The sequence below is a fragment of the Esox lucius genome, chromosome 19, assembly GCF_011004845.1.
Source record: "Esox lucius isolate fEsoLuc1 chromosome 19, fEsoLuc1.pri, whole genome shotgun sequence".
Lineage (NCBI taxonomy): Eukaryota > Metazoa > Chordata > Actinopteri > Esociformes > Esocidae > Esox > Esox lucius.
In genome coordinates, this window is record NC_047587.1 from 14623691 (window position 1) to 14693668 (window position 69978).

The window sequence follows — 69978 nt, forward strand, 5'->3', positions numbered from 1 at the left end:
CACACACACACACACACAGACGCGCGGACACAGGAAACAAGACAGAAATAAACAACTCCTTAAACACTAGCAACCCCACCCCCCGAAAAAAAATACTATGTAATGAAAATAATGTATCAACAACCCTTCCTATGATGAATCAACACATACATTCTGGAACATTGAAACAGTGATTTAGGACACCAACTGTCCTTTCCGTTTTCAAACACTGATGGTGTTGGCTTGGGCAGTCTATCTAAAAGTTTTAATTATGTTCATTAATCTCAGCTGCGGATAGAGAATCCTTCAACGGCAAAATCTGAATTCAACACTGTTTTACAATTCAAGATATCTAGCCAACAAGGTGTAGGTCAACCTCTCGTGTGGCCAAATTAGAGGCTTACTTCCTAAAGGCTCACAGGCTCACACAGGAGTCAAGCCCTGTTTTGTGTAATTAAAACCAGTGGCCACTATAATATAGGATATGTAACATTAGGATCAACATCAACAACGCTGGACTTTCAACTAACAACTCAACACCGCCAGCTGCCTCAAACATAACCAAAAGCGGCCTGAAAATGTATTGTTTCATGTGTCATATATAAAAAGGAGGTTGTTCAAAGTTAATCAGACTTAATACTTATTCACAGCCTGATCTCCCTACCAATGAAAACAAATATAATTTAGTATTGGATGTTTCACACCCCGATCTTTCCCATTCAATAAACCAAACACAGTTTTTTCATTGCTGTTGCAGCAGAATGATGAAAGTTAAGTCTTGTAGATATAATACAATAGCGGGAAGGTCTGTCTCCACGTCTCCTTTTTACAGCGTACATTTCGCCATAACATCTTGAATGATTGTTTATTCACAACCTCACACAAGCGGGAACATGAAGTTGTTGAATCTGTGCCTATGAATTCCCCGCAGTTGGTGGTCTCACAGACATACTTCTTAATAACACTGTGACAATGGACTAGCATTGGTGTCCGTGACTACACTTTTGTTTATTAACAATATTGTAGGACCTAACACCCCACTGTTCCAGCCAGCATGCTTACCAATTAGGATATTTAAACTGGTATTGGAATTTGGCGTACATCCTGCAGTAACTACTATGACATCAGAGACAGAGTGAACTGAGTCACCCTTTCATCAGCCATTGTGACATCATCATAATGTGGTATCATCATAATGTGACATCATGCCAACATGGCATACCATGACATTCTACTAAATCAAACGTCTCGGCAACAGCGTTTAACATCCTAAACACTGAACAGACATAAGACAAAAACAGCAGACATGAAGAGACGACAACTGCTCCAAAGTCAAAGAGGGAAAGTGAGAGGCGGATTTGATGCAGGCTGGTAGACTTCTCTGTTCACCGAACGTTCCCCTCCTGTCTTGTCAGGTTGATGTTAACAGGTCTGCATCAAAATCCACCTTCTCCGTCTTCAGCACTGCAAATGCATTCCCCTGGGACAACCCCGTACAATGTTAAGCCCAATCAGCGGACCAAGACTGGAGTTGGTCTCATTGAGTCAGAAATGTTATACCACTCAGTGTGGCTCTTTGTTTTTGGGCCCAACAACCCCCGAGAGACTGTCCGTCTTTTGGGACCTACTACGGCCATGGCCTCGGACAAGTCGCCCCACGTCTCAGTCCAGGAGAGGTGCTGTTACACACTGGAGACAATTGAATGTCTTTCGAAATACATTGTGCAACCGCATTAGAGAAAAAAAACAGATTCATGCTGGAGAATAAGGCTTGCTCCGGTGCAATCTGAATTGTGTCCATGTGATTACTCTGACAGGCTCTTCTCAATGAGCAGGTTCAGATACTGCGTTAAACTCCCATTTATTTTGGACAGTTTTTCTTTCAATCCGAGGGTCCAACACCGTGGCAGTATAAAGGAAATATTCATTTGGGCAGAATGTTTAAAAAATAAAATAAACAAATGCAAAGTGTTGTTCAGAAAGTCCCTTCTTCCTGTTTTAGTTTCCTTCACAGTTTGGTGAATAACAGCCTGGTTATGCAGAGTGCAAAGGCACCACAAACTTGCACCCGAACGGCGAATGATACTCGATCCCCACTTCCTGGAACACCTGTCGCGGAACACCGATGTCACACAGATAGACCCGGCCAGCCCCCTCCGTCAGTGGCAGCGGCAGGGCGAGGGATAAGGTCCATTTGGCCTCCACGGCTTGGCCCTGCCCGCCGACCGGAGGGTCCAGGCTGAGCACCGGAGCCCGGTTCTGGTTGGCCCAGTCAGCAGCCGCCCGGTACCATGGCTGGTCCATCAGGAACGTGTTCTCGTGACAGTCCAGGCAGTTGATGATCAGGTCAACAGGGCTGTCAGGCAGCTCTGGTTGGAGGGAAGAACCAAGAGAGTTATGGCACTGACCAATCACTGGGAGCCAGTTTTACTAACTAACACGCTGAGCATCTCAGGTCAGCTAGTAGCCTCTTACATCAATCTCCTTTCGCTGTCGACATTTTATTCAAACAAGGAATTTGGGAAAACTTCAGGAAAGTAAGAATGATAGTTAGGGAAAAGGGTAATATTTTTTAGAAGTAGATGATTACCTTTAATGCTGGACACGTGTTTGCCCTCAGTCTTGCCGTAGAGGGTGAGCTCGCCGGCGACAGCGTCCAGCATCTTGACAAAGTTTGGAAGAAAGAGGATGACCTCCACCTCGTGGTTGGCCAGGTGACGACCACAGCTGATGCCCTGGGCCCCCTGGACGTGGGGCCCACAGAGGACCGCTACTGTAGGACGCTGGTGGACATTCTTAGGAGTCAGTCTGGAGGGGCAAGAGGCAGCAGGAATCAACACACCCACTGACTTAAAAGCTCAATGCGTTTAGCAGTACATTCTGGAAAGAAACAGATAGGCCCCATAAATGTTTACGTTAAAATAGAAACACTTTGGACCCCTTTCAATTTGCATTATCGCCCCAATATATCTATGGACGATGTCATTGCTCTGACGACACACACCGCCCTCTCCCACCTGGAAAAAGGCAACACATACGTGAGGATGCCGTTTGTGGACTACAGCTCTGCATTCAACACTATTGTGCCCGCCAGGCTTGTTCCTAAGCTCATGACCCTGGGACATCCTTACGGGCAGAATTGGTAACCTCTCCTCCGCTACACTGACCCTGAGCACTGGAGTCCCACAGGGTTGCATACTCAGTCCCCTCCAGTACTCCCACCTCACACACAACTACGTGGCCATACATAGCTCCAACACCATCCTCAAATATGCGGATGACACCACCATCCTGGGTCTCATCTCTGACAACGATAAGACCGCTTACAGAGAGGAGGTAAGTGACTTGGCTACATGGTGCCAGGACAACAACCTCTCTCTCAACGTCTGCAAGACTAAAGAAATGATTGTGCATGTCAGGAAGCAGCAGAGGGGTCATGCCCCAATACACATCGATGGAGCTGTGTCATCGATGGAGTCTCCGAATTCAAGTTTCTCGGTGCGTTCATCAAAGATGACCTCACTTGGTGCAGGCAAGCCAACTCAGCAGTGAAAACTGCCCAAAAATGAAAATAATTCCTGAGAAGACTCAAGACATTTGGCATGTCTGTATATGTATAATATATTTTTTGCTGTGTATACATTTTTCTCCTTAAACTCTCACTGCGTAGTTGCAGTGTGCTATGCCATTTTTTGCTTTGTGGCAGGGCGCATTATTCTGCTGAAAGAAGCCAATGCCATCAGGGAATACTGATGCCATGAAAGGGTGCACAGGGTCTGTAACAATGCTCAGGTAGGTGGTACGTGTCAAAGTAACATCCACACGAATGGCAGGACTCAAGGTTTCCCAGCAGAACATTGCTAAAAGCATCACACTGCCTCCGCTGGCTTGCCTACTTCCCATAGTGCATCTTGGTGTCATGTGTTCTCCAGGTAAGCGACGCAGACGCCCCCGGCCATCCACGTGACGTAAAAGGAAACGTGATTCATCAGACCAGGCCACCTTCCTCCATTGCTCCGTGGTCCAGTTCTGATGCTCACATGCCCATTGTATGTCAATGTCAGATTTATTTATAAAGCACATTTAAAAACAACGGTCGTTGAACAAAGTGCTGTATAAGACAAAATATCAAAGTATACAAAATATGAAATTTATAGGTAAAAAATTACATAGATACACATAAGAGACAAAATAGCAGCACAGACATTTAATGCGAACTCAGCTTGGATTAAAAGCCAGATTAAAAAGGTGCACCTTCAGCTTACTTAAACGTGTGTATAGTCTGGGCGTTTAGAATATGCACCAGTAGGCTATTCCAGAGGATGGGACCAGCCACCGCGAAAGCTCGATACCCTCTAGTTTTTAGCCTGGCTTTTGGAATAACTAGAAGTAACTGGTTAGCTGACCTCAGTGCTCGGGCTGGAGAATGACGATGTAAAAGTTCAGACAGATATACAGGGGCCAATCCATTTAAAACCTTAAAGACAAGCATTAAAATCTTGATATCAATCCTGAAACGAACAGGAAGCCCAACATACTTGCCATATCTAAATGTTCAATAATACTACCCATATTGCTGCTAGTGTACAGTCTTATGTACAGTATAGGCCAAAAGTTTGGACACACCTCATTCATAGCGTTTTCTTTATTTTCATGACTATTTACATTGTAGATTCTCACTGAAGGCATCAAAACTATGAATTAACACATGGAATTATGTACTTAACTAAAAAGTGTGAAATAACTGAAAACATGTCTTATATTTTAGATTCCTCAAAGTAGCCACCCTTTGCTTTTTTGATAGCACTGCAAACCCTTGGTGTTCTCTCAATGAGCTTCATGAGATAGTCACCTGAAATGGTTTTCACTTCACAGGTGTGCCTTGTCAGGGTTAATTAGTGGAATTTTTTCCCTTATCAATGGGGTTGGGACCATCAGTTGTGTTGTGCAGAAGTCAGGTTGATACACAGCCGACAGCCCTACTGGACAACTGTTAGAATTCATATTATGGCAAGAACCAATCAGCTAAGTAAAGAGAAACAAGTGGCCATCATTACTTTAACAAACAAAGGTCAGTCAGTCCGGAAAATTGCAAAACTTTGAATGTGTCCCCAAGTGCAGTCGCAAAAACCATCAAGCGCTACAACGAAACTGGCTCACATGAGGACCGCCCCAGGAAAGGAAGACCATGAGTCACGTCTGCTGCTGAGGATAAATTCATCCGAGTCACCAGCCTCAGAAATCGCAGGTTAACAGCAGCTCAGATTAGAGACCACCTGAATGCCAGACAGAGTTCTAGCAGCAGATACATCTCTACTGTTAAGAGGAGACTGCGTGAATCAGGCCTTCATGGTCAAGTAGCTGCTAGGAAACCATTGCTAAGGAGAGGCAACAAGCAGAAGAGATTTGTTTGGGCCAAGAAACACAAGGAATGGACATTAGAGCAGTGGAAATCTGTGCTTTCGTCTGATGAGTCCAAATTGTAGATCTTTGGTTCCAACCGCCATGTCTTTGTGCGACGCAGAAAAGATGAACGGATGGATTCTACATGCCTGGTTCCCACCGTGAAGCATGGAGGAGGTGTGATGGTGCTTTGCTGGTGACACTGTTGGGGATTTATTCAAAATTAAAGGCATACTGAATCAGCATGGCTACCACAGCATCCTGCAGCGACATGCCATCCCATCCGGTTTGCGTTTAGTTGGACCATCATTTATTTTTCAACAGGACAATGACCCCAAACACACCTCCAGGCTGTGTAAGGGCTATTTGACCAAGAAGGAGAGTGATGGAGTGCAAAAGGGCCATCAAGTGCAAAGCATCTATGGAAACTCCTTCAAGACTGTTGGAAAACCAATTCAGGTGACTACCGCTTGAAGCTCATCAAGAGAATGCCAAGAGTGTGCAAAGTATTAATCAGAGCAAAGGGTGGCTACTTTGAAGAAACTAGAATATAAGACAAGTTTTCAGTTATTTCACACTTTTTTGTTAAGTACATAATTCCACATGTGTTCATTCATAGTTTTGATGCCTTCAGTGAGAATCTACAATGTAGATAGTCATGAAAATAAAGAAAACGCATTGAATGAGAAGGTGTGTCCAAACTTTTGGCCTGTACTGTATATTTTTGCTTTATTTAATAATTATATATTTTTTTGTCTTACTATATTTTTGCTTATATATTCTTCTTCATAACTCTCAATACGTAGTTGTCAGGTGCCATGTCACATGAATTTCATAGTGCAGGGTGACACTCTGTGTTTCGGTGCATTTGACAAAAGAAACTTGAAACACTTCTGGAAAATGGAGGACTGTTTGGCTTTGAAGCGAAGTTGATTATGATCCCTGTTGGGTATTTCTTATGCAACAGCTAGTCTTTATGTGGTCCAGTTACGACATTGAACACATTACACAAGTTATTAGATCAGACAATGTACTATTGATCATTACATTAAATTAAAACACATTAAACAGATGGTTCCCCATTTTCTGTGGTCCGTAACACAAACGTATTTGTTATAAGTTCAAATAACGCCTGACTAATTATTACTACCTTCCATGAAGACTTTTTTCAGGAATTTATGCTTTTTATTTCACCGCATTGATACGGTGTAGTAGATAGTGTTCACTCAGTGGGGTGGATTCAAACCAATTCCGCAGCAGTAAATGCGCACTGGCGACAGAAGCTCAGACCTCTGGACCACCTGACAGTAGGGGGTTCAAAGTAAAACGGCATCTACCGTCCCAAGCTCACCTGTTGGGTCCGCCCAATAGAGTTAGAGCCATCTGACTGGCACAGACACCAGTCATCTCCAGCCTCCTCTCCAGTGACAGGCCATGACGCTCAGCCACAGACAACAGGCGTGTGCGCAGCTCGTAGGAAATGCTGGGCACTACCAGACCCGAATCTGATGAAAAGACACGGGGGGGGGGGGGGGGAACGACAAACATCCATCTTTATTATCGCTCGTTGGTCTGTCTGAGCCGCTGCTTGTTCACCACGTTGGGAAGATCAGGTGACACTGAGTTTGAAAGCAAACGTGAATGACATGCATCGTGTAGAATGAGCTCAACGTTGGTGTAGAACGAGCTCAGAGCCGGTGCGTTCAAAGGCCGGATCCTACCTACCAGTGCAGTACTCCTGAGGTCCGGGCTGAGGGACTGCTATCTGCCGGTACACCACTGGCCGGGCCTGTAGAATGTTCTCATCGTGGCGGTACTGCAACGTTGTGTGGTCCTGCGGCGTACCACGCGACCGGGCCCCGTTGCCGCGCCGATCCGACCCGTTGATCTGCGAGAACACAGCGGCTTTGTCGAACAGTGCCAGGTTGCCCTCAAAGTCAAAGTCCATGTCCAGCCTATCATCCACATCGTCCCCGAAACACTCGTCATCCCTGTGTTGTCTCTGGCCCACCCCTCCATTCTTCACTCCATTCTTCTTGGGGGTGACCTGGTTGGCGCCTCGACTACTGGACGACCCTGTGACACACCCCCAACAAAATAAGAGTTAAGAAAGTTGGAGTTCAGACGGGGAACAGCAGAACCCTGCCATTTCAGAATATTGCGAAAAGCCAACAAAGCCAACAAAGTCACTAAATCCAATTAACTTGTATCCAGATCACTCCTCTTTCAGTAAAACCTCCCTGCTACCTTTCCTTGCTTACCAGTTGATTAAAGCATAAACATGTCTTAAAATAGATTGCACCATAAAACAAAATGAATAAAAACACTGACACTGCACTGTGATTCTCGATTACAGAGAAATTAAATGATCTTGCAAACATGTCACTTCCCAGGGGAATGCCATTAACAAGTGTGACACACGTTGTGAAACGGAAGGCTATACCTGCTCCCTGGCAGAAGATAACTTTCTACTGCTAATGTCACCTGGGCATGTCAGAGCCAATAAGCACTTTTGGTTTTCCTACTGAATCTAGAGGTGGTTGACCACCTTCACCTAATCCTTCAAAATAATAAACAATGAAAACCCAATTTTAGGAAGTACTGCTCTGGGTAATCGAATCATTCCTGGTAAGCCATGAGAAGTAAGAACAGAACAAGGAAAACCAAAATGTGTTTATGTTATAAGCCCAGTTAGACCCACCCTTTTTCTTTTCCCACAGCTGGGCGCCTTATGATCACATAATGTGGTACTACCAGAGATAGTAAAGAAAACAAGACCCCTGACTCCCTCAACTTGAGTCATTCATCTCAAATGTTTCCTCTATCTTCACTGGTACTTACAGGAGTTGTGTCTCCGTCTGAAGGCCTTGGGCTGGCCTGGCACCTCCAAGTGTTTGTCTCCAAAGCTTTTAGAGCACTGCTGCTGAGGTGACGCCAACGTCTCTGAGGTGTTGTAGTCTCCTTGGCGAGGGACTGCAACTGGAGCACTGCTCTTCAGACCCATACCATCTTTGCTACTTACTATGTGCAAGAGCTTGAGCTCCTTGATGTCCATGGCACTGAGATAAATAATTATAAAAAATAAATTGTGCTGTTTTTCCCCCAGCATCTAAATACTGTAAATAAATACGGTTTTACACAGATGTGTATGTGTGCCCCCAGCCCAAAAACTAACTTCCTCTGTGTAGAGAAAAAGACATATAGCTAGTAGAGAATACTATATGGCTTTAAGGTTGTCATTATAGTCATTTTTTCAAGCACAATAAATTACATGAAGATTACCAGATCACATAATATATTAATATTTTATTCATACAACGGGACTCAAGTAGTTAATGTTTCAAGAAACTTAGGTTAGTTAACCCACAGACCATGTGGCCTAACGTGGTCTCCTGCCTCCACAGCAGAAAAAGGACATCTCTTCCCCGGTCATATAAATCATTATTAGAATGTAAATAAAACACCACGACACCTGAACGTAACCTCTGGGACAGGGCACTTGACTCCATTGTGGAATGGCTGCCGGAGAGAAATGGTCTGGCTGGACTGGTCCACCGATGACACTTCTCCTTGATACACGCCTAGAGTTTCTCCACAGTTTATTGACACCTGACTACCCAACCAGTCTGCTGCCATCCTGTCTAGTTAAAAACAATGACATATATACATTTATTTGGCCAATCAAGCAAGACATTTGAATGTAGTTTAGGAAAGCTTGAATGAGTAGTTACATATAGGGTAATGCTTAACTACATATTAATCCATCACGCGAAAAAGTTTTTGCCCATCTTGTTCAATTGTCAATAATGCTAATGGTTGCTGAGACAGCAAAACAATGGAACTTGTGGTCGTAGCTAACTAACTTAAAGCTAACTACATTGCTACCTAGCCTGACAGAATACGCTTTTTTACAAATACAATTACCTCAATAGCAAATTACAGGTTACAACCATGTGTGAATTGGCTAGTTTCATGATATCGAATAACCACTACAAATTATCAGGTTAGCAAGCTCTTCGCTTGACTAACGTTTAAAGTTAGCTAGCTAACGCGTCGCAACTACCTAGCCAGCAAACAACATGGCCCCTGACTGTCTGACGATGTATGATCTCGTCTCTGAATGGCATTTAAATGCCTTATTGTTTCATAGAGTAAATGTGCATACCTTTTAAGATATTCCGTACAACGGGTGTTTTAAATGAAACTTTGAACTGTTGCCCAAACTGCTATTTAAACGAAATACATCAAATCAAGCGTCCTTGATTGAGGGTTTAGCTTCGTTTCAGTAGCAAAGCATTGCGCAACATCCGGCGCGTTTAGGCACGGTTGTTCATTTCAAAATAAAGGTTATCGCAGTTTCAGCGGGCATCATATTTTTATCTTTTGATTAGTCAGGAGACATGGAAAAATTAAAGATGCAGTCTGGGACGTAATACGGGTTAACACAATCGTGGAATTTGGAGTCTTTAAATCAGGTTAAAAAGAATGGCTATTGAGCTATTCTGCTCAACACTCTAAATATGTTTTATGAGTCCAACAACCACAAAATGAAAAGATCGGAGACCTTATGATCACGGTGTCCAATTCACTTCTTGACCCAGCAGCTTGCAGTATTTCCCACTGAGCTGCAGAGACAGTAAATAACAATGAGTCATGGTGCTGCTCTTCATCATTCACGTCACACCCGTCATATCCAGGATCAACATTTTTCACCTCTTAAATCATCTTTCTTTCATAGAAAAGACACAATATTGAGACGAGAGGCCACATAGAGCAGGAGAATAAAAATGAATGTTACATTAATGTTTCAACAATTATTCTTTGCCATGAAACAAGCATATATTTCACAATGCATGTCGGAATCAACGACTAAATTCATCTTTTTGAGTCAATAATGTGTCGTGCTGGGTTACCAAAGTTGTTAATGAAAATCTTTCCCTTTCACAGCAGGCCACTGAAGCAGTGAGGTCACCGCAAGACAATGTGGCCGGCCCAGATTTGGACTTAGCACACCCACCATCACCCTAACCAACAACCAGCACACGCAAACTCGTTCCAGGAACCACTTCACCATGTGTGCAGGTAACCATGGCTACGTTCTGCCCAAGGCAGCACTCTCAACAGCTTGCTGGCTCCCACAATCAGACCAGCTGACAGGCAGGAGTAGGAACAGAACTATTGAACAGTGACAGGAGGGGTCTTTGACAGCAGTGGACAAGGTAGGAAAGGGCTGCTGGTGTTGAACCGTATTTACTATATAGCTAGACTGCGTTAGTTAGTTTGCTACAACAAATCCCTTTAGCTACAAACGTATGTGCTTATGCTCCAGGAAAGGCTAAATGTCAATGTGTGTTGACTTAATTGTGTTGTAAACAGCAGTGAGATTCATAGCAACCATATGAAATCCATCACAGATTTCTTGTTCAAGACGCTTTGGACCTTCTTCGCCGTTTGACAATTAACAACACATTGTTGAAGATTATGAGCAGAACAACCACTGGAAAACCGAAGGCATGTCTTCCATGATTAATGTAGCAATATTAGCCAACAACCAAGTGCCACTAACATGAAACAATCCATCCTTGTCTCTTTTTCCCCCTACCAGGGTATCTGTGGGTCAATATGGATATGAGCCTGCTATGGGCGGGTGAGAATCTCTACCGCTCCCATGGTGAGGGTGGTGATGACCGGGGTGGTGAGTCAGGAGGGCTGGGTGTCAACAAGACGTTTAGACACTCTCTGAGCCCACACAGAGACTCTAGCCCACTGTCCCTCGCAGACTTAGATATGTGGGACAGCAGGTCACACTTTAAATCTCAGGTAAGAAAGAACCAGATTGGTCTTCTTTAACTAACCCCAATGGGAGAAACTTGTAATAAATTGCACAATTTATGATTTTGTATTTGCAATTTGAGCTATAGACTTGGGAAGTTGTTTTGCTTTTGTAAGACAATTCTGGTTTCCCATGCTACATTTTTCAGGATAACAGTGAGGGTAATTTTAAGTGTTTTCTGTTTTACAATAAGAGTAATCAACAGGTTTGGGTTGATATTACTGTGTGTTGTGTTAGTCCACAGCATGGAGTGCAGCAAGTTTTACAGGAGGATTCTCGTCAAAAATTAGCACCAGGTGAGGACAAACTTTTTTACTGTAGCAGAAATGCTGTTCAAGACCAGATAACTTTTGTCTTGCACAGCCAATAAATAATGCTAATAATGCTTGGTGCGTTCCAATATGTAACATCAGATCAATATATTTTGTTTATCATATGTATTTATTATGTACTACATTGCTCATCCAAATATGTTGCCATGGAAAGCAGCTCTGGCACTAAAAAACATTCTCAGTGGAATGCATCTGATACACCCAGGGGTTAGACTGGGTTTTGGGAAGTGGGGGGAGCCCTACTTTCTACTTTCCAGTTTTGTTTAAAATGTTCAACTGCTGACAAGGGGAAGTAGAGGAGCTCAACTCTCCCTCATTTATACTATATGGGCAGGAGCTAGGCTCCCATTGGCTCCCACCCAATTTAACCGCTACATACACCTGTCCTTCGTACAAGATGTTATTTTAACAAAGCTGTATGGTTTTCCCTCAGCACCATTGGGAGTGGCATAGATAGTGTTTTCGGCAGGCAGAGTGACCCAGGCCTCTGTAAAAGGAGGCGGCAGTCTGGGCTCCATACACCCGCAGGCGATGCTTTCTGGTCCATGTCACCTGTTTCCCCGGGGCCTGAGCTCCGGGCGGCCCTGGAGGAGAGTAGCTTCAGGTGTGGGTCTTCATGTTGTCTTTGTTATCAAGCTTATGATGAGTTCCATTTCTCTCATGTAACCCTCTAAATTGGTTTTGCTATAATGCTGCTTACTTGTGTGTCTCTTGAAGCGAACTGAATTAGGTTTCCCATGCAACTCTTGACTGCCAGCACTGCTCCAGTTTACTTCCGAGCTATTCTGTGCTAGGAACAGTGCCTCAAGCTGAATAGTATTTCAGGTTCACTATAATATCATGTCAAGCACTTCAGTGTAATATAATCTAACTCCTGCAGACGGGCAGAGCTGGTGCAGAGGCTGCGGGAGGCCCATGGACGCCTGGATAGCCAGACAGACCTGATGAAAATCCGAGAGCCCACGTTACAGCCGGGTAGAAGTACAGCACAGATACTGGAGCTCAAACACAAGGTTAGTGTGTGTGTGTGTGTACTTATGTTTGTGTGAAAGCATCTGTGGGGATAGGCATAGATTTACCGACCATCAGGCATTTATGGCAAATGCCAAAAGGGTCGGTTCATTTTTAGTCCAGTGGGCAAGTTTAGCGTGTAGGGTTTTGCACAAAAATGTAATTATCTGGGTAATAACAGGGTCCTAAAGAAAAACAAAATGGGTAGTTCTGAATTGCTGGAACTCCTTTGACTGTAGTTGCCTTGATGCACACAGAGACTCACTCTGTTGTGCTCCACAGCAGCTGGCCGACGCCGTGAGCGTTCTTGAGCAGGAGAAGGAGTTGGCTGAGCTGGATCGATTCGAGGACACCCGGCGACGAGGAGAACTGCAAGACAAGTGAATACCTTCACTAAACCGTTTGGAATGGCAGACCCCACTTTGAAAAGCCCTGCCCTAGGAGGCTTTGTTGTGAATTCCACATATCTTCAATTCAATGAACTCCAACCACTTTATAGTTCCCCGAGAGGTCATTGTTGCAGACTTGGAAAAGGACTCATGTATATTGTAAGTGCACACTTTAATGTATACATGTGTACTTGAAGGGTCCTTCAGCTGGAGATGGACATGTTAAAGATGAGATCGTCTCGGGAGAGAGAGAGCGTTATGAAACCTACCACGTCGAGAACCGACAACAACAACCCGTTAAGCAGGATGTTACCTGAAGAAGACTTTTACAGAGAGGTACCTCTCTATATTACATTGTACTTCTATATTATTTTAGTTGTTGTTCTTGTAACCATAGGAGTTCACGCAACACCAACAGATCTGGGACACCTTTACTTCTTTATTTCCCAGTTTAGACCAAAATCCCAATTGGATTTTATGTATGTACAGTGAATACCTTGGTCATTGTGTGTTTTGGTCTCACAGCTGGCCTGTGTCTTCTTAATTTCGGGAGGACAGGATTCTAGTAATGACTGGAATGGGATAAACTGACAGAGTTATTGAACGCCTTGTTGTTAAATGTTGAAATGCCATTGCATCCACTCAATTCCCGCTGCTAGTTTGAGCCGTCCTCTTAGCAGCTTCCTGTGGTGTATGAATGTAGGGTAAGCAGAAGGCTGAGAGGGAGCTGAGCAGAATGAGAGAAGCCCTCAAAGAGGCTGAGGAGAAAGCTGAAGGCCTGGAGACAGAGAGAGACAGGACTCTCCAGCAACTACGCTCATCTAAAGAGGTTAGTACAGTCCGGTGTAGGCAGGCTAGTTCCTCATTTTAGTGTTCTTCAACCCTGTTCCTGGAGATCAACCCTCCTGTAAGTTTGAACTACAACACTTCCTGGAGATCAACCCTCCTGTAGATTTGAACTACAACACTATTCTTGGAGATCAACCTTCCTGTAGGTTTGAACTACAACCCTGTTGCTGGAGATTAACCCTCCTGTAGGTTTGAGCTACAACCCTGTTCCTGGGATCAACCCTCCTGTAGGTTTAAACTACAACACTTCCTGGAGATGAACCCTCCTGTAGGTTTGAACTACAACACTGTTCCTGGAGATCAACCCTCCTGTAATTTAGAATCAAACAAACCTGTTCTTTAATCTGGTGTACTAGGTTAGGATTAGAGTTAAAACCTACAAAATGTTGTTGTTCTATAGGTCTTGAATGTTCTTTGATGACCTTAACCCGGTCGCCTTTTAACTAATTGAGCTATAGGATCAGACTAGAAGAGGACAAAGAACACTTGCTTGTGGTACTTCACAATCAGTTCAGACTCATATTCCTGCTACTGGGATTCTCCATGGCTGTGCTCGTATAACATCTTTGTGTATTTCCCATTCACACCGTTCCTATTCATTCAAGGTCAAGTGAACAGTGCTGGATTAGAATGGAGAGATAAACCAGACACCAGCACTCTCCATGCCTACACTGACATTTCCCTTCCATTATTATAAGCCAATCTCTGTATTTCTCTCCTTCTCTGTCTTTCCAGGTACAGCGGACAGTGTTGAGCCAGACAGAGGAGGTTAACCAGAAACTGGATAACTCCACGCTGGCCAAAAAGGAACTTCAGGACCAGCTCAGTGAAGCTCGCATTAAGCTGGACCAGGCTGCTCTGGTGAGTAGAGTAGGCCATCTCTGGATGTCACTTGGTTCCAACAGCGCCAAATCAGTCAAGAGATACACTGAGCTTCGAATCAAGTCCTGGACCTTGGTCCTAGACACACGTCCAGATCTGTTGGACAGCTATAAGCAATATGGCCAGCAGCTCATGCAAAGTGCCTAGCGGCTATGAGTTAAAGATCAATTTGAAGCTAAATACTCAACATGTCATAGATACTCAAGTGGGCTTTGACATGACTGTTCACCACTGTTCTGTTCATCTCCCCAGGAGATGGACCTCCTGACCACCAAGGTGAGGAAGCTGGAGAACAGTGTGGAGGACCTGAAGGCCAAGTTGACTGGAGCCATATCAGACAAGGATCATCTGCTGCAGGTCAGGCCAAATCCATCCATCATCTTTAGCGACTAAACGCTGTAGCCCAAGTCCAATATCTGATGAGTTTTCCAGCAAATCTGGCATTGCCATCAAGGCGTGTTTGTGAGTGTCGAGTTAAGGGCATAATGATGCGAAGACTGCTTGTATCTTCGTGAGGATTTTGTGTAGCAATGCCCCAGAAGTTTCGCGGAAGTTTAAATTTCATTTTTTTTTTGGAAAGACGGAGAATGTAAGGAAAACACTGTGTTTCTGCAAGCCCATCTGTGTGACTTGTACTGTTTGGTGGTACAGGAGAAGATAGACCTAGACCAGCACACCCAGGGCCTGGAGCTGCAGTTGGAGAGGGCCCAGAGGGCCAGGGAGGGCTACACCAACCAGGTGTGGGAGCTCAGCAGCCAGCTGGCTGAGGCCAGGGACCAAGCCAAGCAACAGGGCCAGGAGGCCGTGAGGATGAAGGAGGAACTCGTCGCTGTGAAAGAGGTGAGAGGTTTAAGTCAGAACCGGGCTGGTTATTGAGTGTTAAGTCGCTGGAAACGTTTTACCGGATCACATCAGAAACTTTCCTCATGTTTACCCCAAAAAGGTCGGCAATTTATTCATTAACCTAGTGCATTACTCGTTGTTTACCCAATGATGAGCTTCATTTTTGTCCTCTCTGAACTAATGAACTAACTATATGCATAGGTGTTTCATAGCCTCTCTGAATGTTTAAGTGTACATCTATCATCTGTTTAACATTGGCGTGGTCAGGTTAATGAGTAGGTAACCTCAGAGCTGGAGATGACCAAAACATCTATCTGTTTAACATGGACTTGTTCAGATTAATGAGAAGATGACCTCAGAGCTGGAGATGACCAAAAACAGTCTGGAATCTTCATCGGCTCGGCTACATGAGCTGGATACGGAGAGAGTCATCCACACAAATCAGATCACAGCTCTGGAGACCGAGCGCTTGCAGTTGATTGGACAGAATGAGGAGCTGCTCCGTGCTATTGGACAGAATGGAGGAGAGAAGGCGAAGGTGGCAGAGTTGAGGGAGAGGTGCGGTCAGCTCAGGTGAGAACAACAGACAGCTGAGTGTGTGCAGTGTATACTGGAAAACTTAGAAAGAAGGCTTTTTCAGTCGCTGAATTGATCCCTGAACACTAATTACTACAGACCTGAGAAGATTTAGATTGGTACGGGGCATGGTGGGAGCACTGCTTTTCTCTTTCATAAGCCAATGATTGAGTTGTTACCGTAAGACGGACGACACCTTACCAGTCTTCTCAGGTATAAGCTGATGCATCACAGCTGATTATAACAGCCAGAGTGAAACTAACCGTGTTTCTTGATGTATCTTCATTCATTCCAGCCAAATATGTTGCCACCAGCTGCCTACACTGTACCCACAGGGTACACCAAATGTCTCAGACATTTATGCAACCAGACAATATTATTGATAGGACTGTAGTTGCTAATGTCACAGTACTTTACCATGACCAGTGAATCCAAGGACGCCCTGGAGTCAGAGAACCAGAGGCTACATGAATGCTGCCTAACCTTGGAGGCGGAGCTCCTGGAAAAAGAGGAGGAGCTGCATCAGAAAGAGGAGGAGCATCGTCAGCTTGAGGCCGAGTCAGCTCAGAGCATTGAGCAGCTGAGGGCTGTGGCCTCTCATTGGAGCGAGAAGTGGCAAGATGTTGCCATGGCCCTACAAACCACCCAGGCAGAACTCAAAGAGCTCAGAGAGACTATCCCCCTAGATACAGTAAGAGGAAATCATCTCTAATATCAATCGGTCAATCAAGCGGTCCCCTTAGTTAATGTATCGTAGTTAATGTACACTAGCTGCAAATCCAGTGTATAGTAATATATGTCTATATATTTAATTGTTTGTTTGATGCTCTACGTTAAGAACTGTGTTGATGAGTATTCACTCTAGCTTCAGGAGGACGCGGCGCGGCTGATGATTGAGGTTCAGAGACTTCAGACGGAGGGGCAGAAAGACAAGTGAGAGTAGACATTATGAACACTGTTATGATCTGTTATATTACGTTTTAAATATGAATGCCAGCCCCGGTAACTTGCAATAACATTACTAACATCTGCTTTTCCTCAGGGAAGAGATCCAGACACTTCGGCAGCACAAAGCCAACACAGAGACTGAGCCAAACAGAGTCCAGAAAGATGCTGGTTCTATGTTGAAGGTGGAGCTGGATGCTTGTAAACAACGGTTGGAGCTGGAGAGGTGCAGGAGTCAGACTCTGCACAACAAACTCAAAGGTGGAGACAACCCCCATACCTGGGAATTAAAATGTTATTTGAGGAGAATAGGCAGTGCTCTCCAATCCTGTTCCCAAAGAGCAAACATCATGTAGGTCCTCACTGTGGGCAAAATCTGCTAAGCTAGCACACCTGATTCTAATTGGTTGATAAGCTCAATGAGGTTAATTGTAGATAAGGTTGGAGAGAGAACTTATAGTAAGGTTTGCTCCTTAAGAAAAGGGTTGGATTTATAACGTACTGGAGGGTTTCTGTTCAGAAAGAGGGTTGGATTTAAAACGTACAGGAGGATATATGTTCAGGAAGAGGGTGTCGAGCCCTGGTATATCTGAAATGCCACACTGGAACACTAGGGGGCGACAAACCCTTTTCTTCTGCCTGTTGTACTCGCCAGGTGGGCAAGCTGTGCAAATGTTCGATAAAGGTACAGAGACACAGTGAGTATGATCCAGTTTTTCAATATTTAATTGTGGAGGAATAAGCCCCCCCACCCCACCCCCCCACCCAAAAAAATAATAATCTGCCCAAAGCTGTATCCTATCTAGCCATGAGCAGACTGCCCAGGTCTCTGTGGCGGAGGTGGCTCAGGTGAGGACGGAGTTACAGGAGGTGTGCAACATGCTGAGGCTCCGAGATACTGAACTAGAGGAGCATCAGCGGGAGTTGGAGTCGGCTAGGGGACAGGTGGGGAGAACCAGTAACGCATCTATTTATAAATCTAGTGGTCATTCAGTCAGTTAATCAATATATCCATCTCTCTATCAACAGGATTATTAGGTCATTAATGTGAAAGAGAATATGTTCTCAAAGAACGTACATCTTTTGACTTAGGTGTCTCAGCAGAACAGTGAACTTCAGAGGCTGGAACTGGAATTGACGAAGAGAGAGCGGGACCTCAGGGAGAAGTACAGTATATTAGCTTGATCTTAGCTATAACATGTAATTGTATAGTACATGAGCAATAATGTGTATCTTAAAGATGAGGCCTTGAATATATGATGCCAACATATTGTCAGAGAGTATGCTCTGAGTCGTCTGGAGAGACAAAGAGAGGCGGAACGGACTGAGGCACAAATCAAGGTTTCAACACTGGAGTTGAAGGTACATCCCTCATTACCAGAAACATTGCTAACTTCTTCAAAGACCACTCAAATGTATCGATAATTTGTGTTTTCACTGTGTACAAAGATTCCTATTCTGTCCACTTTCTCACTTCGGCAGCTGATCAAGCAAAAGGAGCAGGCCGGAGAAGGTTCATGCCAAGACGTCCCTCACACCAACTCACTGAGCACCAAGTTGGAAGGCAAGAACAGGAGACGCTTCCACTGTGGTTGAGAAGGACACCTGCAGTGCAAGGACACTGCACTGGATGAAGAAAACTGTCATCAAAGAATAATTATTTGGTCCTATGTGTTGTGTTTGTTTGCAGACAGCAGAAGAGTCAGCCAGTTGCAGGTAGAAAGAGGAGAGGCAGTAGAGAAGCCACAGGCTCTCCATCAGCTACGCCAGGTAGTAGCCCATATCACAAACATCATAAAAGCTGTGGAGGAAAGTGACAGTTTCTTGTGGATTGTGTCAGAGGAACATCTCAACATGTTTCTTTCTTCCTCAACAGGGTAGAGAAGAGAAAGCAGCAGTTGGTAGCAAGAAAGAGAAAATGGTCTCCATGGAAACCATAGTAGACCAGGATGAACAGAGAAGACGGGTGACAGAGCAGGTTGTGTATAATAAAATGTCAGGGCAGGGTTGGCCACTAGATTCAGCCACGGGTCTATTTTTGGTTAGGAGGCTGGAATATAATTATTTAAAAAAAGAAAATGTTAAGTACAAAGTGAGCACACCAAAAAAATTGATTTAAAGATAACACCCAAACAGTTATTCATATTTGTTTTTGGGAATACTTCGGCACAGAGTTGCATTAATAATCACCTTTCTGGAGATTTTACAGTGCCTTTTTTTGCCAAACAAAAGTTGAGTGAGATCGGCATTGTACAATATGTTTGATATATCATGTTTGTGTGGGTCCAGCTGAAGAGCTTGTTTAAAGAGCGTGAACAGCAGGCTCAGGTCTATGACGTATCCACCCAAAAAGCGGGACCTGCGAACTTGGAAGGAGGTGAAGGTCGCTCACTTCAAGACAGGGCACCTAAGTCAAAAGTCAAGGTACCGTACACTTGTTTCTCTGGGTTAGATTTTTGTACACTGTATAAAGCCAATTAGCATCTAAAAAGGTATGATGGCTAGTAGGGCTCATGTTCATTAACCTTGAAGGAGCCATATGTCAGATTTTTACTGTACTAATAGCGTAAATACAAGCATAAATGACCAGAAGAAATCTGCTGTATATGTTCTCAGTTTGTGTTTCAACTATCTTTTTTTCAAAATTGCCCAATTTTTTCAAAATGATTCCCCATTTAAACTGGTTATTCCCCCATTGGTCGGTCTATTAATTTCCATAAATGTGTAATCTCCTCGTACTTGCTTTAGACACTTGCAGTACTACCCCCCCTCTCCCAACAACCTGGACTCACTAATCTGGTCTTATTCAGTATGGGATGAGGAGACAGGATGTGTCAGGCTTGTAAATGTCACAGGCAGGATTCTACACAGTGCAACTTTAACTAAATTATTGTAATTAGAGTAAGTTCAAATGTTCCACATCTGACTGTTTCAGATCTCATTTTTCAAATTGAGTAGTTTCTGAGTGCAACAGCTTTAACTCATCCCTCCCCGTCAGAACTCCCTGGACACACTCCTTAGTCAGAGGAGGCGAGAGAAGGAGCTGAGGGAGAAGGAGTGGCAGCGGGGATCTGGACTGAGGCCTGTTTCTGAGGAACAAGAGGAGGAGGAGGTGCACCCAGAGCAACCAGAGAGGGAGCTGGAAGACAAGAAGCAGGTGACCAGACTAGAGGGGGAGCTCCACAGCAAGACCCACACAGTGAGCAATCTGGTTCCACTTTAAACATGTCCTAATCTGAACAAAGAACAATCTCTGAAGGTCTCAGCGGGCGTGCATGAGATGTTTCTAAAAACTTACTGAACTTGGCTGACATAGCAGTCAGCTCCAAAATGATTGTTGCCTATAATGATCTCCAAAATAAAAGTAGTATATGTGATATGCAGGCAATGAGTTATATTTTATGTAAATAGAGAAGAAAAAATATATATATAATTAGCTCAGCATGAACATTCTACTTATTTTAAGAATATCTAATTATTTAGGAACTGTATTGTTGTCTTCCTGTTTTACCATGGGGTTAAAAAAATGTGGAAAAAATAAAATGCTATTTTTAAAATAAAAATGTACCCTTAATTAGGGCAAGAGAAGTTTTTCAGTAGAACATTAGTACATTTGCCTGGTGATTCAGTGCTAATTGCTCACGCAGACAGCAAGGAAAATGGTTCATGAGGCAAAGATGAATTCAAGGTGGAAGGCTACAGAACATGGCTGCATCCTGAATTTACAACGCATACCTCTATGATTTCCAAATCTACAACATTCACCTCCATGGCAAAAGCCTGTTTTGAAGGTGCAAGAAAGGAAATATTTAGAGAAACTAACAAATGTTGGTTCCCTGTCATTCCTAAATGGAATTAACACTTCCAGGAGTGGATCCTCCAGCAATGACCTCAGGCACACATTGATATCCAGAATAAATGGTTAATTGACGAGAAAATCTACATTTTGAAATGGCTGTTTACAGATCTGGACTTGAATCCCATTAAAAACCTGGTGGAGGAAAATATAGTTGGATAATTTGAATAGTTACATGTGTCATTTTTGCTCATCTTTATTAATGGTACCAATTATTTGGAAGTTGTCTGTTATTGCTTCACAAATCTTTAGTATGCAAACAACCTTTTGTATGACAAATTAAGTAGTAGATCTATAAATTAATTTGTTAAACATCTGTAAAACATTGACGTAGTGATTACACAGACACAGCCTTATAAAGCCTTTATATAGTTATAGTTTGTTTTAAGTGGGATCAGGAAATCATCATATAAATCAGTATATATAATGAACGCACAATGTGAAAACTTCATAAATGCACCATAAAGCTTTTAGATGGCATAACTGGTATGAACAGTCATATGGCAGGGTTTAATAAATGGTAAGCACCCTTAATTCCAGGGTGCTTACCATACTAACTGAGGGATAATCTAATGCCTGGAAACAACCTGCGGAAACTCATTTTGAGGATTCCGCTTGTACAGCTTATAATGCAATTAACGAAGTGATGGAACCTCTGGTCGGACTCATGAGGATTGCAATTCCGTGCGCGCACACACCAAAAACCCAAACAAACCCTTGTTTGGACATATTCATCGTGAGATTCACCTTTGACTTAAATACAGACACACTATGAGGGCTGACTGTTAATCCCAGCTTCATAAATACTGGGAGTTGGGGGGAGGAATGGAGGGAGGGGGGGTGAGTGGAGAGGACACAGGGAGGGAGGGGAGGAGGTGAGTGGCAGGGAGAGATAGAGAGCAGAGGGGCAGTGCTTGAAGGGGAGGAAGAGGGCAGAAAGGGAGAGATGGAGGGGCCATTGTATATTTGCCCATTCATATGGGAAATAGGACAAAAAGACCATGTGGCGTTTGCTGTACATTTTAACAGGGGCCTACAATCTACGGCTCAAGGAGCTACCTTGGCATTCCAAGGCCTTGAAAATTATTATTTAACAAAAAATAAGTACCAAAAGGCACCTTATTCAGCTCTAGTAGTCCTCAAACTTAGTGAACTATGTATGTGGAATAGGGTGCTGGTTGGGACATCTTACAGACTACCTCCCCCTTGTAGCTGAAGGGCACTGGGCCATAAGACACAGATCACGGCTAAATAGTTGTATCATGGGACAGCTGTGAATACTCTGACAGTCTGACAAACTGTTTCTGTAAAATCAAAACAATGTGTTCCACAAATGTAATTATTGTTTTTGCCAATTTTGTAATTGTTGTACAGTCAGAGGAGAATTAGTTGAAATGTTTCACAAACCTTTTCTTTGAGACCAAATATAAGTTTTTTCAAATCTTCAAATCAGCCTAAAATCCACTTTTTCCTCTACATCAGATATCAGCCATCAGTCTGGGAACCAGCAATCTGAAAGAGAGACATGAGAACATCCATAAAGGTGAAAGGTGTGATCATCACAATAGTTTGAAAATCATCACAATAGTTCCAAAAGACTTAGACAGAGAAAGCTTCAAGGCCTTTTTAGCATGGGCAGGTCTATTGTGGAATCTCACAGTTTTGAATTGGACTTCCTGTGGGTTAAGTAAGGATCAGATCATTCTAAGAAGTCAGGAGGGATCCGTAAATCCCATAACAGTGCATTGACACTTAAGGCTTCAAACCTGCTCAAATAACACACTCCAACAGAAAGTGTCCCTTTCAATTTGTTGAACAACCCATAGAAGAAGCAGAACAAGAAAATCTACATTTTAAAATAGATTCTGCATTGTCTAACTCCTACTGTAAAAGAAGCCTTAGTTGGACTGATACAAAGAAAAGTCTCATCAAGTATGAACTATTGGAAATCAATCGCTCCTCCTCTGTGATCTTCATATGAATTTTGTTTGCTTCCACCAGACCCATGTATTTGCAGTTGGGCCAACTTTAATTTACACAAAGATGCTGTGAAGAGGTCAATGGAACTCCAAAACAATTGAAATGCCATGGAAATGCATGGGGGAAAGATCCGGAATATCAAAATGTTCAAAATGTTTCCACAGTATATGGTTATTCATAGAGGGAGGAGTATTCTGTCTCTGTGTGCAAACACCATCAGCACTGTTACACAAAGTAAAACTATGGGTATGTTTAAATGTACTTGGCAAATAAAGACAATTTTGATTCTGATGAAGGCATCCTTCTTCCATCCCCACACTGTACCTTCCATTGACTTCTTTACTGCATCTATTCATGACAAGAAACAAAATTAAAGCAAAAAAAAGTGTTCTGAACATTCTGTGAGCTGCAATTGGTCAGTGTTGCACATGTAGGAGCTGGCGTTGTAGTCTAATGTAAATGTACCACAATTCGGAACTATCCTCATTCTAAATGCATGGCTCTGGTTTCCTGATGTGGTGTGACTCTGTCAGGGAATGATGTGGCGGTTCAGATTAAAACTGGGTACACAGCCAGTGGATTTGGGATGGAACCTCACAGCAAACTCATGATCAAGGCATAATGTGCCTTGCTGAAGGTGTGCCAAAAGCGCAGATTATTCAATTGACAGGAATATTAGAGTGTGTAAAGACCCCTTTTCTTTTCAGTGGTGTTCTAAATCGCCTGCACCTCAGCAAAAGTCAGGAGTGAAGAGATTCTCTCAAGATTCTACAGATTCTAGATTCCTAAACGTAAACATACCTAACCCTTAACATTCTAACCCTAAATATTCTAACCCAGAACTCATTCCTAACCCTTTGTTTAACCACAACCCTAACCAATGTCCATTCCAATGCCTAACCCCAATCACTGAATCTTCTGGCTGAGTATCCTTTGCTTGGAAATGCATTTTTTCCCCCTACTTAGGTTAAAACAGCACACTCATATCAAATAACTATCATAACAAAACACTGAAAGTGTTTAGATAATAAAATCAGGTCCAGGCTTCATTCCAGTTGTTGATTTTTTTATTTTATTTCTTGTGCAGGTACAGAGTATCAGGGATTTACACTGTGCAGGTACAAAGTACCAGGGATTTACACATTCATCATCCCAGCACACACAAATGTTTTGGGAGCATCATAAAACAGGAAGCTATTGAACAACACTTATTTCGGAGTGTTTTTCTGGTTAAAGCACATTTAGGAATTAGAATGATATTTCTTGAAATTCTTCTCTCAGATAGAGTATGAGGAACCTCTTTGTGTCAGCTAGCCTTAAAATGATGGTGCATGTGTTTGCGTGTGTGTTCACCTGTTTTTTGTGTTGTGTTGACCTAACCTAGCCAAGCTAAGGTTCCAGCCACAGATCCAGGCATTGTGCATCCCAGCGTCTAGCCACACAAAGAGGACCACGTCAGATGACAGGCTGCCCCTACAACTGGACCGAACCACAGAGAGAGACATACCACAGGTCTCATCGTCACCCCCCTCCCACTGGGAAGATGGAATATTCCTGGCTAAGCAGGTGCAGATTGCCAGTCCTGAATATGAAGGGGATGAGGAAGAGGGGGAAGATGGAAGATGTGGCTAATTCACTCCCGAAGGCTCCTTGGCCAAAACCACATTTATTTCAGATGTGTAGGGTCTGATCGCTATAAGCAGTCCATCTGAAGGGTCTTCAACATGTTGCTTCCACCTTCCACCTTACACCTGCAGTCCCTAGAGCTGCTGGACTCTAAATTCCTGTTTTCCTCACTGCAGTCAGACAACATTCATAATCTAAAGTTAATAACAGTCCTCAACAGCAGTGATTTAATTTAATAAAATGGGATGATATTTGGATGAAACAAGATTACAATAGGATGACCGAACTATGACTGTTTCTAAATGTTTGTCCAAGTTAGCTCATGATTAATTCAGCTGATTAGCTCCCCACTCACTCGTTTGTCTTTTCAGATCTCCCATAGTATTTTTCTGAAATAAAGGTTTGGGACCTTTAAGGATTATTAGCTGGTGTTAATGTGAAATTAACAATCAATCATTATGTTGTGCTTTTCCAGATCATGTTTTAGGATTGTGTTGTATTTTTTTATTAAAACAGCTTATCAATGATACTTCTCTATGTGATCCTACACAAGCTTGACAGCAAATCATTCAGATGCCCAAGAAAAGGGCTGTGAATTGGAAGCAATGAGAATGATGAATAACTATGCCATGAAATCCATATATCAGAATAGATGTTTTTTTTTCCCATTTTGATGCTCTCACTATCATTGATAAAAATCTCTATTTTATTGTTTTCATTTACATAAATTGCCAAAAATCTGTCACCCAGACTTTGAAGGAGACGTTCACCCATTTTCCTTTTCTGTGCTGTCACTTAATCCCCCAAGCCACTTGTGTTATTAGTTATTTTTATTTTCTTTACAGACTCAACACTTATAGTTGACTAAAATATATTAAAAAAGCAGAAGCATGTTGTGTTATGCTGTCCCAACAAAATAAATAAATAAATGCATATTACATCAGATTCTTATTCTGGATTAAGTCTCTGCCCTCAATGTTTTTTTAGAGTTTCATAGATCATTATTTGCATATGTTTGTTGTTGTAAACATGGATTTAAGGCACAGTTGTTTTTTTATATTTTTTGATTTGATTGCAAAGACATAATCCAGAGCTGATCTTATAATATAATATGAAAGTTTTATAACACGATTAGACCCATTTCATAATGCATTGTAGTTGGCCCCTGAGTTGACCTCTACTTAAACAAAAAACATTATATTTTCACATGATCCTCCCCTTGTTCTAGGAAAAGTTGTGCACACCATGCCTCTTCATAAATTGAACATACAAATAAGTATTACCTAGACACAATACCAAATTAAACTGGCAAAAACAAGTTTTTAAAATTTCTGAGAATTTATTCAAAATAAAAAGTTGTGTGGAAGCACCTTTGTCAGGGGTACATTGCTTTGAATCTTCTTGGTAAGCCTTTTTATTTTAGAACAATGGTATTCTAACCTTTTCCACTTTTGTGAAGCATCCCGGCTATTATTGCAGGACGCAAAGTGTCTCCCAGTTCAGATGTGGAAGACTGTAACTCCTGGTGGCCTTTTCATAAATAAACATCTGAAGTCCTACCACTGATTGTTGTATTTTATTAAGCTTATTCAGGGTTTGCTTTGTGTGGTCATTCATCTTCATGATGACATTTTGTTATGAAGTGTACCATCCAACTGTGGGACATCCCAAATATAGGTGTAGTATTTAGCCTGAAATCATATGAAATACCTCAGTTGCACAAACATGAACAACTGCATGCACTACAGTTCATTCAGGTGTCATAGTAAAAGGGGTGAATACTTAAGCCATCAATTGCTTTCTCTTTTATATTTGCAATTAATTTAGAATAATTTGACAATTTAATTTTTCACTTTGACATTATGGAGTTTTTTTGTTGATCTGTGTTGATCTGTCACAAATACTTACAATGCTTGTATGGTTTGACTTTTTGATATGCCAAAGAGTCAGTCATGTTTGATAGTAATAATAATAATTAAAGCTGAAAGCAACATTTCCGAGTTTCAACATTGTGCCCACTGTAGCAACATAATTAGCATATTCTCTACTCCTTAGGCTGCACACCTAAAACATCATAAATAAACAACAAAATTAGAATGCAATAGGTTTTCAATGTATGTAGGTTTACAACATGGCAGAAATTCCATTATGGCGGACCTAAAGGGATTTTGAGGCAACTTTGTTCCTTGTGTGGCAACGGATCTGATAATCTTCACAACTATACATTACATGGGGTGAGCGGCGTGGGTATTTATAATATAGTACATGTTATTCGAGAGGTCCTAGAATATCTCTTGTAACAGCGCCACCATGTGGACAATTGGTATGGTATAAAGTGTTATTTACAATTCTGCCAAGTTTGTCCATCCTATGCCTTACCATTTCACAACCCTAACCCTTACTATACTACAGGAATTTGCACTTTATTTTTCATGGTGGAAACTGAAGAATAACAATAACAAACTCTTAACAAATACTCATAAACTGTTGAAACCCTAATTAACATGTACAGTGGGGAGCAGTATTTGATATACTGCCGATTTTGCAGGTATTCCTTTAGCAGGTCTAAATCCAGAAAATCCCATTGTATGATTTTTAAATAATTAATTTGCATTTTATTGCATGACATATGTATTTGATCACCTACCAACCAGTAAGAATTCCGGCTCTGACAGACCTGTTAGTTTTTCTTTAAGAAGCCCTCCTGTTCTCCACTCCTTACCTGTATTAACTGCACCTGTTTGAACTCGTTACCTGTATAAAAGACACCTGTCCACACATTCAATCAAACAGACTCCAACCTCTCCACAATAGCCTTGACCAGAGAGCTTTGTTAGGACATCAGGGATAAAAGGACATCATGCAGGATCTCACCTCATGGGGCATCAATGATCATGAGGAAGGTGAGGGATCAGCCCAGAACTACACAGCTGGGCCTGGTCAATGACCTGAAGAGAGCTGGGACTACAGTCTCAAAGAAAAACCATTAGTAACACACTACGCTGTCATGAATTCAAATCCTGCAGCGCACGCAAGGTCCCCCTGCTCAAGCCAGCGCATGTCCAGGCCCGTCTTAAGTTTGCCAATGACCATCTGGATGATCCAGAGGAGGAATGGGAGAAGGTCATGTGGTCTGATGAGACAAAAATAGAGCTTTTTGGTCTAAACTCTACTCGCCATGTTTGGAGGAAGAAGAAGGATGAGTACAACCCCAAGAACACCATACCAACCGTGAAGCATGGAGGCGGAAACATCATTCTTTGGGGATGCTTTTCTGCAAAGGGGACAGGACGACTGCACCGTATTGAGGGGAAGATGGATGGGGCCATGTATCGCAAGATCTTGGCCAACAACCTCCTTCCCTCAGGAAGAGCATTGAAGATGGGTCGTGGCTGGGTCTTCCAGCATGACAATGACCCAAAACACACAGCCAGGGCAACTAAGTAGTGGCTCCGTAAGAAGCATCTCAAGGTCCTGGAGTGGACTAGCCAGTCTCCAGACCTGAACCCAATAGAAAATCTTTGGAGGGAGCTGAAATCCATATTGCCCAGCGACAGCCCCGAAACCTGAAGGATCTGGAGGTCTGTATGGAGGAGTGGGCCAAAATCCCTGCTGCAGTGTGTGCAAACCTGGTCAAGAACTACAGGAAATTTGTGATCTCTGTAATTGCAAACAAAGGTTTCTGTACCAAATATTAAGTTCTGCTTTTCTGATGCATAAATACTTATGTCATGCAATAAAATGCAAATTAATTACTTAAAAATCATACAATGTGATTTCTGCATTTTTGTTTTAGATTCTGTCACTCACAGTTGAAGAGTTCCTATGATAAAAAAATTATAGACTTCTACAAAACCTGCAAAATCAGCAGTGTATCAAATACTTGTTCTCCCCACAGTACATGTAGAGTGTCAGTGATTTTGACATGCTCGATGCACAGTTAGTTGTGATGAAATGGCTGAGGAAAGTGGTCATTAGATGTTAAGAACTACCCACATCATCCACCCCACATTCCCCATGGAGATAGGCTGCATTTTAATTACATTTAGAGCTGTCCACATGTATTACTTTTATTTCAGATATTCAGGTCAGATGTTCAGGTCTGTTATGGAAATTCTACAATAGTCGTGCTTTTGCTCCCTTTGAGAGCCAAGTTGGTACATTACTATATAATACAATGTATGTCAGCATCCTAAAACCAGACTGATCCAAAAAGTTATTCCAACCAAGGCTTTAATGGCTGCCAACTGGTTTATGTCTAAACTGTATTGTCCAAAGTTGTAGGTTTAATTTTCAACTCTTTGCAGTTCACTTCCTGACCTTTAGATCTTTGTAATTTTCCATGGGCCTTTATACGGTTTAAGAAGTGAACTGCAGCTGTGAAGTGATTGACTGGATCCCAACAGAGGTCTGGTTTCCTGATTTCCCAGTGTTGTAAAGTACACTGCACTGCTTGGCTGGATTCCCACTCTGGTCCGGTTTCCTGCTATCCCAGTGTTGTAAAGTATTTTGGTTGCTATTGTCTTACATTGGACATCAGGCTGGAATTCCTACAGTGATTCTGTTTTCACAGAGTGTCTGCATTCAACAGTCCGATCACTTGAATCTGTCATCCTACAGGATGGCCTGATTGCCTTTTATAACATGTTTGGCTGTCGATCTGCTACAGTGGTTCTGATAGGATGTTGTGCCAACGTGCCCTCTCCACCTGACCCTGGCACACATCCTTCCAATGAAAACGTCCTGCCTCTGGAGTCTCTGAGCCAATCAGAACTTTCCCCAGCACCATGCTATTGGAGCAGTCCTGTTCCTGCCAGAATAGAGAAGAGTTAAAGCACTGTTTCTCAAACCTTACCTGTGAGAACTTCAGCTACACCATGTACAACTGAAAAGAACCACTGGCTTTGAGGTTGAAAGAAGGTTGAACATTTTAATATACACTCTAATAAGGGTTATTGAGATTTTTGGGGTCCCTGGAGAACAGTTTTACCTGAATCCAAAATGTTCAACCAAGAACCAACAACAGTTCTACCTGGAACCAAAACATTTGTTTTCCTAATGGGACAGCCAAAGAGCCCTTATGAAAAGTGTTAGGTATGGCTTTGTGTTTCTTTAGTTCAATGCACTGACAGTAATTGGTTCTGGACAAGAGCATCTGCTAAATAACTAAAATGAACATTTTGGAAGGAATACTTCATTTATTTTAAGTTATTCTTTTGTAATGTATTTTCATCTAATGTGATGTGATAAATGTTGCAAAAAATGCATACAAAATGTGGTCCCTCTACCTGCATCACAATGAACTCCAAAATGAGTGACATTGTAGCGACATCACCAGGAGGCAGGTCAAAAATAAATGGGGCATTCCATTTTTTGCTGGCACCGCCCACACGCTTTCTCTCCTTGGAATCAATGACCACCCCTTCATGGAGCAGGTTGACAACCACATGATACTCTGTGAAGACAGATGGATACAATATGAAACAATGTCCTCTATGTACTAGCTCATACACAGTACCACTCAGAACCCTAAACAAACCTACTCATTCAAGGGTGTTTTTATAGTTTGACTATTTTCCAAATTGTAGAATTATAGTGGAGACATCAAAACTATGAAATAATGTATATGGAATCATGTAGCAAGGGTTAAACAGATCAAACTACATTTCATATTGAGAGAATGACAAGAGTGCAAAGCTGTAATTTAGTCAAAGTGTGGCTACTTTGAATAATCTAAAATATAAATTATTTTAGTTTGTGTAACACTTTTTGGTTACTACATGATGTCATATGTGTTATTTCCTAATTTTTATTATTATTCGATGTGAAAAATACAACCCCGTTTCCTAAACAGTTGGGACGTAACATTTTTATAAAAACAGAATGCAATGATGTGCAAATCATTTAAACTCTTCATTCAATAGAAAATAGCACGAAAAAACATAACAAAACATACAGTATCTCACAATCGTGAGATAAAAAGTGCAAATATTTGATTATATCTTTAGTGAGAACACTGAAGAAATGACACTTTGCTACAATGTAATGTAGTGAGTGTACAGCTTGTATAACAGTGTAAATCTGCTGTTCCCTCAAAATAACTCAACACACAGCCAATAATGTCTAAACCGCTGGCAACCAATTGAGTACACCCCTTAGTGAAAATGTCCAAATTGGGGCCCAATTTGCCATTTTCCCTCCCCGGTGTGATGTGACGTTAGTGTTACATGGTCTCAGGTGTGAATGGGGAGCAGCTGTGTTAAATTTGGTGTTATCGCTCTCACACTCCCTCATACTGGTCACTGGAAGTTCAACATGGCACCTCATGGCAAAGAACTCTCTGAGGATCTGAAAAAAATAAGTGTTGCTCTACATAAAGATGGCCTAGGCTACAAGAAGATTGCCAAGTCCCTGACACTGAGCTGCATCACAGTGGCCAAGACCATATAGTGGTTTAACAGGACAGGTTCCATTCAGAACAGGCCTCGCCATGGTCGACCAAAGAAGTTGAGTGCACGTGCTAAGCGTCATATCCAGAGGTTGTCTGAGTGCTGCCAGCATTGCTGCAGAGGTTGAAGGGTTGGGGTGCCAGCCTGTCAGTGCTCAGACCATACGCCACACACTGCATTAAATTGGTCTGCATGGCTGTCGTCCCAGAAGGAAGCCTCTTCTAAAGATGATGCACAAGAAAGCCTGCAAACAGTTTGCTGAAGATAAGCAGACTAAGGAGATGGATTACTGGATCGAATTCCTGTGGTCTGATGAGACCAAGATATACTTATTTGGTTTAGATGGTGTCAAGCTTGTGTGGCAGCAACCAGGTGAGGAGTACAAAGATAAGTGTCTTGCCTACAGTCAGGCATGGTGGTGGGAGGGTCATGGTCTGGGGCTGCATGAGTGCTGCCGGCACTGGGGAGCTACAGTTCATTTAGGGAACCATGAATGCCAGCATGTACTGTGACATACTGAAGCAGAGCATGATCCCCTTCCTTAGGAGACTGGGCCGCAGGGTAGTATTCCAACATGATAACGACCCCAAACACACCTCCAAGATGACCACAGCCTTACTAAAGAAGCTGAGGGTAAATGTATCAAATGTTGAAACTGAGAAATTGTATTGTTTTTTTAAAAATATATGCCTACTTTCTATTTGATGCCAGCAACACATTTCATGTTGGGACAGAGGCAACAAAAGACTGGAAAAGTTGTGTAATGCTAAAAAACTAAACCTGGTGTAATATCACACAACTAATTAGGTAAATTGGCAACAAGTCAGTAACATGATTGGGTATTTAGGATGGGTTTGTCAGAAGTGAGGATGGGGAGGAGTTTACCACTCTGTGAAAGACTGTGTGGGCAAATAGTGCAACAATTTAAGAATAACGTTTCTCAATGTAAAATTGCAAATAGTTTAGGGATCTCATAATCTACGGTACATAATATAATTAAAAGACTTACAGAATCCAGAGAAATCTCTGTATGCAAGGGTCTCGCCTGAAAAGGGTCAAGGACGATCTTCATGGCCCTCAAACGGCAGTGTATTAAAAACAGACTCAATTCTGTAGTCAAAGTCACTGAATGGGGTCAGGAACACTTCCAAAAACCATTGTCTGTTAACACAGTACAGTGCTGTATCCACAAATGCAAGTGAAAACTATACCATGCAAGTAGAAACCAGATATAAGCAAGATCCAGAAACGCTGCCGCCTTCACTGGGCCCAAGCTCATTTAAGATGGACTGAGGCAAAAGAGAAAACTGTCCTGTTGTTTGACGAATCATAATTTGAAATTCGTTTTGGGAATTGTGGATGCCGCGTCCTCCGGGCTAAAGAGGAGAGGGACCATCTGGCTTGTTATCAGCGAACAGTTCAAAAGTCAGCATCTGTGATGGTATGAGGGTGCATTAGTGCACATGGTATGGGTGACTTGCTCTTCTGTGAAGGTGCTATTAATACTCAACAATATATAATGATTTTGGAGCAACATATGCTGTCATCCAGATTACATATTTTTCAGCAGGACACTGCCATACCACATTCTGCACATATTACAAGACCATGGCTCCGTAATAACCCATGGCTCCGAGTCCTAATGTCACGCCCTGTGTTTCACCTGTTGTCCTGTTGTCACCTGTTGTCCCCGCCCCTCACCAGGTGTTCCCGGTTCCCCATTAGCCCTGTGTACTTAACCCCTGTTCTCTGTTTTGGCAGTTGCCAGATCGTTTGGTCTTGCACAGTCGTTTCCCACGTTCTATGTGTTATATTACCCACTTTGCCTGTCATTCTCTTCCCAGACCTGTCCCCCATTAAAAACAATTGGCGCATTATTAAATGAAAAATACAACAAAGGAAACCCCAAACTGTTGAAACAGCTGAAATCCTGTATCAGGATAGAATGGGAATACATTTCACTTTCAAAACTACAGCAATTGGTCTCCTCAGTTCCCAAACGCTTACAAAGTATTGTTAAAAGAAGAGGTGATTAAACACAGTGGTAAACATGCCCCTGTCCCAACTTTTTCGAAATGTGTTGCTGTCAATAAATTAAAAAAGGGCATGTATTCTTCCAAAAACAATAACCTTTCTCAGTTTCAACATCTGATGTTGTCTTTGTCTTTTGGAAACAGAGTTGTAGTAAAACTAACTTCCCAATGTTTCCAAATTTCTATTAAATGTGATTTTCTATTAATTACAGTTTAAGTGAAATAACATTCCAAAAATGATTTAAAAAATCTGCTTTGTAGTGTACTGCAACAAAAGAGTTGAGTGGGTGTATACCAGCCATTCAAAATATGAATGCAATGGGACAACTGATAAGCCAGCTCATTCTCTGTCATCGTCACTGAGGGAATTGAAAGCATTTTTTTAAAACAATCCATTCGTAAATAATGTGAGTGCCTGCACACAGGGGTTTCTTTTATGGGTTTCTAGAGCAACACTATTTTCCTTGCAGACACTTTTTCTTACCACATTGTCTGTGTTTGTGTGTGTACTAAATAACGCTACCTCTGCTAAATGCCTCAGGGAATTAGCACAGAATCGTTTCACACTGGAAGTGTGGAATAACGTAAGTACTGTATGTTTCCATCTATTCTACAGTTATGCTGTATCTGAAGGACTATGGCCCTTGCATGTATTCACCGACAGTGAACTGGAAGGCTCAGGCAGTGCAACAACAGACTACCAGTCCAAATCTGACCAACCAACCAACCAATAACCACCTTGGTTAGATTAGTACTGGGCTGGAGATGATTAAAACCTTGTCTGAAGGATTGTGAGAGAGGCAAGGATTATGCCACAATGTCATTTGAAACAGGGATGATCTCCCAACGCATTAATTCAGACCCTGTAAGACATTGGTTAATCCTTAGACATTAAAAGCAAACACGGGGGCTTACTTTTACCTCTGCCCCAACAAGCAAAACTCAGAGCGTAGGGCAACACATACAGCTCAGCTAGCTTACATAATGTCTGGATCAGGATGGACTATGTTAGGATGGATACAGAGACCAAGTCAGAGACAGAGTCAGAGACCGAGACAGAAACAGTCAGAGACTGAGTTAGTCACAAACAGAGTCAGAAACCAAGTGAGAAACCAAGTCAGAGATCAAGTCAGAAACAATCAGAGACAGAGTCAGAATAATTGTACCTGGAGCTCCCTGAGTCTGTGTGAGGGTGGCCAAGTTATCTGCCCTGAGGACCGTAGCTTTGAGGCGGTGTGCCAGGGTCTGGTACTGGAGCAGGATTAACAGCTGACCCAGGACCTGTGGGCCACAGCTCAGTTCTCTACTGGTCCGAGCATCCTGGTCTGTCTGGCTCTGTGGTCAAATGTGAAACAGTCAGACAAGGGCTGCATTCCAAGCAACTACATTGCAATCATGCAGACAGATTCTTTCCCATTTTGCCTTTCCTTGATTCCTCAGTGAAATCCATAGAACATTACTAGAGAGAATTAATCATTGACTTCAGTGAGGCCTGTCTATTCTATGCATTCTATATATAGATATAAATGTAATCCTATCGAATAACACCAAATAAATAAATTGAAAAACTGTTGCCTGATGACTGGGGTCTTGAATATTCTGGTCCTATGTAGTTTGAGAAGGACATGAGAAAATGAGATGTGAGGAATTCAGCTAAAACTAACAGAGAAAGAGCAACAAAATTTTCCTTAAGAAGTATTGTGAGTAATCACATGAGTAACTACATAGCAATCTGATGCCCAACCAAAATCTAAATGGCATCTTTGGCATGGCATTCAGTCGTTGGGGCATTTCTGCAGCAAACACATGTTTGAAAGATGGTCTGAAAGGTTGTTTTCATTGTTAGAGGAATCATTAAGACATACTATACTACATCATGTCATTACTAGTTAAAGACGTAGTTCACTGTATCACAATGCCTGTTTAAAACCTTCCACCATCGATCCAAGCTTCTCCCAGCATTAAAACTTGCATCAGGGTGAGGAACCTCCCACAGGAGCATAAAGCTGAAAAATTGTGAACCACTCATTTAAAGTGGTCTGTGCTGGGTTATTGTTACATGACAACAAACGGATGCCAACCTGTCATTAAAGAACTGGTAAGACCCCGACTCAGCACACAGCAACATATGTGCCCCCATTTGAGTGATTCATCCTCTCTAAAGCACACCTGTCACATCTCCCACCCTCCATCCACTGTACACCGTATACAGAGCATTAACCTAATGCAACTGGTAAACAAAAACATTTGTATTTGTCAAAACATAGCCCTTGCAATCTCTTCTTGTCACACAAACCAGGTGAAAGTCTATCTACTCATCAAACAAACCACGTCACTTCAAAACCTGCCAGTATCATCATTATTATCATCCTATTATCATCAGCATTATCATATAATTACCATCACCATCATCATCATTATCATCATTATCATTATAACTATCACCATCATCATCATCATAACTATCACCACCATCATCATAATCATCATAACTATCACCACCATCATCATTTTCATCATAACTATCACCACCATCATCATCATCATAAGAATTGTCATCATCCTATTTCCATAATCCCCACTACCTTTTTCATGTTTCTATTGAAGGGAATGAGCTCCATATTGCAGTGGATGGGATGCTCTGCCTTCCAGTCTTCCCCCCACAGCTGCACCTCTAGACTGCCCAGAGGAGAGCCCCTCACGCTGGGCAGATCCTGTGTGTGCACAGACAGTCTGAGCACAGATCTCTGGAGCTCTTCCAGAGACCCAGCCTCAAGGGTCAAACCCAGGGTATGGGGGTCCGGACTAGTCACAGGATTGGAGCTGGGGCCACGGGGCCTGGAGGCCTGGAGGGGGCAGGGGCCCAGAGGGGCCAGGCTGCCCATCACTGACACGTCCCCCAGGTCACGGGAGGCTCCGCTGAGGCTTAGGACCGTAACAGTCAAGGAGCCCCTCTCCGGGGAGAACGCCATGGAGAAGTGGAGGGTGGGGGTCGGCCAGGCTGATGCTCTGCAGGTGGAGCCATACTGGAGGTTGTGGAGCGGAATGGTGTGGTGGAGGTGGTCCCCCGTTATTGTGCGGCGGCGCTCCAGCACCTGGCAAGTTTTGGACAGGAGCCCCAGGCGGGGGAGGGAGGGGAAGGAGGCGCGCGCCCTGCCACGGTGTGGCGTCATCTGCCTGTAAAGTGGCGAGGAGGTGGAGGGGGTGGAGAGGCGACGGAGGGGGAAGTAAGACTTGGGGTGCTGCTCCCTGTGAACAGAGGACGACGCCCTGCGGAAGAAGTGACAGGCGGACAGAGGCAGGGTGGGGTAGGCATCGTCGTCGGAGTCGGACGGAGTGGGTGTGCTGAAGGTGGAGGGGAAATCACGGACTGACCCATCTAGCTCATCATACTGCTGCCTGGCCAAGGTGCTCTCGGCTTGGGGAGGATTGGGCCGAGTCGGGCTTTGGGTCTGGACCCCTGGTGCAGCACCGGGACCGGTGAGGGGTGGTGCCGGGGGTGTCGCTGGGTCATTGAGAGGGCAGATCTTGGTTCTCCTCCAGCATACCAAGCAGCCCAGAATCAGAGAGAGACAGAACGTCACCAGACCAACCAAGAGCAGAACCTGCAAGTGAACTGCAGAACAACGCAAATATTAAAACCATAGGAATAAAATAAACAGAATGGGCGTGGAACCTCTAATCCTGGCCATATGAGCGCTAAACTCAACCAGCAGAATTTCCAATCTGGCCCTAATAACAACATCATCTCCAGCTTCTAATTGTCTAATTCATCCCCTCTCCTTCCACTGTAATTGTTCCACAGCTCACTGCTGTATATTGTTCACAATCAACTTCCCGGATGAAATATAAGTAAATAAATAAAGTTGCATTTATTTAATTACGTTGCCGACAACATTTGACCATGCTGGTCATGTTTCATTTAGACTTGATGATGTGTGGCACCATGTAGATGTTCTTTTATACCTTTCATCCGGACCATACCTTCCAGCTGCTTGGTGAACAGAACCTGCAGAAGCAGCCACAGGAACAGTATAACCATGATGCCCTCAATCATCCCCTTACAGCAGAACAGAACCACTGACTGGGCCAGACTCTGGCTGGGGTACTCCTCGTCACTGTAAGGCATGGTGTCAGAGATGCCCTAAGGTCCTGTTCAGTTGAACTTGACTTATTCCTTTTCGCTACAAGTGAAACGAAAGGCATCAGCCATGTGTCTTCAGTGATGCCTCATAGGGTTCTAGACGGAACCAATCCATTGAAGTATGCACCCTAATTGAAAGAGGATCCAGAAGGCTTGTGGGTCTACGAGGAGAACATGCAGTCCCAGAGGTTGTACTCTCTGCAAATGGATTGAAGAGCCAAAACAGCGTCCTGGGTGGTACTGGAAAGAGATCTAGACCCGGATAGAGAGAGATCACTACATAGAGATGTAGATCCTGGTAGAGAGGGATCACTACATAGAGATTTAGATCATGGTAGAGAGAGATCTCTTCATAGAGATGTAGATCCTGGTAGAGAGGGATCACTACATAGAGATGTAGATCCTGGTAGAGAGAGATCTCTACATAGAGATTTAGATTCTGGTAGAGAGAGATCACTCCAAAGAGATGTAATTCCTGGTAGAGAAAGATCACTCCATAGCTAAACATCCATTGGCTTTAACAGTTTCCAGAAGATGACTGTAGGTTTAAGGTTAACGGTGTGTTCTGAGATGTTTACAGAATAATACAGTAGGTAATCCATTTCTACACACATTTAGACTCACAGAAACCAACAAGAAACCAACAAGTGACTGAGTTAGGTTGAGGGAGGACTGCATTCTGAGATGCCAAAAGAGCTTTAATCCTGTCCTTTGCTTCGGTTGCGCGTCTTACTCCCAATGCAATGTCTCTCTTTTTTCTTTCTTCTTTTGATATTGTCTTCAGAAATCTGTTGCTTCACCTGCTCGCTTCAGAGGATCACACACCATTGAACTGGCCTCTGACAAAAATTGGCTTGTAGTAAGCATCACAGGGACCTGGAAGTATGGAATAAATGGTAGAATAGTCAGGCAGATTCAAATATTACAATGCATGGAATTATCACAGCAAGACAGAAAAACCTTGTGCAATGTCTAATAGCGCAGCTTGAAGCATTCATTAGTCTTCTTCACTGTTTCACTCAGGAGGCATCAACCTTGCAGTTATTCTGAATTGGATTTCAACCATCCAGCCTGGATCCAGCCTGGCGGGACACTGACTCCAGAGATGATGAGTGCTGTAGTAATTCCCTATTCGGACTGTTGGGGGGGGGGGGATTACATGATGAAAATGGTTTCAAAATTAAATTACAAAATACATTAGAGACTAATGTATCGAAATAAAATTCAGGATTATTTGATGTATTTTGAGGTATTCTGCAACAATATTCTGGGTGATGATCAAAATGCCAAAAAATACAATTAAAAAACTACTTTGATGTTGTTGAGATATTTTTCAAATTGGTGTAACATAAATACAGCCCATCTCTGCACAAACACACCTACACACAAATGTGTTTATCAGTCCTTGAGGGGAAAACCAGAAATCCATGTTCCCTATCCTCTAATCCTATATCTAAAACTGAAACTAAGCACTGGTGAGGGATCTAGATTATTGTGTAATTCCCGTGTATAATGTTTATACCATATAGATATATTTTTTCTCTGTGTTGTCTTGTCATCTTGGAATTGTTTTTGGCCAGGTCATAAATAAAAAGGGAATTGGTTCTCAGCTGAGTTACAGTACCTGGTTGAATGATTCATTTCATGAGTTAATAAATTAAGCCACTTTCTATTAATCCAAATGTCAAGCCTTTTCTTCCAATCCCAGGAAGACCTGTCCACCCTTTCCCTCTTTAATCATCCATCTTCCCGTTCTGCGGATTACTTTGTTAACCAATTAATATTTTTTGATGCATTCATTCTATTAATTTATTCCACTGGTCCTTCACCAACTCATGTAAACACTTATCTACCCACACTGGGGACCATCACATCCTCCTCTAACCTTCTCAGGGTTGGGCGTCTCAGGCTCTGAACCCTGTTGGACTGTATCCTATGTGACAGGCTGTTGTTGCCAGGTAACCTGGATAGGGACAGTGAACTGCTTTGTGCGCTCATCTTCACTGCTGGCCTATCCCCGGGCTCGGTTCCTTTTAGGCAACTGTTGAATACTGACAGAGAACATTCCAAGAAGGCAGTGTCAGAAATTAAATCCAGGGCCACAAAGGGCCACAGTTTTGGCTGAACACGCATATTTTTATTCCAACATTAATTTCTGGAGTTATTCCAAATGTGTGTGAAACTGCTCCTGGGCAGTCACTACATCAGGGTGGTGATACTAATGACCTTGATAACCAAGCAAGTCTCTGGTAAATGTGTGTTTGTTCAGCTCACAACTGCATTCTGAACAAATCTCCATCTGGTTTTTGACCTGGGCACAGCAATATTATACTGCTACTACATCGGTTGGATATTATATTACCAAAGTAAAAATCATATTGTGTTTGTGGTTTATTGACCTGTGTACGTTTTTCAGTACAGCTGATCCCTCCATTTTGATGAAGTTGACCTTGCTGGGCTTGGCTATGGACACCTGCTTAGGGTTCTGGCATTACCTGTGTGATACCATTGTAACCGATGGGGTTAAATCTACTTTTGAACTAGATCACAAAGGAGTTCCCCAGGGTTCCATGTTGGGTCCTTCATTGTTCACTGTATATCAATGATATCTGTAGATTTGTGAGAAACTGTCCTTTTCCTTTTTATGTTGATGACACACTCCTCCATGAACTGCCACCTTAACGTGGTGGAGGGGTTTGAGTACCCGAGTGACCCTAGGAGCTATGTTTTCTGGGGCTATATGCCCCTGGTAGGGTCTCCCAAGGCAAACAGGTCCTAGGCGATGGGTCAGACCAAGAACGGTTCAAAACCCTTTAATGACGGAAAACATTTTGAGGACTGTGACGTCGCCCGGTATGGCGCAGCCGGGGCCACACCCTGGAGCCAGGCCCGGGGTTGGGGCTCGTATGCGAGCGCCTGGCTCAGCCCGAAGAAGTCAGTATTCAACGGATCATTGTCTTTCATACAGTTTAGTTGGGACAGATAATGATGTATGTTTGTATTTAAGGCTTTAGTGCAAAAGCTTCCAAACGATCTTAACGCAAAAATAGGACAATCCGTAGTTATCAAATGCACTCCAAAAACTGGTTAGTCTCAGAATTACTGCAGGTTTATTCAGAGTTAGGAAAAACTGCTTTTGTCGACTATGCCCCCTTACTCATGGAATGTTTAGCAGAATAACCTGAGATTAGACATTTAGGTCTAAAGGGTGTCAGTCACAAACCAGGCTGTCTATCCTACTGAATTGGGCTGCTCTCCAGTGTCACACGTTGCAGATGGAAGGGTGACTTCCAGAATGGATTCCAAAAAGCTTGGGGACATTTGCAAATCGGGGAGGTGCTTGCAAACAGACAGCTGAAGTGAAAGTGTTCATTTAGGATTCAGGAAATATCCCTGGAATGCTGTGTTGCTCATTGTTGCGTTGGGGAAAAAATGGGAACATGGTTAAAAACATATCTAAATTGCCAAACCTATATGCACACGAGAACATTGAAAAGCTGACAATCTGTCCTGTAAACCCATAGTATTTGTTTATATTTGCAATTTGCATATTTGCATATTTAAATCTCTGAAGAGCCAAAAATTCCCAATAAAGGAAGGCAATATCTCACCCTTTGTAAAGAAAGGCAATGCTGCCACCAGTTGGTCATTAGTTCACTGTACATAAATATTTGTTCATTCAATGTTTTACTGTTGTGCTCCTAAGTTTGCATACCCTGGCAGAGATTGTGGCATTTATTTTGAGAATATGACTGATCATATTTAGGGATAGTGATCATATGAAGCCATTTATTATCACATAGTTGTTTTTAAACAACCTTTTCAATCATAATGATAACAGAAATCACTCAAATGGCCCTGATCAAAAGTTTACATACCCTTGAATGTTTGGCCTTGTTACAGACACACAAGGTGACACACATGAAAATGGCAATTAAAGGTGAATTTTCCACACCTGTGGCTTTTTAAATTGCAATTCGTGTCTGTGTATAAATAGTCAATGCGTTTGTTAGCTCTCATGTGAATGCACTAAGCAGACTAGATACTGAGCCATGGGGAGCAGTAAAGAACTGTCAAAAAACCTGCATAACAAGGTGATGGATTTCAAAACTGCCAACAGAATTGTTCAGGATACAAAAAACCCACAGGTAACCTTACAAGAAATACAGGCTGCTCTGGAAAGAAGGTGTGGTTGTTTCAAGCACAATACAATGATACTTGAACAAAAATGAACTGCATGGTCGAGTTGCCAGAAATAAGCCTTTACTGCCCCAATGCCACCAAAAAGCCAGGTTACAATACGCCTGACAACACCTTGACATGTCTCACAGCTTCTGGCACCCAGTAATTTGGAGTGACAAGACCAAAATAGAGCTTTATGGTCACAACCATAAGCGCTAAGTTTGGAGAGGGGTCAACAAGGCCTATAGTGAACAGAATACCATCCCAATTGTGAAGCATGGTGGTGGCTCACTGATTTGGGGGGTGTGAGCTCTAAAGGCACAGGGAATCTTGTGAAAATTTATGAGAAATGAAAGCAGCATGTTTTTAGAAAATACTGGCACTACGCTCTTGGACTTTCCAGCATGACAATGACCCTAAGCACAAGGCCAAGTTGACCCTCCAGTGGTTACAGCAGAAACAGTTGAAGGTTCTGGAGTGGCCATCACAGTCTCCTGACCTTAATATCATCAAGCCACTTTGGGGAGATCTCAAACGTGCACTTCATGCAAGACAGCCAAAGACTTTGCATGACCTGGAGGCATTTTGCCAAGACGAATGGGCAGCTACACCAACTGCAAGAATTCGAGGCCTCATAGACAACTAAATTTATTACAAAAGACTGCATGCTGTCATTGTTGCTAAAGGGAGCAATACACACTAAGAACTAAGAAAATGCAGACTTTTGAACAGGGGTCAGTAAAGAAAAAATCTTTGTTGCCGTGTTTTGTTTTATGATTGTGCCATTCGGTTATGACCTACAGTTGAATGTGAATCCCATAAGAAATCAAATGTTTTCTTTACAAATGGTACATATATAACCAATTCTGCAAGGGTATGCACACCTTTGAGCGCAACTGTAGTTTCATCAGTAGGGTAAAACATAATCCAAGCTATATGCAGGTGTTTCCAAACAGCTTTTACACAATATTGCATTCTCCAGATTCTAGAGGGTTACTTAAACTGTATATTGTGGAGATATCATTACAGTATAGTAAATACAGAAAACATAATGTGACAGTGCTGTGCCTGTAAGAACAAACAAAGGAAGATCTACATCATATCAGATTTTTATTTCCTCAAGTACATTTTCCTCTTGTCCACTTCAGATATACATTGAGTGAACAAACACCGAAAACAATCGAATAGTCTCTTATTGACACATTAAAACAGGTCTTTGGTATAGCCACACAGCTGAGGAGCTGCGAGCCATTGTGTGTGTTCGTTTTGGAGTGTGAGGTACACCTGATTGTTAGGCCAGTTGAACACGACTGAAAGTGTAAGAGTGACACATTGCAGCTTTAGAGAGTTGGGCCTTTAATCTTTTGGATTTGCGAACACAGTTCAAAGTTGTAGACAATTCCAGCACTGTATAAATATCCAAATATGAGGTGACATAACTGCCACAGTGTGTTGAAGACTGTGTCACATGTAGATCTTTTGTTTTAAATCACTGTAGCATTCTAATTCTTAATTCCATCATGTGCCATGAAAATGCTTCCTACGGGCAAACGGCAGTGGCCCAACTTTCTAAACGCAATGCTCAGCATTCAGTCGTGTTGAACCAGGCTTTGATTGTGGCCCCATGATTGTACGTACAGTTTTACTACATTAAATAAGGTCCCTGGTTTTATTAAAATGCCCTTTGCTAATTGTTTCAATAAGTTTTTGCGACGTTTTGCCTAATGAACACGCCCCAGCTTCCATAAAGCAGACGACCAAATCAACATTCTAATGAGGTATTTACTGTACCTAATGAGGTAGACTTCAAAGAGCGAGGTAGACTGATTCCAGTGTGACTCACACCGCCTGAAATGTTCTTGAGCTCTAACATTTCTGAAGGGTAGTTCTAAGACACATTCTGTGTATTTTTATATGAAAACACTCCTGTGTTCGGTGGTGAGACCACACTGGTGTGTAAATAGTTCCTGAGAAATTCACTTCCCGAAATGGAAATTCAAAAATGAGGTAAAAAGTGTATGTATTCCTGTTAACCATCTCATCCCTCTGAACTGCTACTAAAAGTATCCGTGGTATCACATCCTTCCCCATTAATAATACTTTCCCCCCCATTAACTACTCCTTAATTGTAAAAGAGGCCAACAAAGTCTTGGGATGCTTCTGTTCTTACCTCGCCCGGTGCACAGTTTAACAGGTTAAGGGGGACTTTAGCTTCCTAGCTCGAAAAGAAATAAACCCACTCAGGGCCTCCTACTGTCATCTTCACGGCTAGGACACATTGCAAACAGGAGCAATAACTAAATAACATTTTACCATCACTGAGGTAGACATCCAGAGTATAGCCACTCCATTCCCCAATCAACATACAGTATTTCGATATTTTTTAAGCTAATCAGAAAAGAAACAAACTTTAGCCTTTCTTGAGAAATACAATAGCGAGGTTACAAGCAGTGGAGCTATTTTGCACTGGGGAAATATTGGTATACTAGAAGCTCTAAAATTGAAATGAGAGCCAATAATTGAGGTACATAGCCAAAAAAAAAAACATCCGTTAAGTGAATAAATGAAAATTAAATGAAAATAAAAACATACAAAAAAATTGAAATTACTCAAATAGTTGTTTTCACCTGGCTTTAAAAATGTATATTCCCAGAATGTATTGCTTGTGGGCAAGCAAATAAGTGTGTTCAGTGGAGGACCATGCAGGTAACAGTTCTAGATGATGTATTACAGTTGGTTGTCAGGGGTAACAGTTGGTTGCCAGTGGTGGAAATAGAAAAGTGAAATTATTCTGATGTGATTGGTCAGCTCACAGATTATTTTTCTTTTCTTTATTTTAAATTCCACTCTGAATAACAAACAGGTACAGTGGAGCGCGAATGTGGCAGAAAACATTGCTCAATTGGCCCCCTTCGAGGAAGAGGAGGATGCGGAGGACGAGGGGCTGTGAGAGGAGGAGAACACACTGAACCCACTCTGTCCTGCAGGAGGCATGGTTTCCGACGTTGCAGAGAGACCACTAGGTGGCTTCTGGGCAAACAGCATCCCTAAAGGTGAAACAAGGGCATCATGGTTTGTCAGAAGGGGAATGAGCAGGGAGTGAGTTTGACAAGGTAAATGCAGACGTAAAAAATTGCAAGTAGCTAGTGGTGGTAGTAATACTAGCAGTAGAAGTAGTAGTGGTAATTGTAGCGGTTTAATAGTGGAAGTAGTAAAAGCAGTACAAGTGGTAGTACCAATAGTACTACAACTAGTAGTAATATCTGTATTGGTAGTAGTAACAGTAGTAATAGCAGTGGTAGGAGTCAGGCAACTTGTCAATGGTCTTAGTATGATTGTATTCGGTCAAAATCCCGACATGGGAGTTTCTGGACCGAGTCCGAAATATCTCAACAATAATAAAATAAACAACATTGCAGAATCCTTTAAATATTATGTGGTGACCCCTGACCTGAGTAAAGTGTTCCGTTGACCTCCACAGAAACACTGATGCTGGCAGCCCCGTTGGTTGAGATGCTGAGAGAAAGGTCCTGCTTATTGGTACTCTCTGGAGGTGGGACAAAGATGAAATTCAAGTTGAGGATTGAGATGAGAGTAAACACACCAATGTTACACTTGACACAGACTGCGGATGAGTTAAGCACCATTTGGACCAATGGTCAGACTGCAAACACCATTTGGAGTTAAGCACCATTTGGACCAATGGTCAGACGGCGAACAAGTTAAGCACCATTTGGACCAATGGTCAGACTGCAAACGAGTTAAGCACCATTTGGACCAATGGTCAGACTGCAAACGAGTTAAGGACCATTTGGACCAATGGTCAGACTGCAAACGAGTTAAGCACCATTTGGACCAGGCTCCATCAGAATACGTCAGTGGTGGGAAAGAACTAGCGAAGGCGCCCAAGTGTTCTGTACGCTTCAGCGGTCACATTCAGATGCAGACAACCCTTCGGCCATTTGAAGCGTGCCAGGACATGAACTGCCCACTGTCACGCGGAGCTCTGAACGCACCGTGTCCATTGTTGAGTCGGAGCTGCTTCAGGCCGGGGTTGAAGTGGGAGGCCATCGCCAGGAGGTTGTGCTGGAAGGCCTGCTGCATCATACGCTGCTGCTCCTCCACGGCCAGGCGAGCCATCTTCCTGTCATGGCCCTCTCCTCCTCCAGCCCCAACGCCGGTGGCTCTCTCCAGCTTCTCTCGGAGGTGCTCCAGGGACGCAGCCTGAGCCATCTGCTGCTGCTGCTGGCCGAGGGACCGGGCGTGGCCGGGGAGCATGGAGGCGGACATCTCCTCTGACACGGCACAGGGAGCGGAGATGCAACAGTCACTTGGGATAATCACTTGCTGTTATATGCCTAAAGAACATTCGGCAAGTCAAAGTACATTTCTGCAACATCACCCTGATGAAATTTCCCAGACCACCCGTTTAGCGTTGTATTCGCATCAGGCAATCCGGAAGGACCAGCCAATGAGGCTGGAATTACCACCTACATTAAAACATCCTTCAACGGAGATGCCCCCCCCCCCCCCCCACCCCACCCCAGGATCTGAGTTCTGGCCAACTCTGTGTGTCTTCTCCCATCATGCTATCTAAGGTAGTCACGGGCGGTTAGTAACCCACCTCACATACAAACATGTCCACACTACACATACGAAACATGAACCCAACACACCTACGGGTCTCTTCAGAGACTGGCCGGGGGAGGGGCGGAGGCCATTGTGACCGGCGGAGGGGCGGTGGAGCATCTTAGGGGACGAGAGGAGGGAGTGGTGGGATTGGCCGGCAGCTGCGGTGGATGAGGAGGGCGAGAAGCGGTACAGGCTGTTGCTGTAGCTGGGTCTCCGGCCCTCCCTCCGGTTACCGTCGATGGCAGCCTGGAGCTCGCCAGGAGAGCTCAGCCTCTTCTTTTCACACTCGTATGGGTAGAGGTACTTCATATACCTGGGGGGGGGGGACATGGGAGGAGGTGGTGGAGTTTGCATGCCTGGATTTTATTCAGTCCCGCAAAATCTCAAACGTTGCCTAAACACAGATAATGTGCCATAAAAGACATTTGAGGACATTTATGCACAACAAGCTACTGTGATTCCCTAATAAAAAAAAAATTATAACAAAAATGGGATGCTTATTTTGTGCACGCACAGTTACACATCTCCACTGATCTCCCCATCACTGAAGCAGTATATCCAGCAGCTCCCCCTGACACTAAAGCAGCTGATTCCCCTATCCATAAAGCAGCTGATCCCCCTATCCATAAAGCAGCTGATCCCCTTCCCCACTGTTTGAGTCACTATAACTTTGTGAGTTGTAATTATACACATTTTATTTTCATTGACTGGACAGTAGGAAGGAGAGGCTAGGGAGACAGGTACGCACAGTAGTGGGAGACCGGGAGTAAGAGCGCCGACAGTCTGCTGAGCAGGTGCATTTAGGGTACGTGTGGGCTGGAGTCAGGAGCTTACAACACTACCTCAGGTGGTGTTAGGTGGTTGTCAATAGGTCCTGGCAGTGTTCATTAAGGGACGCCGTAGGAAAATCTTTATAAACAGTTTTGCAATGGAATAACGAAATAACGATTTATCATTGGGCATATTAAAAGAGCACCTGCCCTTCAACTTGAATTTTCCTAGTCAACATCGGCCAGGTCTCGACTTACTGTGTGCGTAGCGTGAAGGCTGCAGAGGTAATGGAGGTGGGCAAGTGGAGACCTTTAGTGATCTCTCTCCAGATCTTCTTGTTGATAACCTCCACCAGGCCTCCCTTCTCCGTCACCAGCTTGTAGAGCATGTAGAGGTCCAGGACCTGCTTAGCCATGATGGGAATGCGGTTGACTGGGGTGCCTGGAGAAACAGGTAGAGCGGACGAAATTGGAAATCAAAATGGTGGCAAATACATTAATGAGGATTCAGTCACAAAAGCCATTCACTCACATTGTAGAGTTAGGGTTGGTGTTGTCAAGTTTCTAAATGGTCAGATAGCTTAGCAACAATGACCAGAAGATGCCACATTGTAGCTAGGTAGCTGTTAAAAAAAACAATTACCAATGTAAATACCAGACACCTATCTATAATGGACTATGTTGAGGTTCTCCAGCTTTAGTCACGTATTTAGGTACCATAAAATGCTAAGCAGGGATGCATCGATAACCATGCTTGGCCAGTACCCACAGCTGACATTTTTTTGTGTCTATAATCGTCCGACAGTGATTGCTGGCCAACAATCGTTGTCGTCCAGTAAATAACACCTAAGTAAATAACACCTATTAAACCCAGATTTGCTGCAGCCACATTGGACGGACCGACCAATTCCAGTAAAGGGCGGGAGTTTGTTAAGAATGTTACAAATCACTAAGAGTGACATGATAATGTAGCCCTTCTTTTGAGGTTAACAGGGCCCTTAATCAGTATGGCACCGGTTGACCCCCTAATGAAGCTCAGTTAAGGGCATAGTTATTGGTTATCCAGGGGGTGGGTCAGGAGGAGGGGTCTGCCAATCAAACTGAATCCAATGATTGACATCCTGACAGCCAATCCCTAACAGAGTGAATTAATAAAAGGGGCAGTTGTTGGGTTGGGATTAATTCTTAATTTAGCCTCAGGAGTGCACACGTGTAAATCACATCAACACATGCTTTCTCAATTACGACATTTGTTTTCGAGGGGGGAGTTAAGGGCTGGATTGACTAAAGTATAGGCTAGTGTTGACAGGCCTGTAGGCCAGAGTAGTGTCACGGGTTCCCCAGCACTAGCAAACACAGCTGATTAAACTAAGCCCTGATCCTGATCCACCAGTAGATCTACTGTCAATGTTTTAGTAATGTCAGGGATCTGATGTGGGTCATTTGCTTAGTAACCTTTATGTGGATACTAAGCCACTGTCTGACTCTTAAAACAAACACAAAGTGAGGAAATACCAAACTGGTGAACCACTATTTTGTTGATCACTGGTTAGTTATGAACTCCCTTCCCCATGTCATTTAAATCTTAAATCAGAAAACTGGATTTAAGATTTTTGTAAGAACAGCCTTCAGCTGTGATAAACTGGCAATATACCACACCACCTTAGCCTCAGTAATGTGAGATAAGTGTTGATGGTGCTATATCAAACAGTATGACATGGCCATAATGGAATATTAGAGGCCCTGAATCCACAAACCTTGTTATCCATCAGTTTTTTATTTAAATATATATAAATGAAGAAATAAATAATGAAAGCAGTCTCAAAATGTAGCTGGAAGACTATCAGGACACCATTTTTAAAATGGCTACATTTTCTTATAGGGGCCCGAAGGACTGAAAACCCTCAAACATGGCAACTAGGACAAAGGTTAGATATATGCCTCTTAAACCCTTTTATTGAGGGGAGCCACAGGTCAAAAAAACATTTTGTCTAACATGTATCCTAATTGTTGTGGTTGGCTATTATAGTGCTGTATTTATATTATGTATCCTCCAACCTTCGTACATGTCCTGACTGAATGACAATCATTTATTATATGTTCATGAATTACTGCTATTTTTGATTATCGGATGTGCATAGTTATATTGTGATTATTCTTCATATTATAGACGTTCATTCCACTGCTGCATTGACATAATTATGATGTCATAATTGATTGTGTATTGTGATTGGCTAGGATACCATATATGAACACTGTTCACCATTTGACCAAAACAGCATTTCTTCCATTCAATTATAACACTTGCATGTAGTGATGGCCATTCGAGACTTCATTACCGTTCTTCTAGTAGCAGAATATTATGCTAGCAGCGCTAAATGAGAATTTTGTTTTCAAAATAAAAGCCATCACTGAAATATTTAAGGTACTCTAGTTTGCACATTTTATGTTTAACGTCCGTTTCAATATTGTTCATGGCTGTTCTTTTTTACAGACTAGATTATTAACTATATTGCCTTATACATTTCAATGATGGCATTTATTGTGATAAAGAAAATCTGAGTGTTGCCAGCATAATATCCTGCTGTTAAAATAACGCTAACGAAGCCTCATTTGGCCATCACTACTTGCATGCATCAGTGTGCAAGAGTATTTCTACACTGCTCAAAATATTAAGGGAACACGTAATCATTACAGTAAAACACTAAGTCAATTAAACTTCAGGGATATCAATCTGTGCAAATGAAAGTGAGAACAAGTGCACTGGAGAGGCAACAGTAAGACAATGGTTTTGCAGGTGGTGGCCACACACAATTGCTCTGTCCTTATCCTTTCCTGACTGATTCTTCTCTAGTTTTGCGTATTGCTAGTGTCCTTGTCACAACCGATAGCATGAGGTGGTAACTGCAACCCCTTCAGGTTGCACAGGTAGTCCACCTCCTCTAGGATGGCACATCCATGTGCTGTCGCAAGAAGGTTTGCTGTGTCTCCAAGTACAGTCTCAAAAGCATGGAGGAGATACCAGGAGACGGCCGTTACACAAGGAGATCTGGACAGGGCCGTAGAAGGGCATCAACCCAGCAGCAGGACTGGTATCTGCTCCTTTGTGCGAGGAGGAACAGGAGGAGCACTGCCAGAGCCCTACAAAATGACCTCCAGTGGGCTACTGGTGTATGTTTCTGACCAAACTGTCAGAAAAAGACTCCATGAGGGTGGCATGATGGCTCAACATCCTCTAATGGGACCTGTGCTCACAGCCCAGCACTGTGTAGCTCGATTGGCATTCACCAGAGAAAAGCAGAATTGGCAGGACCGCAACTGGTACCCTGTTCTCTTCACAGATGAGAACGGTTACAGATTTTAGTGTTTCCTTCTATATTTTTTAGCACTGTATTTCAGATCTTTACTAACATAAGGTGACGATAGTGAAACAATGGAAAGCTCATTCAAACACATGAAAGAGGAAATGAGAGGAAATGGCTAACTTGAGTTCCATGCTTTTATTAGAACATGCACATTAAAACACACACAATCACCAAATTTTGTGTGACTGGCGCGCTGAAGTGTGGAGCTTTACCTCGTTTTTGCATGAAGACAAACAGCTCATCAAGGAACTCCTTTCGGTTCGGATCACTGTCCAGTTCATACAGCTGGAGGGGGGATTTGAAATGGGTTAATAGATTGATCACTGAGTTAAGTGGTCCTGTGTGGCTCAGATGTTGTAGAATTAGGCTTGAAAGGCCAGTAGGGGGTGAGTTCAATACCCACGGCAACCCACAGATCAAATGCATGCACTACAGTTTAGCAAAAATTTGACAGACCTCTGTTCCTTCACTAATCATTAATGCAGTCGATACAATAAAAAGGCAAGATTCTAAACAAATTTACCATTCAGATAAAATAATTTGGTGTCGATTATTTTTATTATTTGCATTAACACGCCTGAACGCAGTAACAAGGCCACACAGAATTTCTACCGACATTAGACTAACCAAAACTGATTTAACAAATAGAATTTTCACCACAACATTCTACTACACTGCTTTTTTGTTTATGTTCCCAGGTCATAAAACAGAGATGAGTCTGACCGTCTGCAGTCTGCAGGACCATCTGCTAAAAAACTAAATGTCAATGGTCTTGATTAAGGGCTTTAAGTGCCTCATCGGTTGCTTAGCTTCACATTTCATCTGTTCATTATCTAATCTGATTACCTTGGCGAAGTCTCTGGAGGGCTCGCCTCTCGCTTTCCCACCTTCATTCTCCTCAGCCCAGCCCACACTGCCTTTCTGGAAACAAACAAATACACACGTTGTACACAAAAACATGCAGACACGCACAAAATCTAATTTAGAAGCCATCCCGTTGCCCAACACTTCTGACACGGTTTCTCACCCGGATCGTCAGTCTTCAGCCAGCTATTAAACACGGCTTGGATTTCAGGTGAGGCACTGCACTGGGTGTAACTTTATTTATATACACCAATCAGCCATAACATAATGACCACAGACAGGTGAAGTGAATAACACTGATAATCTTGTTATCATGGCACCTGTCAATGGGTGGGACATATTAGGCAGCCAGGGAACATTCTGTTCTCAAAACTGATGTGTTAGAAGCAGGAAAAATGGGCAAGTGTAAGGATCTGAGCGGCTTTGACAAGAGACAAATTGTGATGGCTAGACAATTGGGTCAGAGCATCACCAAAACTGCAGCCCTTATGAGGTGCTCCCGGTCTGCAGTTGTCAGGACATATCAAAAGTGGTCCAAGGAAGGAAAAGCGGTGAACCGGCGACAGGGGCTGGCCCGAGTGGTCCAATCCAACATATGAGTTACTGTAGCTCAAAATGCAGATTTTTTTTTTACTGCTGGTACTGATAGAAAGATAGCCGCAGACCAGTCAGGGTGCCCATGCTGACCCCTGTCCACTGCCGATAGTGCCTTACAGTGGGCACATGAGCATCAGAACTGGATCACAAAGGTGGCCTGGTCTGATGAATCATGTTTTCTTTTACATCACGTGGATAGCTGGGTGCGTGTCGCTCACCTGGAGAACAAATAGCACCAGAATGCACTTAGTGAAGAAGGCAAGCCTGCAGAGGCAGTGTGATGCCCCACCCGTGAGAGGCGTTCCACCGTTTAAACAGCTGTATATTTGGTTAGTCAAATCAGTTTGTTTCCTTTGCTTCAAGGACACAATGATCTCAGCAACATGGTTTCTCCCCCAGCTTTTACTCAGAGACACTGAACAGCTAGCGCGGCGTTAATACGGGCAAGCAACAGAACTGCGTTTTAATAATGGAAAACCCTTTTCTTTAGAGTCTCTCTAATGAACTCAATTAGCCATCCGAGAGGCAGGAAGCAAGATGTGGTCAAGCTTGGCACTGCCTCGGTGCAAAACTCAAGACAACACTGGCTAGCAGACAAAACCTATTTAGTTGATGCAAGCCATTAGAATGACCCTCCAATCTCCACTTTAGTATTTTATTCAATAAAATGAGAGTGCTATAATTCATAGTTAATTAGAATAATGATGTTAAAATGATGAACTCTAATGCTACACTCTGAAAGTTGGAGAGCAAAGACGATAAGATGTAAAAGGCCACGGGCAGGCTGGGGTTAGCGTGGGCCGCAGAGTGGAACAGCCTGTGAGGAGAATGGCCTGTGGATGTGATCGCATGGGAATTAATGTTCTTATTATTGCTCTTATTGTCTAGTCAGACTTTCAGTCAACAATATGGTAACTACTAGGTCTTCATATGTAATACTACATATTTTCTAACTGCATGAATGGGCCTTTGTAATCTAAAAGTTATACAGATATTTTGTTTTTATTTATATAAAGGATGACCTGCACAATTAACATGGAATGTTCATTTCCAAATATGTATGGAAACCTAACGGCAATACGGCAACTCTTCAGATCTCTTCGTAAAAGCAAAATCCTACACATTAATGAGCTTAATTACAGTGCAGCTGCTGCCGGCCAGACACCACCAGTGAAATCTTATCCCTGACACACTTCACTGACACTGTGGGGGGTGGGGGAACCGGGGCGAATCTTTAATGAAATTACAGGGCCCCCACTCTCGCCTCCACGAGTCAAAATCATTTATCCGGCCCCTTGCTGTGCTCTGGGCTATTATCAGAGCGGATCTTAAGACTTCATCCAGGGGAGTAAGCTCCAGGATCTCATGGTCAGCTGGTCAAACGCAGAGATTCAACAATGGCGGCCTTGGCCCGGTGGCAACACAATGGCAGTATAAGTCTTTTTGACTTTGAACACTTTGTTGAATTACAAATTGGGATTCAAATCGATGTGGGTTTGTCATCATCTAGACATTATACTTATAATAGAATTTCATACATTTTAATAAAATAGAGATAAAGTTACTGTAGAAGTTGTCATAAGTTGTTAAGCTAGCCAGAGTTAGCTCAGGTTTCAAATTTGGTTTAACAACTCAAAATAAGTGACATTACAGGGATTTACGTTATTTTTAAACTACTATTATTTTCTCTGTCCCTCCATACACAGAACATCAATAGAATTCCTCAGTCAAGAATTGAATTTCAAGCACAGACTTGACTATAAAGACCAAGGAGCTCTTGTTTTTCTTTTTTCTTTATTTTTCTACCAATCACTTTACTGTATGGGGATAATCAGATACTGAGTAGCTCTTTCAGCATTGTCAGGTTTGTGATAATGCTATGAATTACTTATTAAAACAACCTAGACGTCTAAAATACAGTTAGTTAATTGCGGATTTTAAAACTGCAAAGTTCAGTTATTGTGATGGGAGAAAACCGTGGCTCGGTCAAATACATTGTAGTTACTACACAATAACGCATCAATGAATAAACAGCAAAAGAAATGCAAACATCGCAATGGATTAAGGTCAGAACTCTGTGGTAAGACATGAAAATTGCAGTCCAGCCATGATCCCAAACACATCAACAGAGCCTGAAGAATTTAGATGAACGGGTAAATAAAGCTTTTAGAGACTTACCCAAAACATCTAACATTTGTAACCAACGCCAACATGAGTCTAGCATCTATTGAGTCACTGGGGTGTAAAAATCTAAAATTACATTTATTTATTTATTTTATTTGTGAAGATTGTTGAAAAACTATTCTAAAATAAATCCATTTTAATTGCATTTTGTTAAGTAGAAATGCACTTCTCCCACCTCAAAGACAATGGCCAGAGCTTAGGTTTATAATATTGCACAACGATTTACATCAATAGGTCATAATTATAGTCAAAATATGATATACTTGACTTTGAAGAGGAATATTCGACAATCCGGCTTCTGATGTTTCCATTAAAATGATTTCTTCTACTAGATAATTTTTCAGCGTACTTTTTGGTTTGGGTTAGCTTTTATTAAGTTTCTAAATCAGAAACACCTGCTGTCTGACATATTCACATTAATGCCTTTCATAATTAGCCACATAAAAACACACTTCTTTGGCACCTTTTTACCATTAGATGATGCTAAGCCATTGGATAATCAATCAAATTATCTTCATTTTTTTTAATGGGTCAAATTCACTCATTTTTAGATGGAGAAATTGTGTGCCGCAGATACGATTTTAGAAACCTACCACGTGACTCCGTAAAAAAAGTTGACAGGCAATAATGTGACAGGCAAATTCATCATATATATTCCAACTGTTTGCTCCACACACATGGACCAACCCAATGACTTGCACACAACAAAAAAACAAACGCATCAATAGATGCCCTCCACATCACCAGAACATACAGCCACACATTATGTTTCCATGGGGGTTACCTACGATTCAGCCTGCTGACACTTTATATTTCCTGTGTCTTGTGGATGGATGAACAAGAGCTAATAATAACCCAATCATTCAATCAGACAATAATTAGGGATGCAACTATATATCGGCCAGCAATCAGTATCAAAAGTGTAATAATTGTTGATCCCCGATATTTCAGGCAGATTGTGCTTTCCATCTTTTTCGCTGGGTTCATTTTACTGTGACACTCAATCATGGCCTTCACCATAGCCTTCACAGCAAAATAAAGTTTTTGTTAAACACATGAATGGAATTTTCTGGATTTATAGATAACGTGTCAAGTTAAAATATATATATATATATTCTCCGGAATCATTATACAGCACAGTCATTCATATTGTGTACTATGGTGTAATGGGATGGGGGTTGGCTGCCAAAATTTGTGTCTGTTAGCATTTGAATATACCTGCCACATTTGATGTTTAACCAAAAATGTAACTGCCCCAAAGACCTAATCCTTTTTAAGCCTTCAAACAGTCAGAGCACTTAATCTTCAGAAACACAGCCAATTTAAATATATTACTCCTTAGTAAATTTCTCCCTATCAAAAGACATCAACCGCATTTGTCAAAGCAGTTTTGAGTGTAAAATACATTAACTACCTTATTAACTACATTAATAGCCAGGTATTGTATAATGTACAATTACATAAAGTATTTATCATATAATTTATACCCTTTTTCATTCATTATCAGACATGTTTGGAAAGCAATTTCATAATATATATAGAAAGATAACTTGTGTATGACTGAATTAACATTTCTTGAAATAAGAAACATCATCAAAAGCATTTATTTAATTTATGCCAGTACATGTGTAGAGAAATGACAAAAGATCACAATTGGTCCAACATTTTCTTATTGGTGCATTCATATTAAAAATGGATGTCTGGCCACTTGGTGGAAATATCGGTCTGTAAATTCTCTGGTCACCCAGGGTGAAAAGCAGAGAAACCCAACTATCAAATGCGTTTTAAACACCTAGCTCTCTCTGTAGGACAAACACTTTACAAATAGTTTCTAATGTAATCTTTGTATCAAATGTATGTATTGAAGTATTTATATACTTTTCCCACAATTTTTGCAATGAGTGCCAATGGTGGAGTCTGTAAACAGGGGGCGTGTCTGTGGCCCTCCACTGTTTCAACGGAATTAACAGAGGTCAGACAAATTTCAACCCAAAACAGCAGAGACACATCTCTCAACAGAAAACAGTATGTTATCTCAATATGGGCACCCAACTGTTCCCACACCTATTTTTAGTGATAATGTATTAGCATCTTGCATCAGACTTCAAGGGTGGAACCTAAACAAGATTTTCTGGTCTAGGACAGAGTTACATGTAAGTCTTTGTAACATAACATGGAAAATATCTAACCAATCCTAAGTAACTGAATATCTGGAATTACAACAGCATTAAAAAATATAAGTTGGACTAATACCTCCAAAAAAAATTTGAACAGAAAAGGTGACAAGAACAAAACGTGGTTTGTAAAAGCAGCGTTATAAAATAAGGTCAATGAGAAGTCTTTCTAATAGGCTAACTTCAATGAGATACCCAGTGTTCTCCTTGAATTTAGTGTACCCAAACATCTGACTCTGGGCTGATTATTCTATAGTTTAGTAACCCTTATCCTTGACACTATGCTTTAACACAATGCATGTCAAAAAGTATGTTTACATAAAATATTCAGCCCGAGGAATGGACAGCAGGTCAATTGACAGAAGGGGAAAATAGTTCCCGGCACCACTTCCCTTTCACTAGAGCCACATACACTTAACTATCCTCCAATCGCCAGCCAGCCCAGCCCCACCCCTTTAAAAATCACTATCCTCCAATCAACAGCCAGCCTCAACTCCACCACTTTAAAAATCAATATCCTCCAATCACCAACTGCCTCAACCACACCCCTTTAAAAATATATATCACTACCCTCCAATCACCAGCCAGTCAGCCTAGTCCCAACTCCCACCCTTTAATGAGTATTCATGTTGGCACTCAGAGAAATGCACTGAAAAGGTTGTGAATCAAGTTGAGCAGAGGGCACACGTGCATACCGCCCTCCAGGCCACCTCCTCCTGGCCCCCCTGGGAGCTCTAACAGCCAATGAGTAACAATGCAGAGGGTTCCATTCCAAACAGGACAGTAGTACAAATGTTGAGACAGGACCTCCTTCGCTTAGTTTAGACAGTTCAGAACAATCAATGAAAGCCAAGTCGGAATAGTGTGAGTATGTGTGTACATAATCGCCATTGATCAGGTGCAGCTGTGCCAAACTGTGCCACAAAGCCGCCAGGTTGCCAAGCAACCACTGAATTCTGCAATGACCAGGGGGTGGTCAATGTGACTAATTTAGCCGAGTGCAGAATTGCTTTCATGGTAAACCTGGAAATATTAGTTGATACATTTTCATTTGTCATTTTAAATAATGTATAACGGGCTGGGGGTTGACAAAGTACACCAATGCTGAAATTTTCAAGATCATTGAAATCCTTTGTTTAATCTTTGCGGACTGCACTATTCAATTTGTACCAAAGGTTTTTGATCAATTTCTCCTGAGACTGAGATGACCACTGCAACGTCTGAATTTGTGGCCACGAATTGTCTCTGTGGATTTTGATACGCACACAGGGTTACTGAAACTATCCTGGTCCTCAGTGATGTTAACTACGCAGTCGACCTTAACGAGGGACCCAGAATGTGGAAGCAAAATAGCCCCACAACATGAAATCCACAACTATATTTTACAGCAGGCGTTGTGTATTTTCTGATCATGCGCAGCTGTAATGTAGTCCCACTGGCGACTGTGATTAAAACCCATTAATGACTCAGGGGTGAGTGTGAACAGGCGGTGGGGCCGCAGGAGGGGGACACAAAGAACAGACAATGAAGGCCCGTTCGTCTGACTGCCTGTGCACAGTCAGTCAAATACAGGAGTAGGTAATATTAGAGTTGCCAAATCTCAAAGAGCCACAGTGATAAAATATTAACCTTTCTTACAGTGAAATATTTAATAAAAAGAGATTCCCATTAAAAGTAGCTGTTTATTATAAGACTAAAGCTTAATCCGCACATGGACAAAACAACAGCACCATATGTTAAATCCAAGCCACTTTTTAACAATTAGCAAAGGAAGCTATTAGGTAAATCTAGAGATTGACTGGATTTGCGTCGTCTACAGGGTAAAAATAAAATAAAAACTACATTAAAACCCATCCTCCACTCATTTGTAAATTACTTTTATGGCATCTGCTACCCTTTTCACAGACAGTATCATCAAACCATTCCCACTCCACCCCCGCATTTAATGACAACTGAAACTAGGTCGGAGAGAGAACAATTCTTCCGGGTGCAGTAAAGATGAAAGGCAATTAAAACAATGGGGCAGGCCAAGTTTTTTTCCCAAAGTACTTTTTCTGTCGCACTGAGAGACAGGTTTCAGTTAGCAGAGTTAGGGAATTTATTTTGTTACTGAAGTAACTGGATATATAATCATGTAAAATCAGAGTCTAGTTATGTGTAATGTCAATGCTGAGTAGAGATTGTGTATTCCGTCCCTATATTTTGTCTACCACTGGCAGCATCGTTACACCAAGAACATTGAGATTTTTTACACGTAAAAGTAATTGAACTGCTTGGTGGGGATTCAGGTGCAACGTGGTCACATCAATACTGCACTTTCATGACAGCCGAGACTGGGTGTCTATAACCAGAGCAATACTACAGTAAAGATGAAAGGAAAGGGGAATGGCCAACCCCATAACAAAACCAGAAGACTGTTTAAAGAACCGATTACCCCTTTCAAAAAGAAATACTTATTTTAATGTTTGAGATTAGGCACCTGTGATTGAGGAGATCTAATCTCATTGGCTGTTTTGTTTCTCTCTTCTCCCCAGCCTTTGCCAAATCTCTCTTCAGTCTTTGGGCTTTGTGACGGAAATGCTTGGGATTGCCAAAAAAATATGCATATCCATTCACATGTACTATCCACTCAGTTTACAACCAACTCCTTTCTGAACCAGCTGCTTCCAGTAGTTCCCATTCATGGAAACAGTGCATTTTGGACCGAGGCCAAGGCTACGTCGTTCTGCCAAGAACCCCTCGCTGAGAAGTGTGGCGGACAGCCTCCCAAATAGCACACTCTTTCCTAGTTAGCACTACTTTTAACCAGGGTCAAAGGGGCTTTGGTCAGAAGTGGTGCACTGTACAGTTAACATGTTGAGATTTGGGACACATCCAAGAAGTCAAACAGAGACATGAGGTTGGAGAAGCCTAAAGCACCTGGCTGAATAAACGCTCCTGTCAGGCAGAGGGCCAGGAGGACACGTGGAGTAACATAGAGGGGGGGTGAATAGCAAGCCGTTTCCCCACAGTTCACTGCCTAACCCCACGTAATGGAGCTGTAAGCAGGAGCACAGACAGGTGGGCCGTAGCCAGCGTGGTTCTGTCTGTCTGGTGGGCCACAGCCAGCGTGGTTCTGTCTGTCTGGTGGGCCGGAACCAGGGAATTAAAGTATGGAAACAAAACAATGTAATCGGAAAAGAAAAAATAAATAACCACAACCCTTTTCTCCCCTTCACTGAAGTACTAAGGGACACAATTAAACAGTTCAATGGAAAGACACAGATTAAAAAAGACCACGCAGCATTTGGCTGTAAGCCGACAGCAGACACCACCGGTGTTCTTCGCTAAACTAGGAAACTGCTACGACAGGTCAGCAAGGAGAAAATCCATTACCAGTCTTGGAGCATAAAAAGCTGTGTAGGTTACACTGTATGCTACATGTGGAAAACCATAAGCACAGCATCCGTCAAACACGCCACCAGCCTCAAACGGTGCTGAATTATTTCATGCATTTTCTATGGTTGTCATTCGGCTCCCCGACATACACCCTTCTTGTTTACTGGACCGTGCCTCAGGTTTTTGACTGTAGCACAAGGCCTTTTTAGTAAGTCTAGGAGTGAAGATGCACTTACTTGTTTGAAAGGTCCATCGTCAAAACTCCAATCTCCAAACCCATTGGGCGACGTGAAGGAGTGCTGTTCTGTGGGGGACAGGTCCTTCTCCTCTGCCTCTTGCTTCACATTCATAGGTGGGGAAATGGGCCTGTGTTTAGACACCGCCAACGGAGAGGTGGAATACACAGGAAAAGAAGAGAAGGAACGTTCCGGTTGGAGGGGAGACATCTTGGTCATATGGCCATGCTCCACCCCTACCTCGTCATCCTCACTACTCTCTTCACCCTCCACCCTCTCTTCTTGGTCATCCTCCTCTTCATCCGACCCCTGACCTCCCAGTCCGTCCTCTCCGTTCACACATCCCCTATACACACCACTCAGACTGCTGGCGTAGATGTTATTACCGCCAAGCCCGGTCTGTGGTCGGCCCATCTGAGGCGTTGTATCTGTCCCGGCCACCTCTACCCGTTTGCCCAGGAAGGCAGAGTCCAATGGAGCCCCTGTAGCCCGGGACACAGCTACTTGTTTAGCAAACATCATCTGGGCCTGGCGGAGGTGTTTCTCCTGCCGGTCCATCTCCAGCTTAGCCTCCTGGTGCCTCTGCAGTTGCTCCATCACGGCTTCTAATCTCACCCCGACTGGGCTGCCAAGACCAAGACCCAGTCCACCGCCTTCTTGGGATAGGCTGGGCTATTGGGGGAGAAGTGGGACCAAATGTAGAGTAAATACATTGTCCAAGAAAATATATTTTCAAATAGAAGGATATTGTTTTGTCCTCTTGACTGTCAGAGTAATTCATAACCAATGTACACAGAGATACCACCATGAGTATACGACGTAGAAAATATGGTTTAAAGACGTCAATTATTTTCCTCACTGGGGCTTTAAGGTTTTCCCCCTCAACAATTGAAAACCTTATTTGTCCGATGTGTACGTAGTTACAGGGTCGTGAGATTATCTTCTTGGGGTTTTGGCTATAGTTAAATGTAGAATGTATGACAGCACAAAGCAAAGACACCTCTTGGTTTAACCGCAACTAGGTAGAGCCTCCACAACTCGCGTAATCAACTAACATACAGTAGTGCCTCCAGGGTAACCTGAAGTAAAATGGCGGTACTGAGATTTAACAACATTTCTATAATTGGCTTTTGTTTATTTTTTCCTCATGTTCAAAGATAAAATAAAAAAGTAGTAGGCTGCATTTTATTTTCTAAATAGATACAACGATCTATCACAAAAGTCAACAAGGCAAATAAATAAATTCCAAACAAATTCAAAGCAATTTCGTTAGATTAAAAACCATACAAACTAACGAAATTACTACTGATGATCAACTTAATTCATTTTTTAAAATAATCTACAGACCTACAGAAACACATGGAGCGACTAAAACTTTTTTGGGGAAAAAAAATAAATCTCACGCATGTTGTAAAATACAGTAAAATAATGCCAACAGATTTGCTTAAAATTATGACTAACCAACAAAGTTATAATGGTCAATTGAAGACGTTATCGAAAGTTTAAATTACGAGATCCGATCGACCACCAAGTTGCATTCCAATCTACAATTATATTTTCTTTAAATGTGATATAGCTTATCTGCGTGGTGGTGTAGGGCAAAGCAAACACATGACGTGTCCAACAGTATTTTCTAGTTTTCCCGAAGTGTCCCTGGCCTCTGCTCAACAATGTTAAAACATGCTGAGGAATAAGGTCAGCGAATCCCCGACCAGTTTACAAAATGTAGTCTTATTTGTTTTGTAGTTTCAAAACCGCTTAACAAAAACATTACTTCCACGTCCGTTGTTGCCATTTTTTTCTTACTGTAGGCCAACTAAAATGGGGCACCGTGCCAAATGAAACAGGCGGCCTGCGGCAAGCGAACTCGATCGAAACTCACCATTTGCACTTTCGAGTTATCCATCCTTCCCTCTCCTTTCCGGTGTAGCCGTCTTTTCCACTGGTGTTCTATTTATTACCCAAATCAATTCACATGACCACTTTGCTAGCCATAATAAACTGTCTGTGGGAAAAAATTATAATATAATGCCTATAGCGTTTGTAGCTGCAGTGTTGTGATTAGAAAAGCATCGAAGAGGCCAGTGTAAGGGGTAAATGCCCGGCCTCACCTCCCTGACCGCTGCCTGCGCATGGAAACTCAAACATCCTAGCTTGATTGTCTTTGCGTGTATAGGTTAGTTACACCCCCCACTTCCATGAGACAAGACCCGCCCTAAGTGGCGCTTCTTTCTTTCTTTCACAGTTTATTATAGGCCAACGTTTAGAATTTTTAGGCTTTGTTCATTTCGAAACCACAGCAATGTATAAATAGGATTCGCTACAAAAAGGTCCATAAAAATGGATGGTAATGTACCCTACTATGTTAAGCTATTATTCATAGCAGAGACAACACTATTGATACATGTCCCATTGGTGATCAGTTTATTTGGAAAGGTCATCAATTCCCCTGCATTACACATTTCTATCATCATTCCAACTAAAACATGTTGATGCTTTTAATAATTGGGTACATGTTTGCGTATCTATAAATATGCATTCTTTAGCTTTGGTCATGTTAATAAAGTATCCCCCAAAATAAATGCGAATGGAGACATTGAGCGCATTATCAAAATAATGTTGAAGTAGCTTATTTCACAAGGACTCAAACCTGCCCCCCAGAGGCAAAAATGCACAGTAACAATACCGAACCTTCATCACCAGTTGCTTGTCACAAACAACCTGGTCTCAGGGGAATATGTAACTTAGCATACGTAAACATGTGACAGACGAATTAACCATCCCACTGACTGTTAACTCTAAATGCACTCACCATTAACACTAGCCCTAGGTCTGTACCCTAACGTAACGTAACATCTTACGAATTCTGTTCTCAAATATTTATGCTATCTTGCATATTCCCCCTGATAACAGCCAAGTACTGAAATCTAAATACTAGTCACACTCAGTTTACCAATTATATACATGACATGTTTGATCATTTTTACCAAAGCCATTACAGTGGACGTGCTGCATTTTGGGTAACTTGTAACTGAATGAACTTTAAACAATGAGAATTTACTATTGTGCACATTGGTCATACAAACCCAATACGAAGTGTTCCGTGAATACCAAGAATCACTTCTGTGACACATTTAGCAAAGCATTTTTCCCTCACTGTGTTAGGTTAATCAATGCAAGCCAGATAACACAATTCATTCCCTCATTATATATTCTACTTCTATGAGGCAAAGACCAGCACACATGTTTGTCTCTGCGACTAATGAGAATGTCATTCATATTCTTCATGATATGACAGATCCACATCATTTATTCTTTCAAGTGACTCCAAAATGGTACAAGACTTCCACCATTCAGTTCCAGTTAGGCAAAACATAACAGGAAAAAAGTATATGTTAACACACCCATTTAGTTTGTAGTTAAACGCTTTATGTTGTCACTCTTGATAAAGACATGATAAAAAAAAAATCACACTGCATTAAAACACTTAAAGATGCTTTTTGGGACCTTTGTTAAACTATTTTTAAAAACCTTCCATTTTGGGCTGAATGTGAAATGTCTTCATTTTATGTGCATGATCTATGCATAAAATGCATAGTGATGGGAATTCACTCTTTTCAATGAGCCTACTCTCGTTCATCATAAAAATGCTTAAAAATAACTGTAATCAACTTTAACAAAACATACACAGTTGAGACAAATCACCCAGCCAATGATCACTAACATTCAGCCTAATCATTTTGTAAGTCTCTGGAAGGGTGCTATTGGTTTTCTCTCAGGAAGTACTACATTTAATGCAATATTGGATCATTTGAGTTTTGTTACTTTTTTCTCAGTCAGTTTGGACACATATCCAAGCACCCCTGAACATTTTTTTCCCCCTGCTTTCAAAATGTTTTACAAAATACAGAATTGTTGAATCAATAGAAAGTGTGAGAATACATTTGAGTCAGAATGTATGTATATCCATGGGTGATCAATGTATTTTCTAAGTTTCTCTCTTAGCATTCCACATGTCTGCTATGATACCAAGTTCAAGATGTTCATTCAAAATTATTTTTATAATTGGGTATTATGTCTACACATCAGTAAATATGTATTCTCAAGCTTTGGTTTATTAACATGATGTACAATAGCCTACTGTACAAATGAATGACTCGAGCCTGCCCCCTCTGGGCCAAAGTTAGCTATAACACCAAGCCTGTACAACAAGGTGCTATGTAGCGGAATGCATTAGGCCAACATATTCCCTGATGAAAGTGCTATAAAATAACTGAGATCAAGTGCTTGTTAGACAAAAAAAAAGCTTGAACATTGGAGCCAGCTGATTAACTAAAACTATCTGCTTGCCCTTGGAAAAACAATGAAAACCTACCCACTCACTGTTGAGCGTCCACTAAATGAGTGAAATTTAAATGTCAGCATCAGTTTACCCATGACACATGGTGGCTTTACTCTTGTCATACTTGGCCATTACATATTGCAGCACAGTGATGCATTTTGGGTAATTTTAAGTAATGGATCCACAAAATAGTTATTCATCATGGAGGGTAATCTGTAGATCAATCTGTAATACAACACCAATTTGAAGTGCTCCATGAAAACCAATAATCACATTTGTGAATTTCAAGAAACATACATTTTTTTCCCTTTATTACATTCATCAATATTTTACAAGCAAAAAAAACATAATAAAGGCCCAAAATTAAATATCACATTATACGAGGCAAAGACTAGGTACATGATTCCCACAGGACCCCAGAGACATCAACAGCAGTCCTAGGAAAACTAGGGAGAGAAAAACAAAGAGGAATTTCTGTTAGTGGTCTTTCGTTAACACTATGAAAACAAATGCCACCATAGATCTGTCCTGATACAACATGTGAGATGAGCCAACATAGTTCCATTGCTTTGGAGAAATGTTCTTTGCATGCAATTACAAATAATTCTACAACATATTGCAAGATTTAAACCATTGACTACATTAACACACTTAGAAATGCATTCTGGAACATTTCCAAATTTCCCATCTGAGCAAAATGTTAAACTTTGGAATGTGTTAATACATTCTCTGATATTTAATGAATGCACTATTGTGCCCCCTAATGATCTGTGCCCGTAACATTCCTGTTAATCTGATATTTACCCAATTATAATTTGTCAATGCCAAGCTCCTCAGGTGTGGAGATGCCCAGCTCATCTAGTGTTGGTCGCAGCTCCTGAATAAGATACGGGTAGATGTCTTTATGGGGGCCAGATTTGTCCTAGGGAAACAGGAAATAAACACAAAAACCAACAATTGTGAGAAAAATGACAGGTTTGACAATGTGGCAAAATATTATAGGTGCTGCAGCTTTTGCATTACATTAATAGTGGAATTATGCATTTTCACAATTGTTAGTTGACATTTACGGTATGTGTTATATTTAAGTCCAGAGGAATTAGAACAAGTATGTGGAATAGAGATACGTTCAAATAGGACTTTCCAGAGACGGGCCTTATGCTGGAACTGCCATTTAACCACGTATACGTCATGCTCTTGGAAGATTATTTTCATGTTCAGCGGACTATCCTCAACTCACCTTGACAGCCTCCAGGATACGGACGGCACTAGCCAAGTCATCTAACCGGCGGCAGGCTCTGAGGGCCGCGTCGAGGATCTTTGGCTCAGGAACCAGGTCATAGCCGATCAGGGTATTCATCCCTGGACAAACAACTTCAGGTTAGTTACTTAAATGAGAAGGTTAATTACCAGATATCACCAGCCGGGATTCACAATAAACAGTGTCTGCTTTCAAGGTCTACAAGTTTATTGGTTTGAGAGACTATACAATTATATTGTTCAGACATTTTGCAAATCTCTGCCCGTGTTTCACAACCTGTGGTACTAATTCAGCTAGGGCGAGACCCTAACCCTAATGATTAGCTGCACATGCGGAGGTAAATCACGCCGAGGAAACATTACCAAAAAGGCAGGGGAAAACAAATATGTCAATTTGAGGGCTGTGGATCTGTTTGTAGGCCACCTTCCTCGGTGGGCTGAGTCATCAATGCAGCACTATCAAAAAGCAGAAGGCTGGGAAACCTCTTTCCCAGAGGAATGACCATACTGCAGGATTGAGCTATTATGCCAATCGAGACAGGGGGATTTCTAACTGCATAAGAGACACCTCATGGACCAACTCCATCTGCTAACAACAGTTTCCATTGTTAAAAGGGGGGGGGGGGGGGGGGTGAAACAATAAACAAGAAAATATTATAAAATTTTAAGATGCTAACCCCGGACTAAATTCAAATTCTAGCTATCGGGTTTTCTGTTACCCCTCCATACTCTTTATACCCAGGAATAGCCAGTAGGGGGCCCTCTCTCACCTTTCCTCAGCTCCCACGCATCGATGTCTGGCTTGTTGAAATAGGTGACCCAGCGGGCATCAAACTCCTCGTCCGTCTCCTGCTTTCCACCATGTGAATAACAGCGCTGGGCCAAGGGAGCTGCAGAATGACAGTTGCAGAACACAATCAGGCTCACTGTCATTGATTGTTTCCAATAATCCCAGCTGTTTTCTGGGCTTTGGTGAACTAAAACGTCTGTTAGACCCTTAATATGAGGGTCTATTCATTCTGAAGGTCAGAAATTAAAATGTCTACTTTGCCGCCATGTAGTGTGTCATGTAATCTGAAAAAAGTGACCACCACACGCTGACCGTGAAGGGTATCTAGCTACCACTGCTAAGTATATCGAACAATGGAAGGTGGTGGTGGTGTTATTGGACCTTTGCCAGTGTACAGTAACGTACTTGCATGACCTAGCTAGTCCCAACATGTCACCGCTTTTCACAGTCCAAAGGGGCATTTTGGTGAGTGGGAATAGCAACCGCGATTATTGAGACCACAGTATTCTTATAAAAAAACCAAAACGTTAACTATTTGTTTATAAAAAAGCACATACATAGGTTATACAAGTTATGCCAGCTCGGCCTGGGTATCTGATATGGCTTGAGAATGACAACTACTTAGTGGAGCCCCGTAAACCAATAGGTCTGACTCTGAGATTGAAGCAGCATCGCGACCAAGCTTGGGGATACAATCTAGAGTACCCACAAGATTCATTTATAACCTAGTAGTACAGTATTTCGAGTTGAACATCAACACTTGTTTGTATGGACACGCATAAAATATAATGTAGGTACAATCTGAGGTTAGCTGAAGAGACTTGGTTTACGATTAGCTAACGAAAGATCACAAGCTAGGTAGCTAAGAATAACTACCGGTACATTTCTGCCATGGTTAGTTGTAGCACAGCCCTGTATCAGGAAGGTGGATAGCTAGATACAGGCCCAAGCCTCACTCAAGCAGCGGGCATTGCAAGGACATAAAAAAAATCCACCGGAATATTTTAAAACGTATCCAAACGTAATACTTGTTTTCAGTAGATAGCCGACTAATAGCCCAATCTTAACTACGTCTCGAACTTTTTGTTAATCGAAAAGTTGTATTTTGTAAAGCATCGGCAACTGATTGTGTGCTAGCCACTACTACATGCTAAGGTTAACTAGCTAGTCAATAAGTCCTGCTGTCTGATTCCCCCTCAAACATCCGCATGCACCGTTTCCTTAACTTTGAAACAAGGACAAAAGGTAATGAAACAAAAGGATACCTGTACACCCTGGCCGTGCCCGTGTCAAACTCCGGGCACCAGACACTGAAAGTCGGACCGCTGCTCTGAACATGACGAGAGGACAACCAGCTACTGCTGAAACAAATATTGATGGGATCCGATTTAGCTTTAGCTCAAGACCTAGCCAGTAACCACGCTCTGCGCAATGTGCGCATGCGCAAGTTGTGTATGGCATCTGAATGGGATTTTTTACTTTGAACATAAGAATTGTTTGATAGGTCTACAATTGCAAGGAACATATTAATCCCGAGAGGGCAGTTGTACTAAAAAACGGTTCCAGGAACCGATGTCAAAAAGTAAGAATAGACTGTGTGAAAGATAATTTATTGAGATATTTGAAGTGGCCCAGAAATGGAGCTGAACACTAGAGTGCTGTTTGTATGAGAATAGCAGCCAAACTAAACACAAAAGAAGCAGTTATTTTACCCTTAGTCACTGTTTTACTATCAACAATAACAAGTCTTTCTTGTTTTCGATCTCCTCATATTTACTTTCTGTTTAGTCCGGGAGCAAGGTTCATTTGGAACCAGGAAACTGACACAAAACACTGCACAATGTTCACTTCCATTGAGGGCGTTCCTTCATGCAGATTCTCTTGGCTTCAGGGCAGGATGAACTGCTGGGGACAGGGTCAATGAGATGTCCACTGTCCTGCAGCCAGGGGAGACCTCTCCCTGTCTCTCTCCTCAGATGGTCCCTGCTTGTACCCGCGCTGTAGCGGACGGCAAAGTCCTGCTTCCGCCTTCCCAAAACCTCAAAGCACTTTCGCCCCGTGTCCAACACTCGTCCAGGCGGATCTGTTCCGGTGGTGCTGACGGTGCTTCTTTGGTCTGATGAGTTGGACTATAGAGGGTAATGGGGTCGCTTCCCACTCGGGCAGAAATGGCATACTGGAGGTCTGGGTGCGGGTACTGTGGAGGTTGGTACCCAGGATTGGGTGGGGTTTCTGGGGCTTGATACCCAGGTTCAAGTGGGTCCAGCGGGTCTTTAGACAGTAGGATACTGATAGCAGGGACTGTCTTCTGCACTGTCACCCTGGAGTTGGGTTTTGCCTCAGTCTCCAGACTCTCCCATACTTCATTTACGGTCTTGTACTGGAGAATAGACAACTGGTGCAGCCCGCCCAGCTTGCGTTTCAGGATTTCAACGCAACTAATAGTCTTGGTGATCCCCCTGCCCGACCCTGTGAAGACAACTTGACGCACACTCTGTCCCGTCCAATTCTGATTCCCACCGTCCAAGACTCTGTTTTCCAGACTCAGCCCCGAAGCAGTCTGACCTCGGACCGGGTCCAAGATGTCCTGTCCTTGTCTCAGCCATGTCTGACTCCAGACCTTGTCCAAGACTTCTTCCCATCTCAGTCCTTTCCGGGTCAAGCCACCATCCACTTCGAGTCTAAGTCCTGTCCGGGTCATGTCGTCATCCACTTCGTATCTTAGTGCTGCCCGAGTCATTCTGTCATCCACATCTTGTCTTAGTGCCGTCCGAGTCATTCCATCATCCACATCCTGTCTTAGTCTTGTCCAAGTCATTCCATCATCCACTCCCTGTCTCAGTCTCTTTCTCGGAACTCTCTCTCTCTCGCTCTGCATACGAGCCATTACAAATCCCAGGAGGTTTCGGATCTTGCTCCCCTCCCTCACTTTCATTTCGAGAACATTAGCTGCCAGTCCGGGGAATGGACAGGCACTTGGCTCTTCTGTGGTAGAGACCCTCCTGAAATTGGACTGCTTTCCTAGTTGAGGAGAGTACAAAGAGGATGAGGAAGTAGAAGGGCACTCTGGGCTAGGTAAGGCAGCCTGGGTTAGTTTTGTATTAATAGAGGTGCAGCAAGTGCTGGATGAGTTGTGGTCCCTCTGCCCTCTGACACAGCGGAACAGGCTAGAAGGTCCTTCATACTCCATTTTCTGTGACTTCAGTCCTCTTTTAATCCAAGGCAAGCCTGAAAAACTGAATTCAAAATGGTCCGGAGGGAAGATAGTCAATCTCTCTTTTTGGTTCTCTAGAAGCTACAATAACAACAATGATGTTCCTACTTCTCAGTACCACTGGACTGGTTAGACAAAAGTCAGGGTCCAGCTCCGACTGAGGCTGGGGTATGTCTTTAAGGTCCTCACAGTACTGTCACACAGTCAAGAAATATGACAATGAGAGAGATGGACAGAGAAAGGTGAGAGAGATGGAGAGTGTGACGGTGAGAGAGGAAAACTGAGAGATATTCCATTGGCTGTCCTGTCCTTAAACACAGTGCGTGTATACATGAATGTGTGTGTGTTTGACCATGCCTGATTAAATATATATTTTGATGGGATGTAATGAGGCACAAAAACAACACTTGGCCTCTGTAGAACAATGAAATTAGGAGCTGTCTTGTAACAGTGACTCTTAAAACGTCTTAAACAGTCAAAAACAAGCCAGACAACAAGACTAACCTGAAAAGGATTAGTTAGGGAAGAGTTCTGTGAGGTAACGTGAATTTACTTTCCGCAGATTTGGCAGCAAGACAGCATGTGAGAAGCACCATCATTTGTGTTCCATTTTGTCTGTTGGCCATTCATAACACAAACCACTGACATGGTTGTAGGTCCACTGTTCTCCTGATAGACAGACAGCGATATAGAGAGTGATGTATATATATTCGAAACAGAGTGTTATAGAGAGAAACAGAGAGTGTTATAGAGAGAAACAGAGAGTGTTATAGAGAGAAACAGAGAGTGTTATAGAGAGAAATGAAAAGTGATAGAAACAAAGACAGCCCATCTGTTGTTGGGAAACAATAGTCGCCTCG

At 42.4% G+C, this 69978-nt stretch overlaps 5 protein-coding genes across 22 annotated transcripts; 1 reads left to right on the plus strand and 4 right to left on the minus strand.

Moving 5' to 3' along the window:
• Positions 1 to 825: 825 nt before the first annotated feature.
• edc3 (enhancer of mRNA decapping 3 homolog (S. cerevisiae)) lies at positions 826 to 9688 on the minus strand. Of its 2 annotated transcripts, none has more exons than XM_010883640.4 (7): positions 9548 to 9688; positions 8855 to 9023; positions 8224 to 8441; positions 7108 to 7458; positions 6734 to 6887; positions 2570 to 2787; positions 826 to 2348 (listed from the first exon to the last, which is right to left on the minus strand). In XM_010883640.4, exons 2-7 carry the CDS (start codon positions 9016 to 9018, stop codon positions 2014 to 2016), a joined length of 1440 nt encoding a protein of 479 aa, XP_010881942.1. In that variant the 5' UTR covers positions 9019 to 9023; positions 9548 to 9688; the 3' UTR covers positions 826 to 2013. The 2 variants fall into 2 exon arrangements, with proteins under 2 accessions (XP_010881942.1, XP_010881943.1); XM_010883641.4 differs by lacking the exon at positions 9548 to 9688 and adding an exon at positions 9307 to 9512.
• A 554-nt stretch (positions 9689 to 10242) lies between these two features.
• LOC105018314 (trichohyalin) lies at positions 10243 to 26056 on the plus strand. 14 transcript variants are annotated; one of them, XM_010883638.4, is made up of 28 exons: positions 10243 to 10601; positions 10797 to 10893; positions 10988 to 11202; positions 11453 to 11511; positions 11981 to 12151; positions 12428 to 12560; positions 12841 to 12938; positions 13145 to 13283; positions 13651 to 13776; positions 14532 to 14657; positions 14931 to 15035; positions 15330 to 15518; positions 15859 to 16094; positions 16524 to 16788; positions 16963 to 17030; positions 17140 to 17303; positions 17698 to 17740; positions 17834 to 17987; positions 18135 to 18208; positions 18320 to 18404; positions 18525 to 18606; positions 18733 to 18812; positions 18919 to 19020; positions 19332 to 19466; positions 20041 to 20199; positions 22381 to 22448; positions 23966 to 23996; positions 24263 to 24352. In XM_010883638.4, exons 3-28 carry the CDS (start codon positions 11005 to 11007, stop codon positions 24269 to 24271), a joined length of 3099 nt encoding a protein of 1032 aa, XP_010881940.2. In that variant the 5' UTR covers positions 10243 to 10601; positions 10797 to 10893; positions 10988 to 11004; the 3' UTR covers positions 24272 to 24352. The 14 variants fall into 14 exon arrangements, 13 of the variants coding, with proteins under 13 accessions (XP_010881940.2, XP_012994302.2, XP_010881938.2 ...); XR_004574824.1 differs by having other exon boundaries at positions 10244 to 10601; positions 20041 to 20241; positions 22381 to 22441; positions 22900 to 23996; positions 24263 to 24330; XM_013138848.3 differs by having other exon boundaries at positions 10244 to 10601; positions 22381 to 22441; positions 24263 to 24415.
• A 2296-nt stretch (positions 26057 to 28352) lies between these two features.
• Positions 28353 to 38199, minus strand: LOC117593342. The gene is made up of 5 exons (XM_034288189.1): positions 36953 to 38199; positions 35572 to 36602; positions 34153 to 34321; positions 29793 to 29959; positions 28353 to 29314 (listed from the first exon to the last, which is right to left on the minus strand). Exons 1-5 carry the CDS (start codon positions 37113 to 37115, stop codon positions 29168 to 29170), a joined length of 1677 nt encoding a protein of 558 aa, XP_034144080.1. The 5' UTR covers positions 37116 to 38199; the 3' UTR covers positions 28353 to 29167.
• A 4206-nt stretch (positions 38200 to 42405) lies between these two features.
• On the minus strand, positions 42406 to 61709 carry LOC105018313 (AT-rich interactive domain-containing protein 3B). 3 transcript variants are annotated; one of them, XM_010883627.3, is made up of 9 exons: positions 61395 to 61709; positions 59513 to 60184; positions 50926 to 51000; positions 50292 to 50364; positions 46973 to 47156; positions 45989 to 46257; positions 45329 to 45607; positions 44764 to 44859; positions 42406 to 44359 (listed from the first exon to the last, which is right to left on the minus strand). In XM_010883627.3, exons 1-9 carry the CDS (start codon positions 61416 to 61418, stop codon positions 44211 to 44213), a joined length of 1821 nt encoding a protein of 606 aa, XP_010881929.1. In that variant the 5' UTR covers positions 61419 to 61709; the 3' UTR covers positions 42406 to 44210. The 3 variants fall into 3 exon arrangements, with proteins under 3 accessions (XP_010881929.1, XP_019912094.1, XP_010881930.1); XM_020056535.2 differs by lacking the exon at positions 61395 to 61709 and adding an exon at positions 61287 to 61352; XM_010883628.3 differs by lacking the exon at positions 61395 to 61709 and adding an exon at positions 60974 to 61327.
• A 2427-nt stretch (positions 61710 to 64136) lies between these two features.
• Positions 64137 to 69813, minus strand: LOC105018312 (cytochrome c oxidase subunit 5A, mitochondrial). 2 transcript variants are annotated; one of them, XM_010883625.4, is made up of 5 exons: positions 67170 to 67321; positions 65885 to 66004; positions 65095 to 65216; positions 64659 to 64776; positions 64137 to 64300 (listed from the first exon to the last, which is right to left on the minus strand). In XM_010883625.4, the coding sequence occupies exons 1-4, from the start codon at positions 67240 to 67242 to the stop codon at positions 64663 to 64665; spliced, it is 429 nt and encodes a 142-aa protein (XP_010881927.1). In that variant the 5' UTR covers positions 67243 to 67321; the 3' UTR covers positions 64137 to 64300; positions 64659 to 64662. The 2 variants fall into 2 exon arrangements, 1 of the variants encoding a protein (XP_010881927.1); XR_004574833.1 differs by lacking the exons at positions 64137 to 64300; positions 64659 to 64776; positions 65095 to 65216 and having other exon boundaries at positions 65893 to 66004; positions 67170 to 69813.
• Positions 69814 to 69978: the final 165 nt, after the last annotated feature.

What these genes read in the sequence shown, in the direction of transcription:
- edc3 (XM_010883640.4), bottom strand. Translation starts at nt 9,018, where the DNA reads ATGGCAGCAGACTGGTTGGGTAGTCAGGTGTCAATAAACTGTGGAGAA. An exon ending in ACCTCAGGAGTACTGCACTG is followed by an intron (nt 6,888 to 7,107) that starts GTAGGTAGGATC and finishes TCTTTTCATCAG; the next exon opens with ATTCGGGTCTGGTAGTGCCC. An exon ending in CTATTGGGCGGACCCAACAG is followed by an intron (nt 2,788 to 6,733) that starts GTGAGCTTGGGA and finishes TTGCCCCTCCAG; the next exon opens with ACTGACTCCTAAGAATGTCC.
- LOC105018314 (XM_010883630.5), top strand. Translation starts at nt 11,005, where the DNA reads ATGGATATGAGCCTGCTATGGGCGGGTGAGAATCTCTACCGCTCCCAT. An exon ending in CTGGAGGAGAGTAGCTTCAG is followed by an intron (nt 12,152 to 12,427) that starts GTGTGGGTCTTC and finishes TAACTCCTGCAG; the next exon opens with ACGGGCAGAGCTGGTGCAGA. An exon ending in GAAGACGGGTGACAGAGCAG is followed by an intron (nt 19,021 to 19,331) that starts GTTGTGTATAAT and finishes GTGTGGGTCCAG; the next exon opens with CTGAAGAGCTTGTTTAAAGA.
- LOC117593342 (XM_034288189.1), bottom strand. Translation starts at nt 37,115, where the DNA reads ATGCCTTACAGTGACGAGGAGTACCCCAGCCAGAGTCTGGCCCAGTCA. An exon ending in ACAGACTCAGGGAGCTCCAG is followed by an intron (nt 29,960 to 34,152) that starts GTACAATTATTC and finishes CTGTCTTCACAG; the next exon opens with AGTATCATGTGGTTGTCAAC. An exon ending in TGGAGTTCATTGTGATGCAG is followed by an intron (nt 29,315 to 29,792) that starts GTAGAGGGACCA and finishes CTATTCTGGCAG; the next exon opens with GAACAGGACTGCTCCAATAG.
- LOC105018313 (XM_010883627.3), bottom strand. Translation starts at nt 61,418, where the DNA reads ATGGATAACTCGAAAGTGCAAATG. An exon ending in ATAACTCGAAAGTGCAAATG is followed by an intron (nt 60,185 to 61,394) that starts GTGAGTTTCGAT and finishes CTCCCCCAATAG; the next exon opens with CCCAGCCTATCCCAAGAAGG. An exon ending in CAACGGAACACTTTACTCAG is followed by an intron (nt 44,360 to 44,763) that starts GTCAGGGGTCAC and finishes TTTCACCTTTAG; the next exon opens with GGATGCTGTTTGCCCAGAAG.
- LOC105018312 (XM_010883625.4), bottom strand. Translation starts at nt 67,242, where the DNA reads ATGTTCAGAGCAGCGGTCCGACTTTCAGTGTCTGGTGCCCGGAGTTTG. An exon ending in TGCGTGGGAGCTGAGGAAAG is followed by an intron (nt 65,217 to 65,884) that starts GTGAGAGAGGGC and finishes TTGTTTGTCCAG; the next exon opens with GGATGAATACCCTGATCGGC. An exon ending in GTATCCTGGAGGCTGTCAAG is followed by an intron (nt 64,777 to 65,094) that starts GTGAGTTGAGGA and finishes CTGTTTCCCTAG; the next exon opens with GACAAATCTGGCCCCCATAA.